General features: G+C 37.8%; 1 protein-coding gene and 1 long non-coding RNA gene across 6 annotated transcripts; one reads left to right on the top strand and one right to left on the bottom strand.

Annotated features, from left to right (window-relative positions):
• The first annotated feature begins 50,760 nt into the window (after window positions 1–50,760).
• On the top strand, window positions 50,761–52,302 carry LOC110944488. The gene is made up of 3 exons (XM_022186153.2): window positions 50,761–51,779; window positions 51,891–51,966; window positions 52,021–52,302. Exons 1-3 carry the CDS (start codon window positions 50,761–50,763, stop codon window positions 52,300–52,302), a joined length of 1,377 nt encoding a protein of 458 aa, XP_022041845.2.
• Window positions 52,303–53,262: 960 nt separating this feature from the next.
• Window positions 53,263–60,020, bottom strand: LOC110864920. Of its 5 annotated transcripts, none has more exons than XR_004860257.1 (5): window positions 59,441–60,020; window positions 58,571–58,689; window positions 57,437–57,469; window positions 57,137–57,330; window positions 53,263–55,213 (listed from the first exon to the last, which is right to left on the bottom strand). It is a non-coding gene; the product is annotated as an uncharacterized LOC110864920 (long non-coding RNA). The 5 variants fall into 5 exon arrangements; XR_004860258.1 differs by lacking the exon at window positions 53,263–55,213 and adding an exon at window positions 55,368–55,993 and having other exon boundaries at window positions 57,162–57,330; window positions 59,441–60,019; XR_002550170.2 differs by lacking the exon at window positions 53,263–55,213 and adding an exon at window positions 55,368–55,993 and having other exon boundaries at window positions 59,441–59,870.
• Window positions 60,021–72,089: the final 12,069 nt, after the last annotated feature.

Here is a 72,089-nt window from a genome sequence, read left to right as displayed (position 1 = left end):
TCTATTTTTCAAGTATTTAATTAAATAGATCTTTTATAGATTCATGTAATCGACTTTATAAAATTTATTTGTGTCACGGTTACATTACGGGTATTTTATTACTACAGTTATTTTATGAGAATCTCCATCTCCATTATTTAACCAATCACAATTCAATCTCATTTCTTTTATTTTCATTATAATCTTTCTAAAATATGAGAACTTCGAGACCACTTAAGGTAAGTTTAACATCCAATTTATCAACTCAACTCATTTACTAATTAACTATTATATATCAACCAGCTGACTTGAATATTTTTCTTTATAATTTAGGATACACAATCATATAACTAATATGACGGGTTAATCTTATATCAATTATTTCCATGCATAAGACCTATTCTGGACATACCTTAAAGATTTGTAGAAATGCTTTTAATGTTTAGTTAGGCATTTCTACGTAGTCCAACCAACCCAAATCTCAAAAATTTAAATGAATTTATTTAATCATGAATATCCCTCATATTCATTTAACCATTTATTTTATCGCTAAGTATTTTAATAGAAATTTTTACAAGTAATCCCAACATCAGTTATTTCATAAAACTATGAAAGTATGAAGTCTTAGGGTCAACTGGTTATGAACCATAAGGGATAAAATGGAGTGGTAAATTGGTACATCTGGGTTTCAAAACTTGCTTTGGCTCAATCTACTAAAGCAATCTTTTAAATTTTATTAATTCTTAAAATCCTTTCGGTTAATTTAATAGCTTTGGTTTTAAAAATTAATTTGAAATAATATTATTAAAACCACAAAGTTTTAAAGCTTTATACCATATATTCCAATATGTATTTTAAATCAAAGTAATTGATTGGTTTCAAAAGAAAGTTATGAACATGATTGCTTTGTTAACAACTAACTTAGTTTGATGTATATTATAATACTACTTGAGTAGGTGGTATTAATTATCACAGACAAAATTTATAGTATAAACATTTGGGTACAATTATAAAATACATTGATTAAAATGGTGAACATTGCGACATCTATATATATGTATTTATTACAACCCACAACTGGAATTCAAACTATACTAGTGGTTATGTATTCGTAACTTATTTTAGTCTATCTAGGTTATAAGAGTATTATACTCAACATGCCTTTATGTAAGGTTTATTCTATCTCTTTCCCCTACTAGGTTGTTTATTTAATGGGCAAAAATTTCTTTAAAATTTCTGACTCATAGGTGGCATGGGTGCTGGTACTGGTTTGGCCGTTCGACTATTTAATATAAGTTAACATTTACTGTTGTAGTGGCTAACATATGGAGATTTACCCATTGTTCATCTAATTCATCTTCCCTTGGTAGGTTATTACCTGTTTCCTGAGTTTGTGCATTATTACTTTCTTTGGTTGTGACTTCTTTATTTTCTTTATTTTCTCTTGGCATTTTTTTTTCTAGTAATCCTACTTCTCTTTTTAGTGGTAAATAGTTTCTCAGACTGTGCCTTACGAATAAAAATTCCCTTCTCAGTATCTGCTGAGTATCCTGAGGGATTTGGTTGAAATGAGGTTCTCTTATTTTTATTTCTTAAAAACATTAACTATTAACTCTCTTTTATACCGATTGTACAAACCATCAGACCCATTTTTTTAATGGTGTATTATAACGTATGTTTATTAAAAGCATACTATACTACAACGTGTATATTATTTTACATACAATTAATATTGTATATTAACACGATTTCTGGATTTAAGGTGAATTCAGGAATTTACCATAATCTATACCACCATTCATAAGGATAGATCATGGTATAGATCATGAAGTCTATGAATCAACTTAAAATAACATACTTTTATTTATTTAAGGTGAATACATAATATTATTCAATTTCTTATGTAAATTTACCATAAATTATGATTTTAGATTTAATATCCAAAATCTATACCCATGATCTATGAATATTTTTACAAAATGAACGTGTATTAATATTTCCTAGTAAGGTTGATATACACATAGTAGTATATACACACACATATATATATATATATGTATATATATTACGGTACATTCATTTATTTAAGAAGAGATCTCACTCAAGGTGATACCTTAAGTTACTAATTGTATAAGAGTGTAGTATAATGCATCTGCCGAGGTAGCCTATGGGTACGTCTAGTTATATTGGTTACTCATACTCTGAACTCAAAATATAAAAACCATAATATAAATATTAAGATTGATCTACACAGAATAACACATAAATTGTTATATTAATTTCCTAACACAGAATTTAAAACTTAAGTGTCAGCAGAACACTTCTTTGGCTTGAACCAGTGGCATAGCTCTGATACCACCTTCTGTCACAACCCCCGACCCCTATCTCGGGAGCGGGCGGCCGTGAGCCAGTTTCGGTGGTATCGTGTATTGTCTAATTTGGCAGCGGAATTTTTCATCAGGACCGTAGTTAGGAAATATTTTATCAGAGTAAAACCACCATATTTTCATAATATTAAACACATGGGATAAAACCCAAGTTTTGCAGTACATACATTTTCATAGGAATAAATCTTATTTAATTTAATAAAAACATCTATTTTATTTTAGGTAACTTTATTGCCACTTTTCCAAGCCTTCAGTGCTCTCCAGCTGGCTTCTATTGGCTTTACACTAAGTTACCTGAAACACGTGTTTAAAAACATTTCATCAGCAGGAAATACTGGTGAGTGAATCCCAGTTTAATCAGGTTTAAATAAAAAGTCACAGTGAACAGTATTGAGGGCGCATCCGCAATTACATTTGTTTCCAAGTTATATCAATTACCACCACACGGTAATGTCGTTCCGACTTATGGTCATGTTACTCCTTTACCAGGTGGTAACAAATTTTGTATACAAAACCCCAAATTTACCGACTGTAATTGTATTCTTACAAATACTCAATAACTGTCATTCGCATGGAAATTTAAGGTTTTGTAAAACAGTTAACAAAAAGTGGATCAACTCACAAAAATGAGTATATCAAAAGAAGGATTAACTCACATTGCTATTATAGGGCTTTCCTTTGTGATTCCCTGGCTATAGTCTAATTAAGTAACAATGCACACGCGTTAGTATAATAACCCATTTTAACATTAGTAATACTCTCCCCGAGACGGCATTCCAACGACTACGTCGGGCAGAACCATGACAGTCGTTACGGAACCCTAGATCAATCGGGCAGAGTATCTAATACGTATCCAGGGGTTATGATACTTACAACGAGGCAGAGCTTCGCTAATTAGGGGGTATAATACCCGCGTATTATAAGCCTACTACAGAAATTGTGATTGAGAATGAAATTTGGGACGAACAGAAATGAAATCCGATGCCTGCTATTTATAGTTGCTGATACTGGACTCCCTCGCGGCCCGCGTAAAATATGGGCAGGGCTTACGCGGCCCGCGTTGACTCCGGTCAACTGCGTAGCTTAGCCTGGTCACCAGGTAGACTCGACACGATATCGACACGTGTCAGCTCAGAGCTGCGCCACCATTTGGAACACGCGCGGCCCGCGTAAACTAATGAAGAGTCTTACGCGGCCCGCCTGGACTAAAGAATTCAGCGGAGTCCAGTTACACCCTCACACGGCCCGCGTTAAGTTTGGGGTGGGTCTACGCGGCCCGCCTCAACTTACTTTTTCATTATTTTCAATGCTATATTATATTTCGGGTTTAGTTTTCCCATACGGGATGTATTTTAGGAAGTGTAGGGGTGTCAGGGGTGTTTTAGGAGGGTTTTTATATTTTGGGTATCACTCCTGAGTTATTTAATAACATATATAGTGCACTCACATTAAGTATAGTAACCCAATTACACTTTATCCCTACGTCACGAGACAGAACCCCAACGGATTTAGGCAGAGCCTTGACATACATTACGGGGCCCTACGTCACTTGGACAGGGTATCAGTGATCAGGGGCTACAATACTTAAAACGGGGTAGGGCTTTATTATTATTATAGATTAAAAATAGAATTATGGAAAATGCAATAAAAAAGGCGAGACATAGAGTAGAAGAAAGGGGGTGAATACATTACGAGTAATGCTGCTATTTATACTATTTGGGAACTTGGGGAGTAAGCTTTTATGTCTACGTAACCCCTTTACATTAATTGCATATGGTGGATTTGGAAGGAAATTCCAACATACACGTGTATAGAAGTTATCATTTTAATTTCTCATATTTCTTTTCTTTTGTTTTTATTTTATTCTTTATATATTATAACTAATTCAACTGCTTTACTTATTTAGCGCCTATAACTTATAAAATATAACATTTTATAAAATAATGAATATGTCATTGGAACGAGAATAATCTTATCTACATTTCGAACCAAGTTTCATTAAAACAGAGTAGGTCCAAATATAATGTATTGTTATAATTTAATTATTAAATGGTTCCTACGCTTACCCAAAATACCTCATATTTCTGTTGGTCAACTTACCCATGGTGCATCCTTTTAATAACATAAATTTTTATATATTTCATATAAATAAAATTGTGGGAATGTTACATCTCGAGTCATGATGAGGTCTCGAGTCGCAACCACGGTCTCGAGTCGCAACCTTATGGTCTCGAGTTATGACGTTATGGTCTCGAGTCGCAACCTTTGTCTCGAGTTGTGACGTTATGGTCTCGAGTCGAGACCTTTGTCTCGAGTTATGACGTTATGGTCTCGAGTCGAGACCTTTGTCTCGAGTTGCAGAAGGTTTAAGGACCTGATGATTTCGAGTCGAGACCCTATGGTCTCGAGTCGAGACTGACGGTCTCGAGTCGTAATATGATGATCTCGAAGCTTCCTGTCAACAGCTGTTAATTGTGATAACATAACTGAAAATTCGAAATCTAAGGGATTATGAGATATTATTTCCTGTTTTAAGATGATCTAATTTTATCAACATATTTCGAAAAATTGTAACTGTTTATCTAATAACAGTTTTCGAATAAAGTTAGAAGATAAAATTGGATCAAACATGGAAAAACACTCATTAATCCTAAAACATTCCAAAACATAACAGAATTCTTCGAATTTTCCTAAGAACATGATGAACCCTAAAAAATAAAACATAAAATTCTGGAACCCGAAACCTGAATTTTAATAATTTTTCTAAACAGACTTCGGTTAAAACATAATCCAGTTAATTTCGAATGAACATATGATTAATCTTTTTCCGAAAACAATGATCTCGAGTCGATCGTCATGACTCGAAACTGGCTGTGACGGTTTTGAAGTTATAAAAAATCCGTTTTCCAAGTTTCAATCCCAGAATTATGGATACGAAAAACAGAACTTACTAATCAACATATGCTCTGATACCACATGTTGGTTCAGTTCTGTTTATACATGAAGGAAAACGTTAAAACATACCTGTTATAGCAGAGAGTGCATTGGAGAATCCAGTAATGGAGTTCGGCATGCTTGTCATCGTGATCTGGTTCCTCCTTAGGGTGCTGACTAATGATGGGGCTTAGAAAACCGAAAAGGGATAACGGCTAGGAGAGGAGGTCGAATTATGATGTTATGGCTAATGGGGTGTGTGTAATTGTGTAACTGAGTAACCCCTTAACCTCCACATAATTCTCCTTATATAAGCACCCAGGAGGAAACCTAATTAGTTAACAAGGGTAATATAGTCCATCAACAATTACCAACTACTTATTTAATAGGTTCTAATATATTTTGATCTCTATAATGTAAATGATTATGATGGCTATAGATTAAATATCAATACGTAATATATTTAATCTTACAGCTTTAACATGCAAATTAAACGAAAAACTTCAAGTAATAGATTTAGCTCATGACATGATGAGTGAGAAAACAAAAGAGATTTCTGAAAAAAGCAAAGAGTTGTCAGATGCACAACTCAAAATTGTTGAACTTAAAAAGAAATTAAGTCAATTCAGAGATTCGTCTTTTGTAATGAAACACATGATGGGTGGGTTAAAGATGAGTAATGACAAGACCACTGTGGGCTTCCAGGGCTTTAATGAAGTCCCACCTCCTCTTAGTCGTGACTATTCTTTTCTGCCTGATGAAGATGAGCTAGCAGACTTTATGTCAACCGCACTAAGTAGTTTCGTATCCACATCAAGTCAAGGTGAGGGGTCTGAGAGTGATGATGCTAAGAAGAACAATATCAGGGAACCTTCGAAAAAGCAACATTCACCTCCTAAGAGCAAAAATCAAATTTTTGTTAAAAAGATTAATTTTGTTCAAGGTAGTGATATGAAAAATGAAACCGCTGTTATTGAAAAAGAATCAAATGTAGAGTTTGCAAAACATAAGAATATAGAAAAATCTGAAATTAAGCAAACTGAACAAAATTCTTCCAAGGCATCATCACCATCTGATAAGGGATCTACCTCAGAGACTCCATCTAAGAAGTCTTCGAAAAGGAGATCGTGCTTTAGGTGTCACATAAAGGGACATGTAGCTAGCTGTTGTCCTAACAAAAAGACTGAAGCACAAGTGAGTGAGAGAAAGAAAGAGAAGTCACCAGAGAAGGAAGGTGATAGTGAGGAGAAAGGGTCAAATTCCCCAAAGAAATCTGCTCCTAAGCAACCAGAGAAAGTTGTTGTTGGTGTGGATAAGGCTGAAAAAGGAACTCCACAAGTTCCACGTTTTCAAAGAAATCAACCAAGATTTCAGCCCAAATCTCCACCAGGCAGATTTGAGAGACATAGAAGCAGTTCACCAAGAATGAACAATCAAAATTCTAATAATTTCAGAAGTCAAGGTCAATATCAAAATCGATACCAAAATAATGGTGGTCGAAATTTTTATAACAATGGCTTTAGAAATTACAACAATAATGCTTCTTGGAATCAAAATCAAAATTTTCAAAGGTCAAATAGTCCAAACACACATAGGAACCCTCAGGACCAAAGACCTAGTGGAAATCAAAATCAAATTCCAAGAGGTCTGAGATCCAAGACTCCAGTTAGGAGTAATGGATATTGGATGGATGTTCCAGTGGTTGGTGAATTTGGACGACCCAAGACCATTAAGGCTTGGGTCCCCCAATCTAACTAATTTCTTGGTTGGTGTGTGTAGGAGCTGCTAAGGAGGATTATCAACTTGTGGTATGTTGATAGTGGCTGCTCTAGGCACATGACGGGGGATGCGAGGTTGTTAACTGAATTTGAAGATTATGATGGAGGACATGTGAATTTTGCGGGTGCTAAAGGTGGTAGAATTACTGGACGAGGAAAGGTGACCAATGGGAAGATCACACTGGACAAAGTGAATTATGTTGAGCAGCTTAAACACAATCTCATGAGCGTGTCACAAGTCTGCGACAAGGGTCACTCGGTCCATTTTACCAAGAATAAAGCATTAGTGTTGAAACCAGGTTTGGAGATACCGAACGATTAGATAGTGATGCGAGCGCCAAGGGGAAATGACACTTATGTCATGGACATGGGTGCTAAGGATCCAACTGCAGTGGTGGCGTGTTTACTATCAAAAGCATCTGAAGTTGAATCGATGTTGTGGCACAGACGCATGGCCCATATTCACTATCGAAAAATGAATTACCTTGTTAAACATGAGCTAGTGAAAGGGGTTCCAATGCAGAGGTTTCAAGTGGAAGACAAATGTCTTCCTTGTCAAAAGGGAAAACAACACAAGAAACCTCATAAGTCTAAAACAGTAAATTCCATAGATGCCCCTTTCGAATTACTTCACATGGATTTATTCGGTCCAGTGAACGTGAGGAGCATAGGTGGAAAGTACTATTGTTTAGTTGTCACTGATGATTACTCACGTTATTCATGGGTTTTCTTTTTAGGTACAAAAGATGAGACAGCAGAGATGTTGATAGATCTTTTTACAAAATTGGAAAACATCCATGATGCAAAGATCAAGAGGATAAGGAGTGATAATGGCACGGAGTTCAAGAATCGCATTCTGGATCTCTATTGTCTTCGCAAGGGAATTGAACATCAATATTCTGCTCCTTATACGCCTCAACAGAATGGAGTCGCTGAGAGGAAAAACAGGACGTTGATTGAAGCCGCTAGGACGATGCTTTCAGATTCTAAGCTACCAGTTCTTTTCTGGGGAGAAGCTGTGAATACAGCTTGCTATGTCCTAAACAAAGTTTTAACTGTTAAACGTTTTAACAAAACTTGTCATGAGTTAATGTTTAACAAGAAACCAAACTTACAAGGCTTTGAACCATTGGATTACCCTGCACCATTGTGCGAAATAAAGATAAACAAAAATTCGGTGAGGTGGCTGACGAAGGCTACTTTCTAGGTTACGTACCTGGCGCACCGAATAAAAGGGTTTTTAATCTAAAAACTGGTAAAATTGAGGTTGTGTTTAATGTTGAAATTACTTCTTACAAACCTCAACAATCAACGAGTAGACCAGCTATATTATATGATTATGAAAGTGTTTTTAAGTCATTTAATATTCCTGAGTTTTCCAATGCAGATGAGTCTCAGCTGATTCAAACAGTGATTGGTGATGATGAAGGCGAGTTCATGCCTAGATCAAATGTTGATATGACAGATGCTCCGGAAACTTCCCAAAGTGCTGCTGATACTGATTCAAGCGATAGTGAACCTGAACCCAATCAGGGGGAGGACTTCATTAATCCGTTTGCAGATCAGAATATTCAGGGGGAGGTTGGATCGAACCTGGGTGACAATCTAGTTGTCACACCCCAACCAATGGCGGAAACATCGGGATGAGACGAAGTGTGAAGATTGTTAGAGACATCATAACGCTATTTGTGACAATATTTAAATAATCCCAATTTCATTTCATAACTTCAAATAGTCAACATTACATAATCTCAAATGACAACAAGTTCCAAAAGTAATACATAACAACATAAGCAAAATTGATACAACATATTAAACCTAAACGTCTATATGTGTATCTAGGCATCAACGCTACTTCTTTTCATAGCATCGTCATCATCAACCTGTAACATGTTTAAAAATACAATTCAATGCAAAAGCAAAGGCGAGTATACAAGTTTGATACATACATAGCAAGAGATAAGTTTTAAACAATTCCTCATAGCAAGCATGTGATTCAAGATAAACATTTAAATATGGTATGTGTCTAACATATCAAACCAAGGAAACGCAATATGCTCATGACATTACCGAAGATAAAGAGGCGGGTCGTTAATCCTATAGCGCTACATATGTCACGGTTTGGCTCGTACGAAGTTAATGATAAATTCGACACATAAGATTAATCCAAGTTTAAAGCATCAAGCCATCACGTATACAAGCATGTTATAGGAATGTTCATGTGTTTAAGCAAAATGTTCATGTGTAAGTTTGTTGATAGATAAACATGTTACACCCCAAAAGTGGTAAAAGTAAAAAGGGGAATACGAGTATACTCACAGAATCGCTAAGTCTTCCGATTATCCGATTGTTGACGAGTGTATGAGATTAGGAGGATGGAACACCGAGGTCACCCTATATGGGCAAACGATGGTGCATGAGTAAACGGAAAGTGTGACGAGGGATTTGAAGTGGGATATAAGGTATATGTAGTTGATACAAATGTATATTTATATAGTTTAAGTAAAAATTTATTTAGTTTAAATAGTGTAAGTAAAAATGTATATTTTATAAAATTTTATAGAATTTGATAGGTTTCGATTTATAAAGCTATCGCGTTTTGTTTTACGAAATTTTACGAAAAACGGGCAGAGTTTCCTCTGTTTTTGGACGATCCCGACAACCAAAGTGTCGATTATCATTTCAAAATTCAACAAACAACAACAATACAAATAAGGTTCAGGTCAAATGTTAAAATATCATTAAAAATCAAATGTGTTAGTTCGAGTTTGTTTAGCGAATACTTATAAGTAAAAAAAATATAAACAAAACACAAAAGAAATGATAGTAATAATGCCGTAAATGTTATACCGTATCTTTCGAGTAACCCGTTTTGACCAGCTGGCTAGTTTGACTGAACCGAAACTTTGACTCGAATTTAACATGCGCCGAACTGAACCGAGCCAAGACTGAACCTAGCCAAGACTGAACCGTCTGAGCCGTTGGCTAGTCGTTGACTGCGTTTGAGTGACCTTGACCGGGTTTGACCCGAATAGAAAAACTGAACCGGATCAGAAGTTGAACCACAACAGATTTAACATACAAACTTGAACAAAACAAATCTAGAATCGAGAATCAGACCGAACAAGAGCTGAAATTAACCACCACTTACACAATCGCCGTCATCGGTCCGTCGCCGCCGCGAAGAAATGCCCAGCACCGCCGCCGTTCTCGATGTTCGACGGTTCTACCGTCGTCGACGAGCCGGGAGAGATTCGTCGGAGCAAACAACACAAAGTCTGGTCTCAAATCTAACCCGAAATGGAGACTCGAACAGGAACTGGACTGAATCCACAGCAGTCGGAGCTCGATCCAGGTCGGCTGAACCAGGTCGCCGCCGCCTGCAGCGGCACTGCCTCTGCTGTCGTCCGATGGTGTGGAGGGGGAGAGCACGGGGTGTTTGATGTGGGCGTCGACGAGAAGAGAAACGAGGGGGGTGAGTGACGGATATGAAGGGTTTAGGTGTTTGGGGAGTGTAGCCGGCCGGAGTAACTCGCCGGAATCGAACTCTGGTGACCGGAGGTGAGAGGGAAGAGAGGGAAACGAGAGTTTGGGTGTTGTGTGGCGGCTGATGATACAAATAAAGGTTAGGGTTTGCTAGAAGTTTATAGTTTAATTAGTGGGGGTTTGGGCTAGACTTGAACAAGGGTTTAAATAAACAAGGAATCGGGTTATGACAGATGTGAAGGCCATAACCTAGTGGTTATGCGTGTGAGCGGAGGAGCTGTTGACCCGGGTTCGAGTCCCGTTGTCTGCCTTTTTTTTGTGATTTAAATCTCTTTTTTTTTTTGTTTTAAAACATTGAAATTTTCATGAAATTACACAACAGACCCTGTAGTTTAAAGTTTAGTAACAGCACATAAACAATCCCTTGTTATTAAATAACTAAGTTATGTTAGGTTATACAAAAGAAAGAGCTAACTTTATAATTTAACTAACGTAGTTAGTTGTATTTATTAACATTAAAAATTAACGAGACTAACTAGTTTATAATAAAATTTTAACTTTTAAAATGTAAAATTAATTAATTTAATTAGTTAAGCAATGAATAAATAACCATTTTTTTATAATGAATTGAATTAAAGATAGAGATTTTCGGTGATTAAATAATTGAATTAACGAAACGACGCATACCAGGATACAAAGTTTCCGAAAATAGGAATATGAACAATGGTTTCTACATATGGAAAGTTATGAAAACGCGGAGCGTTACAGTCTCCCCTCCTTTAGGAAATTTCGTCCCGAAATTTATTTAGAAGGAAGACTTGAAAGGGTTTTGGCAAACAAAAGAGGGTTGTTCAAAATTTAAGCTTGTAAGAAGGGAAACGGAGGATAATGGAGGTATAAGGGTGAACGATTGATCTAATAAACGATTACAAGTATAAGAATGGCATACGTATCGGATAGACAAAAGTAGCGCGTTAAGAATGAGGTCTCGTTGTGGATAATCGGATATAATGCGTTTATGAGTTGTTAAAGTTGACGTATTAGGTCTAAGTAGGTCCGCAAGACACCGAATTTCTCATGGCACGTTTTATGAAAGTTTGGTAACATGGTGAAAACACTTATATATAGGAAGTACCAACGGCGTATCCACCATGTTTCTGACCATGTAACGTCCGTTTCGTTACTCGGTGTCATGTTACGTTCCGTGTCTTACCATACACAGTAGTACACTCTATGGTTCTCATGAGCCAATCACTATAATCTCGTGTGCACCCGCGATTATATTAATCGTCGCATGATCCGCATAGCTTGTACTAGTTGCGTATGAATCAAGGTATACATAAATTTTGAAAATAAGATCACGTGTGCGTAAAAATGTAACATATAAGTATGTTTGCATTCTAAATAGTGTAAGACCAAAGTGAGCGAATCCCTTGGGTTTCACCCGCGTATAGGTGCGAAAGTATAAATTTTGAGTAAAAAGCATCAACATGGTATAACTTTGAATATGGCCACGCACGTGAACATAATCACAAAATGCATGACAGGAGTATGAGTAAAAGCATATGCATAAATGGGTATGAAAAACGGGCATAAACATGAGAACAAACATGAGTATAAGTTAAACACAAGCGTATGAGTATGAATACGAGTATAAGTGTGAACATAAGATGCATGAGCATAGGTATGAATGTGAATATAGGTGTAAAACATGAAGGTTTAAGTATGAGTGAAATATATGTGTATGATTATAAGTGTAAACAAAGTCGTACTAGTGTAGATGGAACATAAAGTGTCTGAACATGAATGTGAATGTACTATAAGCATGAATGTAAGTACAACGTAAATGTATAATTGAGAGTGTATGTATAAACGTAAAACGTATGAATTTTGAACCACGAGTATAACATAAATGTGTAAGTGTGAACGTTAGTGAAGGCATAAAATGTATAAGTATGGATGTAGGAAATAATGATTTTGTCTATAGTATAAATCGAAATATACAAGTTTATATGCGTAAGAGACTAAAAGTTTTGAGTATGAAAGAAGAATGGAACGAGTGACACGCGTGAGATTGTTGTGGGTTATTGACTAAAACGTGTAAAATGTTATGTATGTATAATGGTTTGAGCAAAACGTGAAGTTTATTGAATCAAAATAGGTTGAGTTGGCATGGTACGTAGAATTTAGTTTGTGGTTGTAAAGAGGATATAAAACATCTATTGGTTACGTGAAACGTACTTTGTAAAAAGAATGGAAATGCTACTACGGTTTTAAAAGAGATTACATAACTTGAAAGTTTGTCGGTCCTTATGTAGTCTCCTTGCCCACGTGTTTTGAAGTTAATTGACGTATCGAGTGAGGTTTTGAAAAGTTCTAGAGATTAATAAGTTTGCACCGTTTTAAGTAACTTTGTATTAGAAAGTTTCGGAGTTTACAGATTTTCGTGAAAAGTTGATCCTTTAGAAAAAGGAATTTGGTATATGGACTTAGTGTTTGCTGAAAAAGCGTCTTTTAATAAAATGTTTTATTGCTTTTGAAAGAAGTTTTAGTAAATGTTGAATAATATTTGTAATATTTTATAAGTGTTTCAATAGTTATGTTGAATACAAAATTTTGTGAGCAATGGTTTTGTTGGACCGATTAAGTTGATGGGTAGCATTTCGTGAAATTTTGAATGTCGGGGAATAAGTGTTTATGGTAAAAGCTAAGAATTTTGTGTGTGCGAGTGATGTGAAAATAAATTATAGAATAAGAGGTACGTTTAAATAAATGAAGCATTTTGAAATACATGATAAATGATTTAGGTATAAACATGATTGTGTTTACATAACATAGCCTATTAGAAGAAGGCATTGGTAACGATCACCTAGGTAAGGGAATCACCCCCAACTCGTTGGTGAGGTCGTTGTAAGGTGAGAAATAAAGCGGAGTTAATCGTCAAGGTAAGGAAATCACTCCTATCTCGATGACATGTCTCCACTCGTTACAAAAGTGTAAATAAAATTACGTGAAAATATGCATGCAAATAATGTATAATCGTATGAAAAGTGATAGCATGATGCACGCGCAAAAGTGAAATCTCAAAGTGGTTCAAAATTGACAAAAGATCGAAAATAATAAAGCGTGAGTTTGATAAAAGGAAACTCGGATGGTTCCAAAACGGAACGTTGACTAACCAAAGAGGTCGAAGAGTCTTTTGAATTTGAGAAACATGCTTTGGCCTAATAGGTGGAATACTCTCGCCGACAAGTCAGTTAACGGTATTCACCCTTCCGGTTACTACATGCCACAATTCAATCGAAAATTCGAGACTTGGCGGGGTTTAATAAAAAAAAATCAAGGAGTGAAACTAGTCGACAAGGTGCGGGTTTCACCCCTAACTTGGCGATTTCGTATCCTAAGTGTGGTTGGTACTCGTCGGGTTAAAATTTAATTTCAACACCTTGACGAGGGTCCACTAGAATTTAAAATTTGAAATTTCCATTAAGATGTGGATTTCACTCCTAACTTAATGGGGAATTTCATGCAAAAATAGAATCGAGCGAGATGAGAGTCGTTTACCAAATTGTGGGTTTCACGCCTATTTTGGTAAACTCGTCTCGTTTGTGTAATATGAGTGTCTTCGAGTTTAAGAAAAAATCGAGTAAAATGCCTAGGAAAAGGCGTATGTTAAAGGAAATAACGAACAAGTATAAGCACATAAAAGGCATGCTGGGAATAACACACAAAGACTAGATCAATAAATCAAAGTATCGACACATAGTAAACAGTTATTGACACATAAGAATAGCAAGTCAAGTATTAACACACAAGTGACTTACATGTTTAAAAGTCAAGGCGAATAGATGAGAAGCGAGTAAAGTAGCATGCAAGTAGTTTCAAGCAATACACGAGAATAAAGCTCTAAAACTATAGACTAGGTTAAAGCATTCCTACTTTTCCTAATTCCCTATAGTTATGGCTCTGATACCAATCTGTCACACCCTAACCAATGGCGGAAACATCGGGATGAGACGAAGTGTGAAGATTGCTAGAGACATCATAACGCTATTTGTGATAATATTTAAATAATCCCAATTTCATTTCATAACTTCAAATAGTCAACATTACATAATCTCAAATGACAACAAGTTCCAAAAGTAATACATAACAACATAAGCAAAATTGATACAACATATTAAACCTAAACGTCTATATGTGTATCTAGGCATCAACGCTACTTCTTTTCATAGCATCGTCATCATCAACCTGTAACATGTTTAAAAAATACAATTCAATGCAAAAGCAAAGGCGAGTATACAAGTTTGATACATACATAGCAAGAGATAAGTTTTAAACAATTCCTCATAGCAAGCATGTGATTCAAGATAAACATTTAAATATGGTATGTGTCTAACATATCAAACCAAGGAAACGCAATATGCTCATGACATTACCGAAGATAAAGAGGCGGGTCGTTAATCCTATAGCGCTACATATGTCACGGTTTGGCTCGTACGAAGTTAATGATAAATTCGACACATAAGATTAATCCAAGTTTAAAGCATCAAGCCATCACGTATACAAGCATGTTATAGGAATGTTCATGTGTTTAAGCAAAATGTTCATGTGTAAGTTTGTTGATAGATAAACATGTTACACCCCAAAAGTGGTAAAAGTAAAAAGGGGAATACGAGTATACTCATATAATCGCTAAGTCTTCCGATTATCCGATTGTTGATGAGTGTATGAGATTAGGAGGATGGAACACCGAGGTCACCCTATATGGGCAAACGATGGTGCATGAGTAAACGGAAAGTGTGACGAGGGATTTGAAGTGGGATATAAGGTATATGTAGTTGATACAAATGTATATTTATATAGTTTAAGTAAAAATTTATTTAGTTTAAATAGTTTAAGTAAAAATGTATATTTTATAAAATTTTATAGAATTTGATAGGTTTCGATTTATAAAGCTATCGCGTTTTGTTTTACGAAATTTTACGAAAAACGGGCAGAGTTTCCTCTGTTTTTGGACGATCCCGACAACCAAAGTGTCGATTATCATTTCAAAATTCAACAAACAACAACAATACAAATAAGGTTCAGGTCAAATGTTAAAATATCATTAAAAATCAAATGTGTCAGTTCGAGTTTGTTTAGCGAATACTTATAAGTAAAAAAAATATAAACAAAACACAAAAGAAATGATAGTAATAATGCCGTTAATGTTATACCGTATCTTTCGAGTAACCCGTGTTGACCAGCTGGCTAGTTTGACTGAACCGAAACTTTGACTCGAATTTAACATGCGCCGAACTGAACCGAGCCAAGACTGAACCGAGCCAAGACTGAACCTAGCCAAGACTGAACCGTCTGAGCCGTTGGCTAGTCGTTGACTGCGTTTGACTGACCTTGACCGGGTTTGACCCGAATAGAAAAACTGAATCGGATCAGAAGTTGAACCACAACAGATTTAACATACAAACTTGAACAAAACAAATCGAGAATCGAGAATCAGACCGAACATGAGCTGAAATTAACCACCACTTACACAATCGCCGTCGTCGGTCCGTCGCCGCCGCGAAGAAATGCCCATCACCGCCGCCGTTCTCGATGTTCGACGGTTCTACCGTCGTCGACGAGCCGGGAGAGATTCGTCGGAGCAAACAACACAAAGTCTGGTCTCAAATCTAACCCGAAATGGAGACTCGAACAGGAACTGGACTGAATCCACAGCAGTCGGAGCTCGATCCAGGTCGGCTGAACCAGGTCGTCGCCGCCTGAAGCGGCACTGCCTCTGCTGTTGTCCGATGGTGTGGAGGGGGAGAGCACGGGGTGTTTGATGTGGGCGTCGACGAGAAGAGAAACGAAGGGGGGGATGAGTGACGGATATGAAGGGTTTAGGTGTTTGGGGAGTGTAGCCGGCCGGAGTAACTCGCCGGAATCGAACTCCGGTGACCGGAGGTGAGAGGGAAGAGAGGGAAACGAGAGTTTGGGTGTTGTGTGGCGGCTGATGATACAAATAAAGGTTAGGGTTTGCTAGAAGTTTATAGTTTAATTAGTGGGGGTTTGGGCTTGACTTGAACAAGGGTTTAAATAAACAAGGAATCGGGTTATGACAGATGTGAAGGCCATAGCCTAGTGGTTATGCGTGTGAGCGGAGGAGCTGCTGACCCGGGTTCGAGTCCCGTTGTCTGCCTTTTTTTGTGATTTAAATCTCTTTTTTTTGTTTTAAAACATTGAAATTTTCATGAAATTACACAACAGACCCTGTAGTTTAAAGTTTAGTAACAGCACATAAACAACCCCTTGTTATTAAATAACTAAGTTATGTTAGGTTATATAAAAGAAAGAGCTAACTTTATAATTTAACTAACGTAGTTAGTTGTATTTATTAACATTAAAAATTAACGAGACTAACTAGTTTATTATAAAATTTTAACTTTTAAAATGTAAAATTAATTAATTTAATTAGTTAAGCAATGAATAAATAACCATTTTTTTTTATAATGAATTGAATTAAAGATAGAGATTTTTCGGTGATTAAATAATTGAATTAACGAAACGACGCATACCAGGATACAAAGTTTCCGAAAATAGGAATATAAACAATGGTTTCTACATATGGAAAGTTATGAAAACGCGGAGCGTTACACTAGTAGTCGATGCTGTTGCTACTACACGAGCAAATAGAGATCATCCAGTTGACATGATACTTGGAGATCCTGCTGCAGGTGTTCAGACAAGAAGAAGCATAGCAGCGAATACAGGGTTAATTGTTTCAATTGAGAAGACTGGGATTGTGAACGAGTGCTTGTACAGTTGCTTTGTTTCCCAATAGGAGCCGAAGAACATTCATATGGCTCTTAAAGACAATTCATGGGTTGAGGCTATGCAAGAGGAATTGGCCCAGTTTGCGAAGTTGATGGTTTGGGGGTTGGTTGATCTTCCTAAAGGTGAAAGAGAGATTGGCACTAAATGGGTGAAAGAGAGATTGGCACTCGATTGGTGGTAAAAGGTTTCAATCAGCAAGAAGGGATAGATTACAATGAGGTGTTTGCACCAGTGGCAAGGTTGGAGGCAATTCGTTTGTTTTTAGCCTTCGCAACTTTCAAGGGCTTCAAAGTTTACCAACTAGACGTGAAGAGTGCGTTTCTTTACGGGAAAGTCCAAGAAGTGGTGTATGTCTCACAACCAGATGGGTTCGTTGATCCAGATTATCCAGATCGGGTGTACAAACTTGATAAGGCTTTATATGGATTACATCAAGCTCCCCGGGCGTGGTACGAGACACTGTCTACACATTTGATAAAGAATGGTTTTGAAAGAGGTCAGATTGACAGTACACTGTTCATCAAGAGGAAGAAGGAAGATTTTCTGCTGGTACAGGTGTACGTGGATGACATCATCTTTGGGTCATCTGATGAAAACATGTGTAAAGAGTTCGAGCAGGTGATGAAGAGCAAGTTCGAAATGAGTGCTATGGGTGAGCTATCTTACTTTCTGGGATTACAAGTTGAACAAAAGGCGGATGGGATGTTTATTCATCAAACAAAGTATGTGTATGACATTTTGACTCGGTTCAAAATGAATGATTGCTCTACTTCCAACACTCCCATATGTGAAAATCACAATCTTGGCCCAGATCATGAAAGTACTGAAGACGTTGATCCTACTCAATACAGGGCAATGATTGGTTCTCTAATGTACTTGACTGCTTCAAGACCCGACATTATGTTTGCCGTATGCTTGTGTGCCAGATATCAGGCAAATCCAAAAGAGTCACACATGAAAGCAGTGAAGCGGATTCTTCGTTACTTGAAGGGGAAACCTAAACTTGGGTTGTGGTATCCAGCTGATAGTGATTTGACGTTTGTTGCTTACACTGATTCAGACTTTGGAGGATGCAAATCGAACAGAAAGTCTATAACAGGTGGTTGTCAGTTCTTAGGAGGAAGGATTGTGTCTTGGCAATGCAAGAAGCAATCTTGTGTGTCTACCTCTACGTGTGAAGCTGAATATATTGTTGCTGGAAGCTGCTGCTCTCAGGTTCTCTGGATACAACAGCAGATGCGCGATTACGGTTTGGATTTCACTCGTACTCCTATTATGATAGACAATAATGCCACAATTTCAATAACTAATAATCCCGTGAAACACAGTCGCACAAAACATATTGAAATACGTCATCATTTTATACGGGATTGTGAAGAAAAGCGACTGATTGAACTTCATCGAGTCGACACAGAAGATAACCTGGCAGATCTTTATACTAAAGCATTTGACAGGGCTCGCTTTGAACACTTAGTCGAACTCAACGGGATGAGGAATCCTGAATAACTGGTTTTTCATAAGAATTTTTGTAAATAGTTTACTGCTTTTCATAAAAATTAAAAAAAATTGAAAAATCAAAAACATAAAAAATAGAAAATCAAAAATGAGATTTCACTGTGTGAAAAAGAAGAAATGATAGTACATCAGCAAGTTAGACTGTCACACTGAAATTGAACCAAAATTGCTTAAGTGTGATAGCAGCTTCATTATATGATGTACCAGTAGGCAAAAAGCATGAAATAATCAACTTACCAATGTGATATAAACTTAAATGAACTGAATATGAGTGGGGAACACATCAGTGGTGTATGGTTTAATGACCTTAATTCTTGCGTTGATAGATTGCGAAAATCTGAAGTTTTGGGTCTTTATACTGTTATTTCATCTGGGGATATCTTGGCTGTCATTCTGTTCAGAACTAAAATTGTACATGACCCCAGGAAAGAAAGTCACTTGGAATTAGCTCATTTCTATTTGAATGTCTGTATGTTGTCCCGATACACACAATTTTGATCTGATTCTGAAATCTTCTCTGAAAAAAGTCGTGTACCTCCTCTGCTGCATCCAGATATATGCTGACCTGGAGGTGCTAGGCAACGACAGCTTCTGCTGCATCCAGATACATGCTGACCTAGCTGTACGTTGTCGCGCTATAGATCTAATACACCCGAAAGAGCCCCTCAAGTGCCCAAAAGAAACCCAATAAACCTATATCAAACTGAGAAAAAAAAAACTCATTTGATCTGTATATTATACCATCTCTGCTAAAGATCTATTCTGTTCTCTTCTCAACCTATTCCCAGTTAAGATTTCAGAAATCTGGATTGGACTTGTGAAATATGTGGTAGGGAAGATACTTGCATGATAGAGTGTGTTGTTTATATTTCCAGGATTTGATTAGTATTTATTTGGGTGTTCATTGTTAAGCAATCAAAACATGATAAAACAGATTATATGCAGACCTAGGCACAGTCAGGATATCTTAAAGGATGACATCAGTATACTCACCTACTACGATGAATCTGTGTGTATACCTTGATCGCGGGGGTATATCCTGTTGTGGGACACGCTAATATTTCAGTATAATAAAATTACCTTAACGTATCATACGGTAATAGTACTTGAAATGTTCATGCATTTTGTTTAAGTGGACAAACAATACTGTTAATCGTCTTGAACTGCTTTTCACGAAAAATTTAATAAAGAATTATCTAATTGTGTGAAACAGTTTGATTGTGCTGATATGATCTTCTTACCAGTGATTCTCACAAAAATAGAGTGTTTATTGCTTTTGTATTTACTTGCTTTCAGAAAAATATAAAAAATCCAAAAATAGTGTCTTTTCTGTTTCAAATTCTTAATGTACGGAAAACTGTTATTCTTGGAGGAATTGTTACTGATAGGGGGAGACGGTGTTAGAAAGTGAGTTCAAAATTTCAAAATCAGGCAGGTTCTTCTGTGTTGAACAAAACGTTTTGCGTGTTGGTGATAAGTTGAAAAAGCTTAATCTGTTATACAGTTTAACTAATCTCTTGGAAAATAATAATTTATTTAACTTATGTTGAAAAATTCTTATGGTTTCTCGAGATGTTTGTTTTATAGTATACAGATTGAAGCAGTTTGTTGCTGAGAAGTTGTTGTGAAGTGTGAAGATGAGAGTTTGATTGGATGCATGGTAGAACCTCCTTTCTATATTGCAGTCAAGAGTTGAAGAGTTTGAAGATTGCTATGCAAATGCTAAACTGGAGTTTACTCAAGTGCTAACATGTTGAAGATTTGGTAATTGGATGCATCAGCTTAGGGGAGTCTGTTGCTGACAGTTTGTTGCTGACAGAAGCTGTTGAAGCTGAAGCTATCCAAAGACCAAAGACAGTGCAAGATTACTTGAAGATTGCAAGGAGACTGAAGACAAAGTTTTTTATGAAGCTATTGTCAAGGGGGAGTTTGTTGGTGCATATTTGTGACAACAGCTTAGATTTGGTCTTTGGATATCTTGTAATTAGTTAAACGATAAACAGTTAGCGGGTTTAGCTTTGTATTAGTGAGGTAATTGAGTTTGGGCTAAACTAAACCCAGATTGGGTGATGGGGGGCGAATTGGGCCTGTCCAATTCGCAGCCCAAGAGTGTTTAACCTAGCCCAGTTGTAAACCTTGTGTTATATAAACAAGGTTAGACATTAGGGTTTAGGTTAATCAGCAAAAACAGAGTTTGTGAGAGAGGATTTTCGTGAGAGCTATAGCTTAGACGAATTAGGGTTTGATTGATTGTAATACACAAGTTTGATAATCAATAGAAACCCAGTTGAAAGTGATTTATGTTCTTCTACTTATTTCTGCTATATTCTGATCAAGAGGATTCCGCACTCTTGATTGGAAAGACAATTCTGTGAAGATCCATACACATCAAGTGGAACTACACTTATGTTTATCTTACAGAAGATATTATGTTGGGTATACCATCAAGAAATTCTATTGGGTATATGCATATATGTGTATAAAATTTCAAATCTCTAGTTAATATTAAACTTATGAAATATATACACACCTATATAAAATAATAACTATACATCCGATGGTACCAATCATCAAGTTTTTTTCCATAACTTTATTTTATCCTTTTATAAAAGTAGTATATTGAAATAAATTTCTTGTCAAATATAATATTTTGAAATTAAAAGTTTAGGGAAATAAATTACTCCAAATATAAATTTTTTTGGACTCATAAGAACAATTTCATTTTTTTTTAACTAATGGGTTAAATTATACAAGGCTCACTATTTATATTACCTTAATAATTTTTCCGCAAGTAACCATCTATATATCTATTCCAATTATCACATTCCTACCTTTTCCTTTATAAGAATCAATTATAATATACATTTAAGATTGAGAGGCATTATTTAGAAGAATATGTGCATATGTGACTCCTGACATTGTATTTATGGGTTACCAAGAGATATATACTATACATAAATTACTTTCTGTAATTGAAAACTTTAGTTATAACAATATAACGGATATATATAAGATTAAATATAGTATAAGCTTAAAACACATAACATTAATTTACGATTTTGCCCTCTGTTCAAAAATGTGATTTTTTTTAAACCTTATGTAGCGTACTTCATCCCATACTATCAAAGTATGTCTATTTTATAAAATATGTTAAGATTAATATTTTACTTCGTATATATTCGAGATCTATTTTTCAAGTATTTAACTAAATAGATCTTTTATAGATTCACGTAACCGACTTTATAAAATTTATTTGTGTCACGGGTACATCACTGATATTTTATTACTACAGTTGTTTTCTGAGAATCTCCATCTCCATTATTTAATCAATCACAATTTAATCTTATCTCTTTTATCTTCATTATAATCTTTTTAAAGTATGAGAACTTCGAAACTACTTAAGGTAAGTTTAACATCCAATTTATCAACTCAACTCATTTACTAATATTGTATTATTTAACTATTATACATCAGCCAGCTGACTCGCATATTTTTCTTTATACTTTAGGATACACAATCCTATAACTAATATGACTGGTTAATCTTATAATATTAATTATTTCCAGGCATAAGACCTATTCTGGACATACCTTAATATTTAAAGATTAGTAGAAATGCTTTCAACGTTTAGTTAGGCCTTTCTACGTAGTCCAACCAACCCAAATCTAAAAAATTTAAATGATTTTATTTAATCATGACTATCCATCATATTCATTTAACCATTTATTTTATCGCTAAGTATTTTAATAGAAATCTTTACAAGTAACCCCAACATCAGTTATTTCATAAAATTTTGAAAGTATGAAGTCTTATGGTCAACTGGTTACAAACCAAAAGGGATAAAATAAAGTGGGAAATTAGTACACCTAGGTTTCAAAACTTGCTTTGGCTCGATCCACTCAAGCAATCTTTTTAAATTCTTAAAATCCTTTTGGTTAATTTAATAGCTTCGGTTTTATTTATTTAAATATAAATTATTTTGAAATAATATTATTAAAACCACAAAGTTTTAAAGCTTTATACCATATATTTCAATATGTATTTTAAATCAAAGTAAATGATTGGTTCCAAAAGAAAATAATGAACATGATTGCTTTGTTAACAACTAACTTAGTTTGATGTGTATTATAATATTATTTGAGTAGGTGGTATTAATTATCACAGACAAATTCTAGTATAAACATTTGGGTACAATCATAAAAATAGATTAATTAAAAACGGCGAACATTGTGACTTATATATATATATGTATTTATTACAACTACAACTGGGGTTCAAAATATATTAGTGATTATGCATCCATAACTTATTTTAGTCTATCTAGGTTATAAGAGTATTATGCTCAACATGCTTTTTATGTAAGGTTTATTCTATCTCCTGTCTTTACTAAGTTGTTATCTAATGGGCAAAGTTCCTTTTAAAATTTCTGGCTCATAGGTGACATGGGTGCTGGTTCTGGTTTGGTGGTTCAACTATTTAATATAAGTTAGCATTTACTGTCGTAGTGGCTAATATATGGAGATTTACCCATTGTTTATCTAATTCATTTTCCCCTAGTGGGTTATTGTCTGTTTCCTGAGTTTGTGCATTTATTTCCTTATTGATTATCAGTTCCTTTGGTTGTGACTTCTTTATTTTCTCTTGATTTTTTTTCTTTATAATATCTTTACTTCTAAAAACATTAACTATTAACTCTCTCTTTATACCGATTGTACAAACCATCAGACCCATTTTATTTATTTATTTTTTTTGATGGTGTATTATAACGTACGTTTATTATAACTATACTACAATGTGTATATTATTTTACATACAATTAGTATTGTATATTAACATGATTTCTGGATTTAAGGTTAATCCAGAAATTTACCATAATCTATACCACCATTCATAAGGATAGATCATGGTATAGATCATGAAGTCTATGAATCAACTAAAATAACATACTTATTTTTATTTAAGGTGGATACATAATGTTATTCGATTTCTTACGTAAGTTTACCATAAATTATGATTTTAGATTTATTATCTAAAATTTATACTCATGATCTATGAATATTTTTACAAAATGAATGTGTATTAATATTTCCTAGTAAGGTTGATATACACATAGTATATATATATATATATATGTATTTTACGTTTCATTCATTTATTTAAGAAGAGATCTAACTCAAGGTGGTACCTTAAGTTACTAATTGTATAAGAGTGTAGTATAATACATCTGCCTGAGTAGCCTATGGGTACGTCTAGGCATATTGATTACTCATACTCTGAACTCAAAACATGAAAATCATAATATAATTATTAAGATTTATCTACACAGAATAACACATAAATGGTTATATTAATTTCCTAACATAGAATTTAAAATGTAAGTGTCAGCAGAACACTTCTTTGGCTTAGACCAGTAGCATAGCTCTGATACCACCTTCTGTCACAACCCCCGCCCCCTGGTACAAACCTGAGAACGGGCGGCCGTGAGCCAGTTCTGGTGGTATCTTGTTATTGTCTAATTTGGCAGCGGAAATTTTCATCAGGACCGTAGTTAGGAAATATTTTATCAGAGTAAACCACCATATTTTATAACATTAAACACATGGGTAAAACCCAAGTTTGTAGTACACACATTTTCATATGAATGAATCCTATTTTGTTTAATAAAAACATCTATTTTATTTTAGGTAACTTTATTGCCACTTTTCCAAGCCTTCAGTGCTCTCCAGCTGGCTTTTATTGGCTTCACACTAAGTTACCTGAAACACGTGTTTAAAAACATTTTACCAGCAGGAAATACTGGTGAGTGAATCCCAGTTTAATCAAGTTTAAATAAAAAGTCACAGTGTACAGTATTGAGGGTGATCTCGCAATTACTTTTGTTTCCAAGTTATACCAATTATCACCCGTTGGTACTGTCAGACCTGACTTGTGGAAATGTTACTCCTTGACCAGGTGGTAACAAATTTTGTATACAAAACCCCAACATACCCACGATAATTGTATTCTTACAAATACTCAATAACTGTTATTCGCATGGAAAAGTATTTAAGGTTTTGTAAAAACAGTTAACGAAAAGTGGATCAACTCACATTGCTATTATAGGGCTTTCCTTTGTGATTTCCTGGTTATAATCTAATTAAATAAACAATGCACACGCGTTAGTATAATAACCCATTTTAACATTAGTAATACCCTCCCCAAGACGGCATTCCAACGACTACGTCGGGCAGAACCACGACAGCCGTTACGGAACCCTAGATCAATCGGGCAGAGTATCTAATACGTATCCAGGGGTTATGATACTTACAACGAGGTAGAGCTTCGCTAATTGGGGGGGGGGGTATTAGACCCGAGTATAATGCCCACTATAAAGAAAATTTGAGAGAGGAAAGATTTATGAACGATTTGTGAACTGTGGCCAACGAATTCTATATATAGGGCTGTTCAGGGGGTTTGTCGCGGCCCGTGACAGATGAGAAGAAGGTTTACGCGGCCCGCGAGGGCCCTAAGGCGGCAAATGAGTTGTTGAGTCATCGACACGTGGCACTACCGGAGGTGGTCTGTTGTTTGAGCTGTCGCGGCCCGCGAGCGCCACAGAATTTTGGTTTTAATTTTATTTTTACTTATATAAAGGTATTCGGGACCGGTTTTCGTATTCGGGGTGCATTTTAGTACATATAGGGGTATTCTAAATATATTAGGGGTGTAAGAAATATTTTTGGAGGGTTGATATATCTTGGTACAATTCCTGGATTATCTAATAAAATATATAGTGCACTCACATTAAGTATAGTAACCCAATTCCACTTTATCCCTACGTCACGAGACAGAACCCCAACGAATTTAGGCAGAGCCTTGACATACGTTACGGGGCCCTACGTCAGTCGGACAAGGTATTAATGATTAGGGGTTACAATACTTAAAACGGGGCAGGGCTTTATTATTATCATTATAGGTGAAATAAAACTAATAGAAATTTAGAGAGATGGAGGTCGAGAGAAGGAAATGAACGGTTAAAGTTGAAATCAAAATCTTCAATTTATAATGGAAAGGGAATGGCAACTTGTTGCCTACGTTTCTAAAGTTAATGGAAAAGATTCCATTTTATCACATTTTACATGTACACATCTGTGTACTTTGAAATTAAATGTTAGTTTAAAATATATTATTATTATATATATTATAATTAATTAAACTGTTTCACTTATTTGGCGCTTATAACTTTTAAAATATGACGTTTTATAAAACAATGAATATGTTTTTAGAACGAGAATAATCTTATCTACGTTTTGAACCAAGTTTCATTAAAATGGAGTAGGTTCAAATATAATGTATTTTTATAATTTAATTATGAAACGGTTCCTAGGCCCATCTTGGTGCTTCATATTTCTAACAGTTAACTTACTCGTGATCTATCCGTTTAATAACATAAGTTATATATTTAATATAATTAAGATTTTTGGGAATGTTACAAAATAGTTCCAGCAACATTGCAACATAGTCTACTGTTGTGCGTAGCTTATGGCTCGGAGATCAATAAGAAACAGAGCTTACGGACCGTAAGCTACGACGGATTTGAAAGGCAGCATGCAGATTGTTGTTTTGGACGGCATTTAAAAGGGTTACAAACCCTAACTCATGACATAACATCTTGGGACGAAAATCGGGATCAAAATACACTTTTTGGAGCATTCTTTCACCACCATCATCATATCTTTCACAATATCAACAATCAAGATGATGATTTCAACCGTGAATCAAGCTCTCGATGATCAATCGAACAAGATGAGCGGCTAATCATCTAGTGGTTTCCTCCGGATGGAGGATTTTTGTAAGTGAACAGTTTTTATGTGTTTATGTAACGACCTGCTTTTTGAAATTTACCTTAATTGGAAAGATTGTTTACAATCCTATCTTTTGAAACTTGGATCCTCTTGTAATCGTATTTCATTCAAATTATCATAAACCGAGGCTTTGACATGGTAAAACTTGACCTTTTAACTAAACTTGGTGTTGGATCAACAAAAGGGCAGAAAAAGGGAAAAAAGATAGTGCTGGAAGCAAGCGAAGGTCGGAGAGGGAAGAAGGATGGCCAAAGGAAGAAGGTTTGTCGAAAGTGTAAGGGGATAAGTCATAACATTAGAACTTGTCAAGGTAAGAAGGTGTAGGAGACAGTTAAGTATTAGCAGTTATGTTTATGACCATGGAACATGTTTTTTTGATGAATTTGAACATGGAACTAACAATTATGTATTAGCAGCCTTAAATGGCCACTTTGGTATTGCTTATGTTAAGTGTTTTGGTCATTTTGGGTGCATATTACATTTTGGTCGTTTTGTTTTCTTATTGGTCATTGTTTTCTTATTGGTCATTTTGGGTGCATATTATGTATTGGTCGTTTTGTTTTCTTATTGGTTATGTTTTGGTCATTTTGGGTTCATATTCTGTTTTGGTCGTTTTGTTTTCATATTGGTATCGTACAGGTCATTAGCTGTGGATTCTGCATATTGTGCGTATGCGTTGTTGATGTGCGTTAGGTGTAATATGTTTTAGGTATATATTTTAAGCCCTTTTTACACTTATTAGCCAAGTTTTAAATTTATAAACACGATATTTACTAAAACTAAACACACATATGGGCAAGTGCACCCATCGTGGACGTAGTATAGTATTGGTAAGATACCGAGGTCGTCCAAGGACACAAGAGCTTTTAGTACCGGTTTATCCTCAACGTATAATCAAATCAAAATGTTAGAAAAAAGATTTTTAAACTAGAAAAATAAAATTAACTAAAATGCTGAAAAAGAAAATAAAAGTAAAAACAGATAGACAAGATGAATCACTTGGATCCGACTCGTGTGTAGTGTAACCTTTGATTATTTTCGCACTTTTGCACTTGTTTAAGAGATTATCTTAGTTATTGTAGTAGGCCCCTCTTTTGAAGGTGACGTTACCCTCAACCTAGTAGTTTAAGTCAGCAAGGATACAATCCTAAAGGGTCGGATTATTGAAAGATAATTAATTAAGTTATTAATGCATAATGTGGTAGGCCCCTCTTTTGAAGGTGACGTTACCCTCGGCTAAGTAGTCTGAGTCAGCAGGGATACAGTCCTAAGTAGCCGGGTTAAAGTTTTAATAGTAGTTTAACTTATGAGGGGATCAAAGAGTTTGGACCCCCGCCATCCAATACCGTTGGGTATTGAAGGAGATCATACTAAATTTGATCCAGGTCCTTTGCAGGATCTATACACTGAACAATGGCAAGACTCTTACCAAACCATTCCCTTAACCCCCGACCAGGTAGCCAACATACCTCCATATAGACCGTGGAGATATGAATGGTGAAAATCTTTTATTTTATATAGACAGTAAAATAATGCCAAAACACCACGGACAAACGATAAGGAAGAATCACCTTCAACATAAGAAACTAGTAATTAAAGTCATTAATACAAAATCAATTAAAAAGTGCAAAAGATTAAAAATAAAAAGTATTACACTAAACACTTGTCTTCACCAAGTGATGTAAGAGACTTAGGCAAACATGGCCTTTAATTGTCAAGAACTCTTACGATCAATCTTGGATCCCGTGACGACTCACACACTCTATGATGGACAATGGATGATAGTGGTGGATGATGGTGTTGTGATGGTGGTGGGTGGTGGGTGAAGTGTGAGAGAGGTGGTGTGCCAAGGGATGAGTTGCAAAAGCTCCAAGCACTCCTATTTATAGGCTGAACAGAAGCCTGGGCACGGCCCCGTGTCCACTGGGCACGGCCCCGTGTCCATCCGAGTCTCTCTCTTCATTAATTGCAATTCGCAATTTCATTAAATGCGTCTGCAACAGTTGACCACGCCCCCGTGTCCAGCTGAGCACGGCCCCGTGGTGGGCAGTAGAAGCTTAAATCACTTTGTCTTTTCTGCTGTCATTTGGGCACGCCCCCGTGCTCACTGAGCACTGGGCGTGTTCAGCCTTCTGTCTTCTTGTTTTTCTTTGGGAAGATGCTGTCGGGAGGTCGGGCATGCCACGTTTGTTCCTTTTCTTGTATTTATGTTAGATTTAGTTGTATTTTTGCTTCTTTTGTTCATTTGAGCTCATTTAATCCTGAAAATACAAAAGGAAGAGAAAAGCACACTTTTTCCAACATTAGTACTAAAAAAAGGGTTAGTTTTATGCCACAATTGATGTAATTTATATGTTGCATTTTGTGCACATCAAATACCCCCACACTTGAATCTTTGCTTGTCCTCAAGCAAAACTCTTTATAATGTGGCTTTTTCACTCCCAAATGGAATGGGTAGAAGATAAGGTTTTTGGACTTGTCATAGAGTGTCGGCATTTCCAAGATTCTTTATTTAAGTTTTATTTTTATTTATTTACAATCCTATTCGTCATGATTTATTAAAAACGTTTCATAAGATAAATTACTTATTATGGCATAACATGCCTTTTTAAAATTTCATTTATATACAAGTTCACCTACCTCACGGGGGATCACTCAACACTCGGCCGAAGGTGTATTTTTAGTGAATCACTCGAGAGCGGCATGGAACTTACTCCTACCATAGGCTTGCCAAGCAATCAATCTTCCTGCTCTTTAACTATATACCTTTGTAAATATCAAGAGGACTTTTTGGGTGAAGGGTTAGGCTTGGGCTAAAGGTGGGTGGTTGGTTTAGTGGTTAGTAAAAGGGCGAAAAGCGTAAAAAGCATCGGTTTTTCAAAGACTTTTTATTTTTCAAAATTTTATTTTTATTTTGATGAACCATTTTTTTTTCAAACAAGGTTAATTTTGATGAACTTGTTTGCTTATTTGGTTTCATCAACTATATTTTTTTTTTGAAAAGTCATAAGAAAAACCAAGCTTTGTTACTAAAAGAAAAGGGTTAAAATAAAAAGGTTTAGGTGGGTAAAAAGGGGTGATTGTTTTGGGTTAAGAAATGAAAAGGTTTAGGCTCAAAGGGGTTAACTAGGGGGATTTTGGGTAGGTGGTAAAAAAAATGAAAAATAATGGTGTAGAAAGAAAAAAAAAAGGATTAGTCCTAATGCCTCCATCATTTACTTACTCGGGTTTAAGTTGGTAAGGACCGGGAATGCATTGTCGTGGCAAGTTCTAGAGTCGTACGAACCAAGCGGCTATTCACACAAGAAATGAAAAATGAGCATTTAGTGTAAACATATGTATTTGTATGCTCAATAAAGGCTCAAAACTCACTTTTGTGGGAATGGGTTTTTATGTGATCAAGTATATATAATCAAATTTTAACTAAGCTTGTCATGTCGTTTCATAATTTTCTTATGTTGGTTCTTTTTATCACGACGCTATCGGTTGTAAACTTGTAAAAATATAACCTTGTTAGAATTTGAAATTCCCAACTTAAACTTAGACAAGTAAAAAAATGAATTTTTTTTTTTGAAAAAATTTGGGGTGATTAGCGGTTCCAATAGAGTTTTGTGTAAGGCTTGTTAATTAGGACTTGCAAGATTCAAAGTTTTAGCATCTCCCCCCCCCCCACTTAAATTACACATTGTCCTCAATGTGTCCCAAAAATAAGTTTTTAGGTTGATTGAATGTGTAAAAGGGTGTTAAAAGCAAAATTTTATGTTACTGGCACTCTGGACACGGCCCCGTGGTAACGGGGCACGGCCCCGTGTTCAAGTGCCAGTGACAAAATTTAATAAAGAGGAACAGAAGCCTAGACACAGTGAACACGGCCCGTGTCCAGTTACCTGAACTGGGCGATTGCTGCAGATTGTGCAGCACGGGGCCGTGTTGGGCGGACACGGCCCGTGCTGAACTTGCTGTAATGAAGAAATTTTTGTCGGATGGCCCTGTTTTCGTGCATGGGGTGATGTTTCTCGTTTCCCTTGTTATCCTTGTCCATCCCGAGTGTGTTTTACTCATTACAACACCATCCAAACATTAAAACCATCATTTCATTCAAATCATAGAGAGATACATAACGTTCCTAGAAAATTAAAAACAAAGAAGAGAAATAAAAAGTTAAAAGTCCTAAACTAGATAGGTCAAGTGATACATAAAATTATCATAAGGAGTCCTACTTTCTCATGAAGAGCCAAAATCCCGGAATTAGTTTTTCCGGTAGGAGTGTAATAGGACTCTTAGCCGAGAGTTATCTTCCTAGATGTTGTTAAAGCCATTCTTCTATCTCTCTTGGGAGGAAGAAGGCGGCTTTGTTTTCCGCAACATCTTGCGGAGGAGCGGAAACACCAACCGGAACCCCTTGTAAAATGTCTCGCGGAGGCCCCAGGTGCATGGTGTACCACTCGGCTGGTATGATGACTTCAGGCACCACGTTCCATGCCCTTTGGGTTATTATAGGCACCAAAGGAGGAGATGCGAGAATGTTCAACCTCTGGTGCAAGAGGTTGACCTCCCGGAGACACCCTTCCAGTCCCACCGTTAGGTAATTGATACGGTCGACCAATGCTTCTTCCACCCCCGTCATTTCATCAATAGCTTCTCTTAAGGCGTAAACATAGTTTACAAGAGAGTCTTTCGCCGTTGATGACCTCCTCCCCTGTCGGTTGTTCCTTGAGTACGATGAAGACGTTCCGCTTGTTCTGCTCGCCATTCTGGGAAAACAGACCGAAAAGAGCTCAATTTTTACGAAACAGTCCCTCGGACACGACCCCATGTTCAATGAACACGGCCCCGTGTTCAGTCGTCTGCAGGTTTTCAAAGCAAGGAATCTTGGAGTTTTAAATTATTTTCTTGGTTCATAGGTTAATTTTAAGCATAAATAATTCAAAACAAAGTTGCACAACTTATTTTAAACAAGATTCCTTGAATAATAACCTTACAAATACCACAATAAAGGTTGGAATCATGAAGCTTCCAAACTTTAATGGAGGTAGTGATTGAAAATTGAGGAAGAAGGCAATGAACAAAAGTGGAAAAGACAAGATGGCTCTTGAGAACCTTCTTTTAGAACATACCTAGGATAGTATGAGTGAAGATCTGAGGAATTTCTGTCTTTTGAAGTGGTCCAAATGAGCAGGAATCTTGCTGCATTTATAGAAAACGATAGCATGCTGGACACGGCCCCGTGTTGGCTGGGCACGGCCCCGTGTGCAGACAGAATCCTGACACATTTTTGTCCGTATTCTGATGAAATCAAAAGAGAATCTTTTGGTGGACATGGGGGCGTGTTGACCTGGGCACGGCCCCGTGTCTGGAAGCTGTCTTATGGAAGTTGCCTATTTTCAAGGAATTTATCCGGATCGGGCGGTTCCTTACTGGATGGAACAACCCGAAAGTGCCTAAGATACCTTAATTGCTCTAGACTAAGACGAGAACGCAAGAGGTTGTCGGTGAGGGTGATTCTTATGCTAAATGTAGGTGGACAAGTCCAATCCTTTTCCGGGCTCTCGTTAAAGAAGGTGTATGCCGAATCGCTTAGGTCTATGTATGCATCGAACGAAGTCGATGGGGAGTCCTTCACGGCACAATCGGCATAGGGACGACTATCGTCCAAGTCCTCGCTAGAGTGGAAGGTATTGTTGGGAGCAACGAGGTTGTTTTTATTTGAATGCGAACCCAACAATTCTTCTTGGTCATCGTCTTGAGATGAATCAAGGAAATCCATCTTAAGTTCTTTTAACCAATTAAGAACTAGATCTTCTAGTTGAAATAATTCGTCGAGGAGCATTTCTCCTAGAATATCTGGTTGAGCGCATTCGAGGGAAAGATAAGGATTATTTTTACTTTCGCCGCTCTTAAGGCTACAGGAAAACGATGGGTCTATATAGTGGGGCTTATAGTTTAGAAAATAGCATTCTAATTCTTTATGACCGCCACCACATAATTGACACCACGTACCATAAGAGTGCCGAAAGTAAAAAGTATCATTATCACTCATGTTTGTGTCAGAAATTACCAACAGTCGGGATCTTACGGTTCTGTTTTCAGTAACTGAATCTTGGGCACGGGGGCATGTTGAGTGGGCATGGCCCCGTGTTCAGCTTATTGTTTGACTTAAAACAGGATTGCCAGTTCCAATGATTGGGCACGGGGCGTGTTCAGCGGGCACGGCCCGTGCTGAGTTCTGCAGAAGCTGAAAAACTAAGAAAATCCTAAAAAAAATAAAAAAAATAGAAAAAATGATTAGGCCGCTGATTCCTAACTTTCTTAAAATCCTTGTGTCCCCGGCAACGGCGCCAAAAATTTGATGTGCGTTAGGTGTAATATGTTTTAGGTATATATTTTAAGCCCTTTTTACACTTTTTAACCAAGTTTTAAATTTATAAACACGATATTTACTAACACTAAACACACATATGGGCAAATGCACCCATCGTGGACGTAGTATAGTGTTGGTAAGATACCGAGGTCGTCCAAGGACACAAGAGCTTTTAGTACCGGTTTATCCTCAACGTTTAATCAAATCAAAATGTTAGAAAAAAGATTTTTAAACTAGAAAAATAAAATTAACTAAAATGCTAAAAAAGAAAATAAAAGTAAAAACAGATAGACAAGATGAATCACTTGGATCCGACTCGTGTGTAGTGTAACCTTTGATTAATTTCACACTTTTGCACTTGTTTAAGAGATTATCTTAGTTATTGTGGTAGACCCCTCTTTTGAAGGTGACGTTACCCTCAACCCAGTAGTTTGAGTCAGCAAGGATACAATCCTAAAGGGTCGGATTATTGAAAGATAATTAATTAAGTTATTAATGCATAATGTGGTAGGCCCCTCTTTTGAAGGTGACGTTACCCTCGGCTAAGTAGTCTGAGTCAGCAGGGATACAGTCCTAAGTAGCCGGGTTAAACTTTTAATAGTAGTTTAACTTATGAGGGTATCAAACAGTTTGGACCCCCGCCATCCAATAACATTGGGTATTGAAGGAGATCCTACTAAATTTGATCCAGGTCCTTTGCAGGATCTATACACTGAACAATGGCAAGACTCTTACCAAACCGTTCCCTTAACCCCCGACCAGGTAGCCAACATACCTCCATATAGACCGTGGAGATATGAATGGTGAAAATCTTTTATTTTATATAGACAGTAAAATAATGCCAAGACACCACGGACAAACGATAAGGAAGAATCATCTTCAACATAAGAAACTAGCAATTAAAGTCATTAATACAAAACCAATCAAAAAGTGCAAAAGATTAAAAATAAAAAGTATTACACTAAACACTTGTCTTCACCAAGTGATGTAAGAGACTTAGGCAAACATGGCCTTTAATTGTCAAGAACTCTGAGGATCAATCTTGGATCCCGAGACGACTCACACACTCTATGATGGACAATGGATGATGGTGGCGGATGATGGTGTTGTGATGGTGGTGGGTGGTGGGTGAAGTGTGAGAGAGGTGGTGTGCCAAGGGATGAGTTGCAAGAGCTCCAAGCACTCCTATTTATAGGCTGAACAGAAGCCTGGGCACGGCCCCGTGTCCATCCGAGTCTCTCTCTTCATTAATTGCAATTCGCAATTTCATTAAATGCGTCTGCAACAGTTGACCACGCCCCCGTGTCCAGCTGAGCACGGCCCCATGGTGGGCAGTAGAAACTTCTATCACTTTGTCTTTTCTGCTGTCACTTGGGCATGCCCCCGTGCTCACTGAGCACGGGGCGTGTTTAGCCTTCTGTCTTCTTGTTTTGCTTTGGGAAGATGCTGTTGGGAGGTCGGGTATGCCACGTTTGTTCCTTTTCTTGTATTTTTGTTAGATTTAGCTGTATTTTTGCTTCTTTTGTTCATTTGAGCTCATTTAATCCTGAAAATACAAAAGGAAGACAAAAGCACACTTTTTCCAACATTAGTACTAAAAAAAGGGTTAGTTTTATGCCACAATTGATGTAATTTATATGTTGCATTTTGTGCACATCAGTTGTGCAGATTGTGCATTTGGCCATTAGTTTACAACAGACAACAACCAGCTGCAACATAGTCTACAAGACCATTTCATTACATTCCCATTACTAAACAAAAGTCATTACACTTCCATTACTAAACAAAAGTCAATACATTATAGCTACAACAGTTCATTTCATTGACGGAATACAAAAACATAGACAAAAAAGAAGACCGCTGCAAATCAGGTATTTCTTCCAACTTCTTGCCTTTTCTTCTAGTTTTCATCTTTGTTCTTCATAGTCGTTCTTGAACTTCAACAAATCGGGTATGATGTCCATGCAAGTTTGACACATTTTTGGTGGTTCAATCTACATAAAAAAACCCACATTTTCTATTCTGAAACAAAAAAAAAACAGTTATCTTCATACTTGTTCTTCTACAAACCAAGTTCAGTACGTAAAAAACCCACATTTTTGAACACTTACCTTGCGTGGCATCCATAGAACTTATGGCCTGGATTTTTGGAGGTTTCTGATGTTTGAATCGCTGCTTCCTTTCCACACCCACAAAGCACCATTATCGAAACCTTGAAAGAAAACCTAATGGAGGAAGAAGATGCAGATGATAAGAGGGATTTGAAACCCTAACCTAATTGAGGAAGAAGATGCAAAAATGGGTTATAAAGGGGCGATGAATAAACTAAAAACATGAAATGATAATTATACACTTGCATTAAATAAACCTAACTGAGTAATTTAACTCAGTTTGGTGTAAATGACATAAAGTTATATAAAACATGTGTTTTTTGGACATAAACTGAAACTAAAACTTTTAAAGGGCACGTTTCAAACTTTATTGTGCGAAAAAAAAAAATATTTCAATAAGAGCCTGCAGCATACAAGATCAAAGATAACTGAAGTAGTAGATAGAATATGTAGTGTGATATTTCATTTGAATTTTATTTTACATGTTCTCCAACAATTACTATATGCCCTAATACACAAAAATATTTTGAGTATAACTGGTAGGGCTGTAAATGAACTGAACGTTCAGCAAACAGTTCGTGAACCGTTCGGCGGGAAGTTCGTTTATGTTCGTTCGTTTAATAAACGAACAAACATGAACAAGAAATTCCGTTCGATTAGTTAACAAACGAACATGAACAAAGGTCTCATTCGTTCAATTGTGTTCGTGAACGTTCGGTAAGGTGTTCGTGAACATTCGTTCATTTGTGTTCGTTTATGTTCGTATGTTCGTGTTTTAATTAAAGATTTTTATATTTTCATATGCGTTCGTTTATCTATACTTTTTATACTATTAAACTTTTATTTATATCATTACCCTAACAATTAAACTAGGAAACACTCTTTCACCTTGTTTATGCACCATTTCCCTTTCTTTTCTCATTATTTACATCGGCGAATATGATTTACCTCCGTTCCACAATAAGGGATTCAAGTTCTAGTGCTACTCTCTGGGCCATCCATCTTTATCCTTCATCGGGTTCGCCAAATTTATTTGTGTTCGCTTGTGTTCGCGAACCGTTCGTGAACACGCTCATTTCCTTAATGAACGAACACGAACATAAAATCTCGTTCGGTAAGTGTTCATGAACCGTTCGTGAACACATTTATTTCCTTAACGAACGAACACGAACAAGGCCTCGTTCGTGTTTGTTCGGTTCGTTTACAGCCCTAATATCTGGCAAATCGTTGTATCTTATTATTATCAGAGTCACAAAAATATTATGATAATGCAAGTCACAGAAAAATCACATCGTTGTATACGTTGTATACGAAAACTACGTTATTTGAACAAATTTACACCAAGGCGCAAATAAAGATAAGCATGACGGTCGCGCATATCAACTATGCGGTTTAAATATATATTAATTTTGAAACATATAAGTGCGACGTAGCCGTATAATTAGAATTTTATACAACATTAATTTTGAAAAGAAACAAAATATTTTAGAATGATTGAAAACCATAAAAACGAATGTCGACGCTTGTTTATATTGGTACTGAAGTTGTTCACTCAGTATCTGTTCGGTTCATCTCATTACTAGTAAGGTACCTGCAATCGGTATAGTTTACGACACAAAAAAATAAATTATTCTGAACACAACTCGGTCTATTACGGTACCAGTTCTCAGTATAGTTAACTATAAAAAAATGTTTATTCACAACGTGTTCAATACACAATAGTGGTATGATGTTACCCAGAAAATAAAATTGTATTTTACATCGATCAGAAACTATAAAAAACGAACACCGCCATTGGTTCTAATAATACCAATGTTGTTCGATTTCTATTGGTTATGTTTGCCAAAGTACCAACAGTCGATATATAGCCTACTAAATCAAATAATACTTTGTTACCAACACAAAGTAGTTTTCAACAAAATTTATGTCAGAGTATAAAGAAAAAAGTAAATTAAACACGTGTGCGTATTCAACTTTTTAAAAGAGCTAACGTGTAACAAACTCAGTTTATCCAAGAAATATTAGTAAAAAAAATAAATGAGTTAAGACCACATGGTGTGGGGCTTGAAACGGGGCATGAATGGTGGCATGGAAGTGACGTGGGGCATGGGGTTTGAAGAATTCCATCGGTGTAGGGGCACAAGTTTGGTGGAGATGGTAGATTTTGATTGATGGAGGAAGGGGTCTCAAAAATTCTACAACTACCCCATGATTTTTAGTGCTTAAAAAGTCCCCTGCTTTTGACGTGACAAATAGTGCTTCACACTCATCCCACCACACCATGTAGTATAAAAGCATGTATTATTTATTATTTTTTTTGAACGGCGTACGGTTAGAATATCGCTAACCGGGTTAGTAGTTAGTATGTTAGTATTATCAAGTTAGTATAAAACCCTTTTGCGTGGACTTGAACCCAGGACCTCCAAAAGAAGCAAAGCTTCCCACCTCCCCCTTAACCACTAGGCCAAAAGATCATTGATAGCATGTATTATTTATTACATTATAGTTGCCTGCAACGTTGGTGGTTTTACTTTATTCTCGGTCATTATCTCTTTTGTTTCAATAAAATACAAGAAGTCTTCGTCCAATAATTCCATGTCTACTAGCTGCATTTGCAACATCCTCGAAATTTCTGCATAATAAATCAAGAAATTGTTTTTTAAAAGATGCTAATTTCTATCTTAACTAGTAGTGGACTAATATATGGCATGGGTAAGATAAGATAACATATTAATTTTTTGTTTTATAAAGAAATAGAAGTTAAATAATTAAATAATACTTTGTTTCCAACACAAAGTAGTTTTCAAAAAATTTATGTAAAAGTAAATTAGACACGGGTGGGTGTTTAGCTTTTTTAAAAGAGCTAACGTGAAATGAACTCAGTTTGTCAAAAAAAAAATTAGTAAAAAAAATAAATGAGTTAAGACCGCATAGTGTGGGGCTTGAAACGGGGCATGAGAAGCCCCTGCACGCCCCTATGGTGTCGTAGAAGTGATGTGGGACATGAGGCTTGAAGGATTCCATCGGTGTGGGGGCACAAGTTTGGTGGGAGATGGTTGATTTTGATTGGTGGGGGAGGGGCTTCAAGGATTCTACAACCACCCCGTGGTTTTTAGAGCTTGGAAAAACCCCTACTGTTGACGTGACAAACATATAACGCTTCACGCCCCCTTTCACCCCACTACACTGTATAGTCTAAAAGCGTGTATTATTACATTCTAGTTGGCTGCAACGTGTGTGTTCATACTTTATTTTCGGTCATTTTATCTCTTTTTTTCAATGAAATACAAGAAGTCTCGGTCCAATAATTCCATGTCTACTAGCTACATTTGCAACATCCTCGAAATTTCTGCATAATAAATCAAGAAATTATTTTATAAAAGATGCTCATTTCTATATTAAGTAGTAGATTGATATATGGCTTGGGTAAGATAAGAAAAGATAACATATTAGTTTTTTTTTTAAAGAACAACAACAGTACCCAGTAAGTCCCACAAATAGCAAAACTATTGGTAGGGTTTAGGAGGGTGGAATGTAGACAAACCTTACCTCTATCCATATGGATAAAGAGGCTGCTTCCAAAAAGACCCCGACTCGAAATCAAACATCAAGCAAACAATGCGAACTACAGGTTTTTTTTTTTTTAAAGAAATAGAAGTTAAATAATTAAAAGGAGAAACAAAAATTAAATATTATATGTATGTTCTTGCAAAAGTTGGTTGTCATCACAACCTGGTCATCCAATTTGATCAATTATTTGATTAAGAAAATTGCTTTCATTTTTGTCTTATTGTCCTGGCTGCAGCCGATTGAGAACTTTGGTCACCAAAGTGATATTGTCTAAACAATTAACACCACTCATATTACTTGGCTAAAAACTTCAATCTGATTATTGTGAAGATCTTGTTTTTGGGTTAGTAAAATTACATTCTTACTTATCCTCCTCTAGTTCGGATACCTGATATATAAATTTTTGCACATTAACAACAGATTGCCACAAAAGAGATGCTTATTTTCTATTTTCTAAACAATTACCATCAGTTTACATATTACTTGACCTAAATTTTCAAACATGGGTTCATATCCTGTAACTTATTATTGTCACCAATATACCTTTTTGAAATTCCTTTTGCCTTCGGCCGAGTGGGTTTTCCCCGGAATTGGTGGCTCGGGTATGCATCCAACTCTAACATTATGAAGGAGGGGATGCATTCACTTGATTAAGGGCATCTGATGATTAAGTTGGCCATTAAAAAAACATGAAAATGAGCAATTTAAGCAAGCACTATTTTAATTAGTGATTCGTAACCCGTTATGATCGATATCTCAAACGATCTATATTGAAAAAATTAACTATTTTAAAAAAGATAAAGTTCATTTATGTCAATTTTTAATTAAATCACATCTTTTTATTAATTTATGCTATTAAAGATCCATTTTACTATAATAAGGATTTTTGACATCTTTGTAGAAAACCAAATTTCTCTACATGCACTAGTGTTTATCGTTTATAGATCGACGTAATAGTCTTTTATCTTTTATTCAAAAAATGGTTAGTTTGTTATACTTTAGCTTCAACTAATAAAATATATAAATTTAGATGTTACCAATTAAATATATAAAAAATTAAATGCTATATACCATAAGACTCAGTCTATATGGACTATTTAAATACAGAAAGCCAACGTCGTCCATTAGTGCCTTGTCTACTCAACTTCATTTGCTTCATCCTTTAAATTAGTCACATTAACAGAGATACTTATTTTCTAAACAATTACCATCAATCAGTTTACATATTACTTGGCCAAAAATTTCAGACATGGGCTCCTATCATCCTGCAACTGATTATTGTGAAAAAAATATCTGTTGATGCAACAAATAATAGACCAAGGATAGTAGCGAGGGTGGTCAGGCAAAAGGGTTAAAGGGTTTAACCTTGCCTAACGCAGGTCGTGGGGTCCCCCCACGTTTGCAAGACGTGGAAGGAGATTCACTAGTTTATTTTTGTTGCTTGCTAAGGATCCTTCTTTGAAGTGTGTACAGATTCGGATGAAGGAGCAAATAGAATATGTGTGTGTTGGATGTGAAAGGAAGTAACTTGCATGAAGCAAGTACCTGATGTGAATGACCAGAGTTTTAAGGAAACAGGCCTGGTCCGGAATGTCCCAACTCAGTAAATGAAGTGTCAATTATATAGGAGAAGACATCTCACAAAGAGGCATTCATTTGACTAGTGACCTTGCTTGCAGCGAGGGGCTTGCCCTTTTAGGGGTTGAAGCCTTTTGACCCCTGGATAATAGCATGTGCTCTGCAGACCTGCGTTGCTTTTGCGGCTGTGGGTTGGTGAAGCAATCCCTGGATGTGACTGGCTACTGTTTCCACGTTGTTTTTCCCCACCTCACAGCTTTTTAACCTTTGAACCAATTAACCTTTCGGACGTTTATGTACTTAAGTCATTTTATTTGGTCTTGGGCTACCCCCGTCATCAGCCCCCCAAGTCAGAGGTTTTTGTGGAATGAGCTCAAAGACTTCTGACTTTTGTACATGTATTTTATTGCCTGAAGGTTTCAAGGGTTCGATGCATGAAGGCTTGAAAGGTTATAGGCAGTTAATTTCTGAATGTTAAATAACTGACAATCGATTTGATTGATGTGTGGCAATTCATAGGGTGGCGGTTTTTGCAGTAGTTACTGTTTGCAATTATCACCCCTATTTAGGTTATTTTCTTTTTATATTTACATTTGTTCCTTCATTTTCTACATATTTCCATCAAGTTCCTTCCTGCGATTTCTTTCCTCTTCTCCAAGGTTAGTTTCAGTTTCCTTTGCATTTTCCTTACATTCTTCGTATATTTCGAAAATGGGTGCTCGTAAGGATTTAGCAAAATCCTTTTCCCGATTAACACAAGAAGAGGTAGACTTATTTTGTGTGGAATATGGTATTGATTAAAAGTTTAAACCCGTTGCTCCTGCTTGTGATGTTCCTGTTGATAAACCGACTCCTGGTTCGATTGCTCTTTATTGTCGCCACTTTGAGTTTTCGAATCTTCGCTGTCCCTTTTCTTTTTTTTGTTTTGAATCTGTTAGAGTATTATCGGATTTCCTTTGGGCAAGTTCATCCAAAGGGCATGGCTAGGGTTTTACATTTTGAGGTTTTGTGCCGTGCCCTTGGATATGATCCTTCATTGTTGCTTTTTCGCCGGTTTTTTCGCTTGGCCAAAAATGGCGATTGGTTCACTTTTGAAACATCCAAGGTTGATTCTTGCCTTATTTCGTCTATGGTTACAACACTTGGGACTTGGAAGGATCATTTTTTCTGGGTTTCCGATACTATTGTTCCATTCAAGATGGTGTGGAGGCACCCAGATGCCGTTCTCAATGATCCGGAGCCCTCTGAATCTGAGTTGAATGATGTTTTTCTCAAAGCCATCCGGGAGTGCCCTTCGAGGGTTCGTCCCTTTCCTGAACATTTACTAGTTCTTTTAGGGGTTAGTAAAATCTGGGGAAATGACGATCGGGATCCGGTTCTAATGAGAGGTGGCATGGGTATGCATTTTCCTTTTTTGCCCTCTTTGCTTTTTCTTAACTTATGCCTTATGTTTTTGTTTTGTTGTTTGCAGTCATGTCTGCTCTGGATTTCATTAAGAGTGACGACACCTCTGATGTTGTGTTTGGGGATGTTCCATCTGTTCCTGGTGAAAATGTTGTAGTTAGAACTGCTGAGCAAAGGTTCAAGGGTTCCGGTTATATTAGTACTTCCAATGTCAAAGGGTTTTCTAAGCCTAGTGCTCCCAAGTCCTCAACCCGTCGATCTACCCGCCGTTTGTTGAAGGCTGCTCCTCAATCCACTTCTACTGAACCAGTGGATTTGAGTGATGATATTGAAGCTTCTGAAGATCAAGGTGTTGAGGCAGGTGTTGAAAAGGAGAAGGGATTGGTTGTTAATGGTAAGAAGGCTTCGAGCAAAAAGGTTGTTGTGACCCCTGTTCAGGGTTCTTCAAGCAGGGATGTGGAAGGGTTGGATCCTGAAGAGGTTTATGTGCCTGGTTGGTCGGTGAAAAATGATGACAGCTTTAAGGATGCTGTTGTTTGTGAAGATGCTCTGAGTCATCTTGCTCCTTCTTCGGTTCACAATACCATTGTTGGGATGGATGATGACTTAATGTTATCCCGTATGATTTTGAGCACCTGTAACCTTGCTTCTATGCTTCCTCAAGTGATTGCTCGTTTTCGTAAGAGGATGCAGGAATATGAAGAATTTTCTAAGAAGAAGGATAAAATGAAATCCTCCATGGCTGCGATGAAAAAGGAGATAGCTGGTTTTGCTGAGTAGGAAGAGGCGTGGGACAAAAAGGTTAGTGAGCTTACGAGGGTGCATGAGATTGAGATGAGTAACTTGAAGAAAAGCTTTGAGGCTGATCGATTGAAGCGTAAAGCTGATAGGGAAGCCTTATTTGTTCAGCAGCGGGTTTTTGATGAGGAAAAGGAGGGGTTGAAGGCTTCGGTTGCTCATTCCACCTTTGATAATCAGTGGTTAATTGAGCGGGGTTTTCACCAGGTTGTTACTTACCTTCTTCATTACCTTCTTCATTCCAAGGAGTTTAACTCTGCCCTTGGTGAAGTTTATACTAAGTTGCTCTACCTGGGGAAACACCAAGGCCTCATCGCTGGTTATAAGCTTCATGAATCCGGCCAACCTTTGGAGAAGTCTCCTTTGTTTTGTCCCGAGGCTTCCGATGTTTTCAAAGGCTCCGTTGAGCAGATGGAGAAGCTGACCTACCCTTACATTCATCAAGTTTCTGCTTGTTTTGGTAAGCCTCTTGCTGTGTTGCAGGACTTGAAGCCGGAAGGCCTTAATGAAAAGGTCTGTGCTGAAATCTTGGGTTCCCTTTCAAGGAAAAGGTCCTACTCGGGTGATAGTGATGACACTTTTTCAGCAGAACAAGGTGTTCCAAAGGATGCAAGCTTGGAGGCTTCTGCGGTAGGCGGTGATGGGGATGCAAAGACTAAGAAGTCTAAAAAAGCAAAGAAGGTGAAGGGTGAAGGTTCTGGGGTTTCTAAGTCTTCTGCTGATGTTTGATTCGTAGCTTTCTTAGCACCCAAAAACAATTCATGGTTTGTAACGTTAGCTTGAACAATATTAGGTTTCCAGGAACCCTTAAGGTTCCTGTTGGTTGTGTTTTAGGCCTGTATGGCCGTTTGAACAATAGCTAAACTTGCAAGTCACTAGGACTTGCCTTAACTCTTATCTGAAAGTCTTTCAAGGCTTTCTTTGATATGGTATGATGTTTAACTATTTTCTTTGTGTTATCTTTTTATACTTATGCTTGTTTTGTTAAGGCAGTTTGGTTGACTTTAACCCTTCAAGCCTTTTGGCTACCCGTATGTAGGTTGAAGCCTTCGGGGTTTCGGGTTGTCACGTAGGTGGCTTGAAGCCTTGACGGCTCTTTATGACTTGATTTGGTTTGTATTTTTTGTAATAATTTTTTTTTCTTTTTGCTTGTATCCTTCCTTTGATAATTTTCGTCTTCTTGTAACTTTGTCTTTGTCTAGTTTGTGTTGCCTTTATGTTTTTTACACCTTAAAGGGTTCAGTGCTGCAGACACTTAGCCTTGGTGTTTTTAACAAGAAGACATAGCACATATCCTTTTTATTATTTCTTTGTTATTTATTTGACTTCGTAAGCCTGTTTGTTGGTTGTATTTCTAAGGCTTAAGGAACATTTGGTGTAGGTTGTTCATACCTATCTATGAGACAAATTGCTTTGACTTAATAAGTCTCATGGAGTTGTATTGATTTAGGAACTCACCCCTTATATAGGTTCGTTCAACCCTTGAACCTATTGAGCGATGTGGCCTGGGAGCTCATCCCCTTACATGGCCCTTGCCATGGAGTTTTTTGCTAGGTTCTCAACCTGATCTTAGGATAGAAAGACAAGTTGATAAAACAACTTCATTCATTCAAGCAATACTTGCTTTTTACAAAATGTATTCATAGTGTTGTTCGAAATACATTTTAATACAAACCAAACTTTCCTGTATAAACATGGAACCTTCTCAGGGTTTTGCCATTCCAATGCCTTGGAAGCCTTTTGCCTTCTGAATCTGCTAGCTTGTAGGATCCCCCCTTGTGAGCTTCGAGGATGGTATATGGACCCTCCCATTTCGGGCCAAGCTTTCCTTGATTTTCTTTTTTGCTAGCTTCATTGTTTCTGAGGACCAGGTCCCCTGGCTTGAAACGTTCGTTCTTGACTTTCTTTTTGTAGTAGGCTTCCATTCGTTGTTTGTATTTGGCTTCTTGAATTGCGGCTTGATCTCGGGCTTCCTCTAGGAGTTGTAAATTCAACATGGTCTCTTTTTGGTTTGTTTCAGGATCCATGTTGACAATTCGTTGGGTTACAACTCCTATTTCAGCGGGGATTACAGCCTCGGATCCAAATACCAAGCTATAAGGTGTTTTCTTGTGGCTTGTTTTTTCGGTTGTTCTAATTGCCCATAGAACACTAGGCAATTCTTCAAGCCAGTTGCTTTCGTATCTTCCCAATCTTGTCTTGATACCTTCCACTATGCTTCGATTTCCCCTTTCAACCTGGCCGTCTGATTGCGGGTAAGCCACTGAGCTGAAAACCTGGTTGATTCTGTACTCTTTGCACCAAACGCTGAAAGGCTTCTCAGCAAATTGCTTCCCATTGTCGGTGACAATTACTCCCGACAATCCATAACGGCAAATAATGTTTTCCCAAACAAAGTCGATGACCTGTTTGCCTGTGATCTTTGCGAGTGGTTTAACCTCGGGCCACTTGGTGAAATAATCTATTGCCACCAGCAAGAATTTTACTCCTCCTTTGCTTGGGGGGAATGGTCCAACAACGTCCATTCCCCATTTATGGAATGGCCATGCCGAGGTTATTGGGACAAGGTCATGCTTGGGATTTTTTGGGATTGGTGCATGAATCTGGCAAGCATCACATTTCTTCAATTGTTCAGTGGTATCACGATGCATTGAGGGCGAGAATTATCCAAGGTTCATGAGTTTTGCAACCACCGACCTAGCTCCAAAATGAGCTCCGCATATGCCTTCGTGAATCTCTTTGATCAAATAATTACTTTGCTCAGGACCAACACATCTTAGCAAGGGAGCAAGGTAACCCTTTTTGTAAAGGGTTTCTCCTTGTAGTACATATTGCCTTGCCTTGATTTTAACCCTTTCAGCTTCTACTTGATCATTGGGTAGTTCACCATTTTTAAGGAAATTTTTGATGGGAGTCATCCAGTTTGGATCTTCCTCGGTGACTACGTCTTGAACTTCCAATTCATCAATCGATGGAGCCTTCAGCACTTCTACCAACACCTTCTTGGTGAGGTGGGCAAAAGTGAGAGATGCTAGCTTACTTAAGGCATCAGCCTTTTTGTTTTGGGATCTGGGAATTTGTTTGATGTGGCATGCTTGGAAGGTATTCATCAACTCCTTGGATTTTTCCTTGTATCTTCTCATGTTGGGTTCTTTGGCAACATAGCTATCGTTTACTTGGCTTGAGACCAGTAATGAATCTGTGAACACTTCAAGCTTTTGGACCTTCATCTCTTTGGCCAACCTTAAACCGGTGATCAGTGCCTCGTATTCAGCCTTGTTATTGGTGGTCTGAAAATCAAAACGGAGAGCATATGTAAATTCCAACCCTTCTGGGTTGATCAAAATTAGCCCAGCCCCTGACCCTTCAACACTTGAAGCTCTATTGGTAAAAAGCTTCCAGGCTTCAGGGTTGGAAGGTTCAGTGGTGGTAGTGTTCACTTCAGTGATTATTTGGTTCGGGACTTCCACGATGAAGTCAGCCAAGACTTGGGCTTTGATAGCTTTTCGTGGGACGTAGGTGATGTTGTGTTCACCTAGTTCCACTACCCATTTTGCCAACCTTCCCGAATTCTCTGGTTTTTCAAGCACATTCTTAATAGGTTGGTTAGTGACCACTTGTATAGGATGTGCTTGGAAATACCTTCGAAGCCTTCTAGCTGTTTGAACTAGGGCTAGGGCAAGCTTTTCAAGGGGAGGATATTTGGTCTCAGCCAATTTTAAAGTTTTGCTGAAGAAATAAACGGGTACCTGAGCTGTGTCCCGTTTGATGGTGAGGACTGCACTTATGGCCTCTTCAGCAATTGATAGATAGACTGAAATTAATTCCCCCGTTTCAAGAGCTGCAATGTCTAGCAGGGAAGCAAGATGTTTCATCTGGTTGAAGGCTTCTTCAGCCTCCTCAGTCCACTTGAAATCCTTCTTATCGGAACAATTTTTGAGTGTTTTGTAGAAGGGTAGAGACCTTTCAGCCAACTTGGAGGTGAAACGCTTCAAGGCTGCAAGCTTCCCGTTTAAGCTTTCCACCTCCTTTTTGGTTTTTGGTGGTTTGGTTTCGAGGACAGCTTTTACTTTGTTTGGGTTGGCCTTGATGCTTTGCTTCCCAACAATGTGACCCGGGAATTTTCCTTCTTCAAATCCAAATGAGCATTTTTCAAGGTTAAGATTCATGTTAACCTTTCTGAGATTCTTGAAAGTTTCTTGAATGTCGTTAAGCATTTGATACTCCGTCTTGCTCACCAAGTCATCGACGTATGCCTCCATATTTTTACCAATTTAGCTTGCAAAGGCTTTATCTACTAGACGTTGGTAGGTTGCTCCTGCGTTCTTGAGTCCAAAAGGCATCTTCTTGTAGCAGAAGATTCCTTTATCAGTGTGGAACACTGTCTTCTCTTCGTCTTCTTCTTTCATGAGTATTTGGTGATACCCTTTGTAAGCATCAAGAAATCATTTGAAAGGGTAACCGATGAGCGAGCCAACCTTGAGATCGATTTCCGGTAGTGGATAGCAGTCCTTAGGACAAGCCTTGTTGAGATCCTTGAAGTCTATGCACATCCTCCAAGAGTTGTCTAGTTTCTTGACCATAACCGGGTTTGCAACCCATGATTGGTACTTGACTTCCCGGAGAATGTCGGCTGATACGAGTTTCTCGACCTCTTGGCAAGCAGCCAGGCTTCTCTCGGGTGCTAAGCTTCTTTTCTTTTGGACCACGGGCTTAGCATCGGGTGGTATTCTTAACTCATGTTCAGCAATGTTTCGGGGGATCCCTATCATATCCTCTGGACACCAAGCGAAGACATCGCTGTAATGTGTTAACAACTTTTCAAGATAAGAGAGTGTTTCCTGTGAAAGGCTTGGATTGACACTTATTCTCTGTTCAGGGTACTTAGGATTTATGATTAGCCTTTGCTTGTCTTCTTCACTTCTGGAACTCTCATCTTCAACCAGGTAGGCTTCTTGAGAGGGTTGAAGGGTTGCTATCCCCCTCTCGATTGGAAATTTGACTGTGCCATGTCCCACAGACACGGCCATGTAGAATGCACACTGTCTTGGTCTTCCTTTGATCACATCATAGTTTGAGGGTATGTTGATAACCACAAAGGTGAGTGGTTGGATTCTTTCCATCTGACCTTCGCTGAAACGAACATCAAGTGTCAGTTGCCCTAAAGGCTTTAGGGGGACATCGGCAATACCTTTTATGGAGGTTCCAGAGGGTTGAAGCCTTGAACGTTCTTCATTACTTAAACGGTTGAAGAATTTCTCGAACATGATTTCAGTGGCAGCCCCAGTGTCTATGTATGCCCTATATGTTTTCAATGTTCCCACAGTAGCTTCTACCACAAGAGGGCTTGAAAGAGGATCTTTTTCTGTTGGGGGAAACAAACACATTGAAGCTCCCAAGCTTCCAACCATTGTCTTTCGTGAGGAACCCTTCCATCAAAGTCCACCATATTGACTTCCTTACCCTTTCCTTCAGCCATTTTGTCCCGAACCCCTTTTACCAAATGAGCGAGTTCTCCGGACTTAACAGCCTCTTCAATTCTTTTCTTGAGCTGGAAGCAATCATTGGCGTGGTGACCCTTTTCTTCATGGAACTCACAATACTGTGTGGAGTTCTCATTTTTCCTGCTTTTGGGGAGAGGCCTAGGAGGCCTAAAGTTCTGCTTGACTTCTTCCGTGGCAAGGATTTCTTGAGGGGTCTTTGTGAGGGGTGTGAAACTCATGCCTTTCTCCCTGGTTGGAGGGTTCCGACCTTCAGACCTTCGATGGTCTGAACCCTTCTGTCGTCTGTTGTAGGAGTTATAGTTCCCTCTTTTTCTGGCTGGGCTGTCGCTTCGCCAACTAGACCCTATTTTCCTTTGCTCTTTAATATCAACTGCCTCCTCTCCCCGGATACGGGCTTCTGCCCTTTCGAGAGCTTCTTCCAAGGTCTTGGGCAGGGATTTGTTGAAATCTCTTGTGAGATATTTCGAGGTGATAGCGTTCATGAAATCGGCTACCCTCATTTTCTCATCTGCCCCTACATATGACAGACCTTCCTTCTTGTATCGTTCAATAAACTCGCGAAGACTTTAATTATCACGTTGTTTTATTTGAAAGATCACTGTTGCATCTTTGACATATCGTCTTTGTTGGGAGAAGTTGGCCAGAAAACCCTTGCTAAGATCATCGAAGCTTCGAATGCTTTGAGCAGGTAAATCATTGAACCAGATTCTGGCCGATCCGACAAGAGTTTGCATGAACATCAGACAACATTCAGCATTTGACCACTTCTCAATCCTTGCTGCACCGGTGAAGATTTGAAGATGGTCCTCTGGGTCCTCAGACCCATCATACGTTCTGATATGGGACGGCATCTTGATCTTCTTTTGAAAATCATAATCGGCTATTTGCTGTGAAAAGCATGAAAGGTTACTTGGCTTATAGGGTTTAGCCAAATCTTCTTCAACCCCTACACCCGTGTTATTGCCATTGCCGTTGTTTCCTTGAGTGGCCAGTACTTGATTGATAAAGTGCTGCCATGGGAAGTTGGCCATCATCTGGGTCATCATCTGGGGCATGGGGTTGAAGCCTTGAAGGCTTCCGGGTGCAACTGAATAGTTAACTCCAAAGGGGGTACTCATAGCAGCGCTTCGTGCCATGGGGAGCACGGATAGGGCTTGCTCCCATGAAGTTGTTGTAGAAGTTGGAAGGCTTGTCACTGGGGATTGTAGGAGCTGATCTAGGGTCAGCTCATGGCCCAGAGGAGCACCACTCATAACTGGATGAGATGAAAAGAGGGGATGTATCGTAGGGTTTGCCATTGTAGACAGATATGGAACAGGGTTTGGAGGATTACTGGGGCCAGCCTCATTCCTGGTTGTAAAAGGTGGAATGGGAGGTCCGGGAAACAGCGTTGGTTCAGGCTCATCATAGTCTAGACGAATCCTTATTCCCTTATCCCTTTCTTTGTTCACATATTGGTTGAGGAGAGACCTCAACTCAAGGAAATTGTTGGCAACACCCTCGGGGGTAAGTTCGATACGCGTTGGAGTGTCAGGGACGCCAACATTAGGGGAATGTCCCAACTCAGTAAATGAAGTGTCAATTATATAGGAGAAGACATCTCCCAAAGAGGCATTCATTTGACTAGTAACCTTGCTTGCAGCGAGGGGCTTGCCCTTTCGGGGGTTGAAGCCTTTTGACCCCTGGATAATAGCGTGTGCTCTGCAGACTTGCGTTGCTTTTGCGGCTGTGGGTTAGTGAAGCAATCCCTGGATGTGACTGGCTACTGTTTCCACGTTGCTTTTCCCCACCTCACAGCTTTTTAACCTTTGAACCAATTAACCTTTCGGACGTTTATGTACTTAAGTCATTTTATTTGGTCTTAGGCTACCCCCGTCATCAATATCCGGCCAGCATTGGGTGGCTGGGAATGGGATCCATATTCATCTCTTCCAGTTCCACATGTTAACCTCTCCAACCTCGATGCCAACTCTTTATGGAACTTTTGCAGTAATATATATAACTGTGAAGACAATTTAAAATATTGTGAATCCAACTCAGAGACGGAGGGTGAGTATAGCTCACCTATGATGTTAGTTGGGATCTACATCTCAATAGCATCCTTATTTTGCATTTTTGCCATGGTCCTTGATCTGTTGAACGGTTTCAGAATCAGGAAATTTTGGTTTCCAACTAAATATTTTTCCCTCAACGCCGCCTCTATCACAGTGATAACAGTGGCTATGAAACTGCCTGTTGATTTGACTAGTCCAATGCCAGGTTCGATGGACCAATTTGGCAAGCTTGGAAGCCTGACCTTTATGTGCACAATGATGTCAACTTAATGCCTTCTCTAGCATCTATGGACAACAAGTCACTTCTTGCAAATATCACAGCTTTATCCATTCTCGTCATCACAGTGATTGTGAATAGTTTCATTCAGATTAGAACTCACGTAATTGGTCCTCTTCTTTATTTTGATGATGACGTCGCTCCTATATTCTTCAGGGTGGTAGCATGCATCTATATGGGTATTTTACTCTTCTTACTAATAATATTGATCTCTTCTGCCATAACAATTCCAACTACAAAGAAAATTTTAGAAATCAAGTATCAAGCCATTTGCAAAACTATATTGATTCATCAACATCAACAAGAAAACCTAATATCTACTGTTGAGAAGCTATGACAACTTGTGAAAAGATATTGGATCATGGCAGAAACGGGTAGCCCTCAATTTGTGATGGCTAGTAATCCATTATCCTCTGCATCTGGCATAATTTGTGCAATTAGTATGCTCATGTATATGTTTCTGTTTCTTTGGTTAAACAAAACACTTCTTGAGTATATGGGACTTCCATGGGCCTATTGGCGAGAATGCAGATCTGTGTATAAGTGGTCAATGGCTGCCATTGTAGTTACGCAGTCCATTGGAGTTGTAGTGGGTTCAATTGCCCCAATATTAAGATGTTTTACTGTCTTGAGCTTCAGATCATTTGCTAAGCAGAATCGGAACTACTTTTCGGTGTTTAAAGTAGACAAGTATTGGACTGAAAATTTTTCTGAGTGGAAAGAAAGTTGTATAAGTTTTTTGTCAAGTGGGCGTAGATCTAGAGCTCTTCTTCATAACTCGAAAAACTTTATTCTATCATTTTGCATTGGATTTCAGAAGGTAGTTGTAGTCTCATGCAAAATAATAGGGCTTCTTCCCATTGTGGTTGTAATCCCTTTCGTATACTTTTCATGTTGTTTCAACTTGGTGAAGAGGATGTTGTTTAATACATCCACTGCCTTAAGCAGTGTGGAAACAAATGAAGACCTCAGCAAATATGTTTTGTTAGTCGAAGATAATACACAGCTTGCTAAAAGAACAATGAAAGGAATTTCGGAATCTATGAATCGGTTGATTCAAAAAGCTGAGAAGAAACAACATAACAATCTTCTAAAGCTTCTTGAAGAATTTGTTGGAGAATCTGCTGCATTGAACGATGTAGTGACGTTTGATAACGACCAGGTTCAATCTCCACTTCCTGTTGAATATGTTAACAGTTGGAGCTTACCAGTAATTAGCTTAACATGCATCACAGTTGTAATCCCGGATTCTCGTCAGGACAGAGTCGACAACTTGTTAAAAAGTGTTGGTGAGGGTCTTTTGTACACTCGTCTAGTGGAGGAAACCCTAAATAGGGAAGCTGTGTATGTGAATATTCGAAGAGCAACCATGACATTGTGGTATGAGGTCGAAGAAAACTGCAAGTGGCTGGAGACCACTTTGGAATGAAATGCTTACGAAGGAAAAAACTCAAAAACTCCAAAAGATATTATTAAATTGTTTGCTCATAGTGCAGAGAAAAATCTAAATGAATTTGACAGAAGTACCAATGGAGAACTGGTAGAGAAGGAAAACCTTCCTCGAAAGGTAATCGCTGCCAACTCAATGTATCGCATTGCAAAAACAATCTTGCATATGTAGGAAAGCAACGACTTGGACATTGTTGAAGACGAGTTGTTTACACGACTGTCTGGCATGATTGCAGACATAATAGTTGCTTGCCTCACCAACATACCACGCGCTATAGCAATGAGGTGCCATGAGAGTGCAATAGAAAAACGAGAGGCTAGTGTTGCGGCTGCAATCAACCTTCTTGGGCGGACAAGTAAGATAATAGAAAAGCTTGAAAGGTATGTACCAAGCATGGATCAAGATAAGATGGCATATATCGACCAGTGGCGTATTCATTTGAAGCAACCTTAGAATTCATGGTCTTTCATATGGAGCCAGGTAGTTTTTCAACTTCTTTTATCTTATAAACAAAAAAACAAAGAAAAAGAAAAAAAAAATCCTCGTATGTGTTTACTTTAATCTTTGTTTTTTGTGCGACTCTTTGAAAGGTGATGCGGTTCAAGAAATTAACCGCTTCATGGACACTTTGTTGTCAAGTGCAAGCTTCAAGTATAATGATACTAGAATGCATCGTTACCATGTAGTTTTTTCTTTAAATATGTGTGTTTTACTTCTATAGTTTCTCGATTTGATGTTAATTGCAAATTATGTGTAACAAACTTCGAGTTAATGTGTTAATTTCATGTGGGATAATGAATATGATTGTATTTGGTAGAAACAACGCAAAATATATATAAGTTGTATTATTTTAAATTAAAGGTAAAAATCATAAAAGAACATTGTTATGATGGGATCAAGAACGCCCTTTTAATGATGATAATAAATCTGATATAAACTGCACTACAAACCGAGTAATTGACTGAAGTACTAATCATGTAAGCATCAACTAAAATAGTAATATTTCTTGTATTGTAATAATCAAACGTAGTGTACAACAGACATTCTGAAGCAAGGAGGCCTTAATACAACTGACAATTCTAAAGCCAGTACAGTGCCGACAAGCAGGTGTAGCCCACCAAGCCAAGCCGGAGCTAGCCAAGTCGGCTAAGAATAAAGGGTATGGAGAGGATTGGCTTAGAGGGGATGAGCCGCCACGTCAGTGCCACATCACTGGCTCGTATGGGATGGGCCTCCTTCATATTTGAGGGGGATGGAGGATGAGGCTACCCCACCTCATTATTTTATAATTGTCTAACTTTTAATTTATTAACTTGATAAAAAATTTATAAAAGTTAAAAAATACAACATAAAACAACATAAATAAAGTCACTTCATAACATAAAAATTTAATTTCCTAAAAAAAAAAAAACATTACCGAAAAAAAAATTACATTTCCTAAAAATAAAAAAAACCTACGACGTCCATTTCACTACTCGTCTTCGTCTTCGTCCTCCTCACCGTCCGCTACGTTAACGTTGTTCCAAATATGTTCTACCAAATCCTGTTGAAGGTTTGCATGCGTGAAGTCGTTCGTTAGCGAGAACGAGTTTAAATCCTGTTGTGGCGGATCTACCGGGACAGTATTCCCGATAGATGCATTCTCATTATACTCACAAATTGCCCGACCTTCGTCTTCAATAATCATGTTATGAAGCAAAATGCAAGCGTACATACAAAGGCGCAACCTCTTCGGTGTGAACGCACGTGCCGGTTGTTCAAGGATGGCCCATTTTTTTCGTAAGACACCAAAAGCACGTTTGATGTCTTTTCTTGCAGCTTCTTGACGCTTGGCAATTTTTTTCCTTTTTTCGTCATCGGGATGTGGAATAGTCTTCACAATTGTAGACCAAGACGGATATATCACGTCAGCAAGATAATACCCACGTCTATACTCAACCTCAGAAACTGTAAAACGGGTGTCCGGACCGGTTCCATTAACGACATCGGTAAAGATCGCCAATTGGTATAACACATTGAGGTCATTGAGTGAAACAGGGAGACCAAAGAAAGAATGTCAGATCCACAAATCTTGTGATGCCACGGCTTCAAGTATCACGGTTGGATAGCCGGCGAGTATATTGGTCGCGCCACGCAGTCGGGCATCTATGCCACACCCAATGTATACAATCAATACTACCGAGCATTCCCGGAAACCCGTGCCGTGCTTCATGAGCTTCGTACAACTGTTGAACATCATACACGTTTGGTTTACGCAAATATTTTTTGCTATAGAGTTTCACCACATTACGGCAAAACCCATACAAACATTCTTGTGTAGTTCTTGCCGACATTTGTAAGTACTCGTCCAAAGCGTCGGCCACTGTCCCGTACGCCAGTTGGCAAATGGCCGCAATACACTTTTGTAACGTGGTGAACCCTTCATAATTTCGAGCATCGGGTCGTTGCGTGAAAAACGGGTCTAGCCCCGCCAAATCATCATCAATCCGTGTGAATAACCGACGACGACTCATTCGGAATCTGCGTCTGAATATCCCGGCATTGTAAAGGGGTGCATCCGAAAAATAATCGTTCACCAATTTCTCGTGCGCTCCTTGGCGGTCTCTGTTAACCCGTATCCGCCTGGTAATAACGCTTTCAGACGAGACTTCTTCCTCTTCGTCTTCCTCTTCCTCCTCGATAAGAATCTCCGCCGCCCGTAACACAGCGTTTGCGAAAAACATCTCCTCTTACTCATCCGAAGACGAGGACCACCAAGAATTAGATGGCATTGTGGATGAAAAGGTAATTTTTTTTTTTATAAAAGTGGAGAGAAAATGGTATAAAAATGAGAGGGTTTTGGGTTGAAAGTGGGGAAAAATGGTGAAAATAAGTGAGTTTTTAAAGAAAAATGGAATTTTTTTTTTTTTAAATTAGCCATTGATCAACGGTAGTTTTTTGAAAATTGTGAAAGGTGCTTCGTCTCATTCGGCTGTGGGGAGCCGTTTGGGCCGAGCCGACCCTCAGGGGGCGGTGTGGGGGACCGGCGCCGGTCCTAGCCGGGCCTAGCCGGCCCCCATACCCTTTAGTCTAAGTGTCCTGGGTCCTGGTGGTGCTGGCACCATCAAAAACGAGATAAAGATCTGACAGCACCATACTAACCGAGACAGAAGTTGCTTTTGACGTAGCACCACTAGCACCTTGTTAGCTGAAGGTCGTATTTGTCAGCCTCTATCCCAGCCACGTTAGACAGGTGCTCAGCGTTGGTTGGGTTTGGTGTGGGCCTCTTTGTACTTCTTGATTATTTATGTGTCGGCTCGTTGGCTCCCTCCTGTGTTCATTCGCTGCTTACTTGTCTATGTCTGATTGGTTCTTGTTGAATTGCCTATTTTACAAAAGCAAAAAAAGTCAATGCCTATTTTGGTCAATTTTCCTATTTCCATGATTTTATCTTTATAACCGCTTGCCCTCTACTTTTCTATAATTGTAGTATTTAAACGCATTGAAACTAACAGTTTTAGAAGTTTATACATTCCCAGTGATCATCAAATTCATTTTTTAAAGTTCTAAAACAATGTTCAAGTTTAGAAGATCCATGTCTCACATGCTCAAGCTTCAAGATGTCAACATCCATGATAAACACGAGCCTTTTGTTAAAAAAAAAACAAAAAAAAGACAAAGAAGTGAAGAGCTATAATTAGTTTCTTTTGAAAAATCTCAAACTAAAAACACCCATTTGAAACGGCAATCTCTGCCATATCAGTTACGCTACAAATTTCTTCTGCTTTGTCTTGTCTAAAACAAGATCAAGAACGTCATCTGACCGCGCGATATCATTTCAGGCTTTATCATTTTAGGCTTATTTTTTTCTCTGGGTGGTTTAATTGTTTTAAATGAATTGATAGATAGCATGTCATTTGCTACACAACTTTGATTTAGCATGTCAGTATTTCCATCATAATGAGCATGTTAATCCGGCTTTAGCAATTCATTTTTTCCATCATAATGACCATGTTAATTCTGCTAACAGCCTCCCCAACATCCCCTCTGCTCCATCGAATGGCGGGAGGTTGAGAATAGAAATCAAAGTTCTGGTTTGCTCAAACAATAATCTGGTTTGCTCAATCTTGTTGAGTAATCGAGCTTTCCCGACGTCCACATATACCTGTTTAACCAATTTTTTTAAACATCTCATTGCTACAAATTTGGTCACCATGGCCACTATCAAACCCATTATCATGTCTTCCACAGTTAAAAATATCCCAGTGTCAAAAATTTGGAATATTACTCTATTTAGTAAAGATGAATGATATGAAGAGTTTATACTACTAGAAAACTGGGTATTTGCGACCGCATTTACGGTCGCAAAGCAATCGCCATTGCCCTGTTGCGACCGTTCTATAACCAAACATACGGTCGGAAAAACACAAGTCACAATTGCCCTATTGCAACCAAGTTGCGACCGCTACAATACTTTTGCGATCAGTATTTGCGACCAAAAGAGCGGTCGCAAATTTTGCAACTGTTTCTTTGATTTTGTGAGAGGGTCTTGTTGCGACTGGTTTTGCGACCGCTTGCTTTTTACAATTTGCAACTGTTTGACGACCTCCTGCTTTCTACAAACTTCCGACCTTTTTGCGGTCGCAAAATGGTTTTTTTAGCCGTTTTTCATTTTAAACCTGCTAACAATGTTTATATATTTTTAGAATCCATGCATTTATCAAATTTTCAAAATTATATAAAACATTTCACTTATAATTTGCAAATTAACACATCAATGACCCATGTTATCTAGGGGTGCAAATGAGCCGAGCGGCTCGCGAGCTACTCGAGATCGGCTCGAGAAAAAGCTCGAAACGAGCCGAGCCTTATCAAGCCCGAGCCGGGTTTGAGACTAAAATAAAGCTCGTTTGTTTATCGAGCCCGAGCTCGAGCCACACATGTGAAGCTCATTAGGCTCGTTGAGCCTTATCGAGCCTTAGTGTAAACGAGCCGAGTCGAACCGAGCTTATTTAAACTTGTTTACAAGCCGACCTCGAACCTAAAAATAAGCTTATTTAGTAAACGAGCCCGAGCTTCACTTATCGAGCTCACGAGCCTAAAAAGTCTATTATTTATATTATTTTTATTTAATATATTAATTAATAGATAATAAATGAGCCGAGCTCGAGCTTGAGAAAATACCAACGAGCCGAGTTCGAGCTTTGAAAACAAAGCTCGAATCAAGCCGAGCTCGAGCTCTCATAAGTTAATCGAGCTCGGGCTCGGCTCGTTTGCACCCCAAATGTTATCCTAACATAATACTTACAATAATTGACATTTCGAGACCTAACTTTTAAATTGCTTCAATGTTTGCTATCCAAGTTACGAAACTCAGCTTATGAGCTGGGATTGATATTCCTTAACTTGTGTGTGATAATGTCCTTGAGTATCACGAACCCTATGCTCGCCACTTGTTCCAATTTTGACTGAAAAGGTTGACAGTTGGGCCACCCACGCTGCCTATAAAAGTGACGTAAATTATCGGTACTCAACAAGTACATAGGGTGCACGAATGATGATAAAAACAAAAGATTAACCAACTTGGGTTACATTTGTAGAGTTCTACCTGTGCAGCCAAAAAAGACTCATTTGTTATGACCTGTAAAAAAGCAAGATATATTTAAAAAATAGTTAATAGTAATAATATAATCTCAAAGAAAGAATTAACCAACAGTTCGTTGCTGCAGAATTGCAAAAACAACACACAATAATGTATATGTAATGATCCAAGCTTGATTCAGCTAATAACACATTTTACTGTAGTACACTAGTACTTGCTTCACTTTGTTTAATTAGACTGGTCGATCACAGATGCAGATTATTATTGTAATGACTTTGTTTTTATAATCATAATTAAATCATCAATTATTTATAAAAAGTGTATAAAATGGACAAAAAAGCATTTCATGGGCAAATCTGATCCGGCCCATTTGACCCACACTAAAAAGACCCGTTTCAACCAGGACTCGTTTTGCCCTGTCACCCAACCCGCCCATCGTCCAGCCCCAAATTATCAGTTATGGCGTCAGGTATAACGATTGACAACGAAACAATTCAAGATTTGGCCCATTTCCTCAGCTGTAATTTGAAATATATACAAATTGTTTTGTTGTCAATCATTATGCTTGAGTCCATAACTGACGTTACGCAATGAATGCTTGTATATATTTTAATATTGCAAACCAAAACAGCATAGGACTAAAATTTGTAATTCGTTGATTACCTGTTCCTGGATTGCCAACTCTTAAACCAAGGGCCCTACTCCTCTTATCATAAGAGAAGGGCCGTATGAGTCGAACAGGGTGACAGTTACAAAATGCATTTAATTCCATAAGAGAAGGGTCGTATGAGTCGAACAACGTTGTCCTTCGAATATTAATGAGTTAGTTATTATGAAACTAAGTACTTGTTAAATAAATAGGTTGAATTAACATATCACTTTATTAAACTTGGTGTTTGATACGATAGAGTAGAAAACTAGACATTATAAGTAAGCATACAAAACCTGAGACATGAAATTATTTCCAGTATCGTAACGAGAAAGTCCAGCTTTGATACGATATTACGATAGCCAGTTTGTTCGCCAAGTAATACAGTCCACACCATATCAACTTTGAGAAGCGTTAAACAAAAACAACTACTCAAATTGTCTTTCCACACCATAACACCTTAGAAAGAAAGAGATACTAATAACACTTACCTGAATGGAAAGATCAGCAATGTTATTTGAAACTTGTTCCTTGAGAGTTGAGATACTAATGAGTAAAGATATGCCAAGAAACACAAGCTTTCAGTTGAAACTCGGCTCACACCATACAACTGCAAAATGTGACACGTGATACACTTTTAGCAAGGTCAAGAGTTGACTTTACCATAAACGATGAGAAGGACATGCCATTTTTGACAAGAAAATAAAGTCATAAAGATCAAAGCTTCTCTGTTCCCTACTATAGAGCACTAATGTTGACATATAAAGCTTATTTGGGTTTCTTTAGAGCATATCATCGCAAATATTTCATCAATAGATATAGATATAGAAACTAAACTTATGAGTAGCACAACAATATTAATTGTGATAATAAAAATGAAGTCGCAGTACTAGCAGATGACTTTTCAATCTCCCCTCATGAGAAGATGCTTGCCTGCTTCTATTTTATTGACCAAAGTAGCATGCTACTCTAAGATGTTGCTCCATTCTTCATCAACACAACTACAAAAGCTCCATATGACGTTCATGTTACATAAACATCACACACCTGCAACCTAAATGTCGACCTCTTGTATATTCTCGCTTTTTCATCGACTAATCGTTAAAAACATGAGTAAGTTTGTATAAACAAAAACTTTCTAAATGTCAAAATCTTATAATTATCCCTAGATCACACCTCCATGGCACCTATATCAGTTCATGAACTGATAATATTCGATGAACAGATTCGTCTTCAGAGCAATTATGTAATCGAACAAAAAATTCAGAGCGATTATTCACTCGAACAATAAATTCAGAGCATTTATTTAGTCGAACAACAAAATCAAGTCAAAAACCCGAAACGTAATAAACTAATCATACCTCAAAGTACGGATGATGCAGAGCAGGTTTTTTAGGTTTTCATGGAGCAGAAGCTTTCTTCGTCTTCTTCACTTTCGTATCCTTAGCCTCCGTTTCAGCCGGAGGAAGTTCTTACACCGCAGCAGGCTCCGTAGCAACAATCGGGTTCTTCCGTCGCCATTACGTGAGTTAGGGTTTTGACGGTAGATCGGAACTTGCAGGTGTGTGAATAATAAAATGATGTTCAGCCACTGTATAAGATCGTCAATATGAATTTGTCATGGGCCAATTAATTTAATCATTTAATCCATCTAGAGACCCCTTATTTGTTGGTTCTGACTCTACAGGCCCATCAGGTGCAATCGGTTTTTGGTCTTTTTTCCCCGCGATTGGCAGACTACTGTTAGTGACTTGATATGTTCCCTTAGCCGCGTCTTTCGGCTGCTTTTTTACTCTTGGACTTATTGCCTATTCAACTTAGGTGATGTTTGTTTTTTCTGTGGGAAAATGTCTGCAGTCTGCGGACCACATCTGCAGGCATCTGCAGGAGAAGAGGTGGACCAAATGTCTGCAGTCTGCAAGGAGAAGAGGGTTTGTTTTTTTTATATATAAAAACCTCTTCTCATATTTTAAAAAAACACACAACACAGAACATCTCTCTCTCATCTCTCTCTCCCTGCCTCCCTCTACTACCACAACCACCGTCCACCTCCACCACCACTTCAGCCACCACCCACCGGAGAAGAAGGGGAGCCGGAGAAGAAGGTGGAGTGGTGGGGGGCTCGCCGGAGAAGAAGGGGAGCGGCCGCTCTCTCTCTATGGTTTGGTAGCAGCACCACCACCGATCTCTCTCTCACTCTCTCTCTCTCTCTCTACGGTTTGGGTTTTGGTTCGATTTGGGGTTCACGATCTCTGATTTGGGGTTTTGGTTCGATTTGGGGTTTTTGGGCAGGGATGTGGTGGTGGAGGTGGTGGCAGGGATGTGGTGGTGGAGGTGGTGGAAGAAGAGGTCTGCCAAGAAGAGGTTCCAAGAAGACATGGAATCATGTCTGTGTGGTGAAGAGGTGTCGCAAACCTTTTTTAATGAAAGGTCTGCGAGAAAACAAACAAGCTGCGGACTCCAAACCTCTGCGCGCGTCTGCACGGCACAGACATAAGTGGCCAGAAGTACTTCTGGCCAAAAAATAAACACCACCTTAGTGGACCAATGACACGTCTTTTTGCCAATTTTGTGATGCTTCAGCAATTCAACGATTCAACTGTTCGCACCAAGGACCTTGGCGCCTACGCGGGAAAAAATCGGGCATTCTTGGTTAGTTTGTCTTTCTAGAATGACCTCCCACCTCGATTATGTTGATACCGACTGACAAGGAGGATTTGAAGGGTAAAGATAATGACCAGATACATTGCTTTTAATCGCTTGCACGTTGTATTAATATTTATGTGGAGATAGCATCAGATGTTACAAGGCAAGTAGGTATTACGCAATTCCTACGACAGCCTTGGGTCGATCTCCATGGTCTTAAAGTAGAAGTTGGGGGTAGTGATCAACCAATTCCGAGAAAGATTTGGTGTGGGTGAGATTAAACACGGCAATTTAGAATAAATAAATTTTATTTAGAATTCATAAACATTGAAGAGTGGTATAGAGATGCAATTAGTAAGACCATGGGGTATGGTGGGGCTTGGGTTGGACATTGGTTGACACGTGGAATGGGAGAAAAAACCCACGCACATGGGGTATGGTGGGGCTTGGGTTGGGGGCATGAGTTGACACATGGCCATTGAGAGCCCGCCATGTCACCTTGCTAGCCCGCCCCACCCCGGCTTGAAAGTCAAGCCCCAAGGGGCCACGCCCAAACCCAAGCCCCAACCGAAACCCCCGGGATGCTGGCTTGGGCGTTTTCTCCTAACCCACGCCCCAACCCAAGCCCCATACCCCATGGCCTAAAGGTAACCTACATATAGACTTGATTTTTAGTAAGCGCTGATTAACCAATAATCAACCACTTTTGAGAGGTTAAGAGTGGTCTGGATATTAACCTTTAACAAACTAATGTTTTCATAAAACCAAACGCTCTTAGACCATGCATAGTGGTAAGGGTGAATAATGTTCCCATCTTTGGGCGTTTTCCGTCATGTGGCACTCCAGTCAGTAAGGGGCATTATTGGACGTTTTTCTAAAATGGGTGTAGTGGGGATGTGTGTATTATGTTAAAAAAGAGGTTTAAAGAATTAAATAAAACAAAAACTAACAAAAAAAGGAAGTGGTCAAGAAAAAGTGGGATATATCTGATTGGCCATCAAAATACCATTTGAGCGTGTTTTAAATCACACTAGAGGGGGATTTTTTGCGAAATCATGCTGAAACACGCTCAGGGGGCGGTGGTTGGGCGGTATTAGGCGTTTTTGCTGGCTTTTTTTGAAAAAACCACGCCCATTACGAGTGGTCTTAGAGCATTCAAATCTCATTCCTTATCCATATCTTATGATTTAACTAAAAATAATGATTTCTTAAATTTATCCAAAATTAAAGATCTAAGATCGAATCGTTTGAAAATTCGATTTGAATTCGAAAACCAAATTCGAGATAGGAATTCAATATCCAAAATTAAAGATCTAAGATCGAATCGTTTGCAAATTAGATTTGAATTCGAAAACCAAATTCGAGATAGGAATTCAAACTCAAATCTATTTTCTAAGTTGTTCAAGGATGGCTCAAATATAGTACACCCCTACATATTGGTTTTCCCTAATTTGTACCTCTCTTAATCCTTCAATTTTGAACCATGTGAATGTATTTAGTTTTTAAATTTAAATGTTACTGTTTACTTTTAAAATATTAGATACTAGGTTATAACCCCGTGTATTACACGGGTTGAATAAATGAATTTTATATACTAAATAATAAAACAATATATATCTTTAAAAACCTCCTTTATTGCACGGGTTGAATAAATGTAGTTTTATATATTAAATAATAAAAAATTATATATATAAGAACCATATTGTACAGGTTGAATAAATGTAGTTTTATATATTAAATAATAAAAAATTATATATATAAGAACTATATTGTACAGGTTGAATAAATGTAATTTTATATACCAAATAATAAAAAAAAAGTTATATCTTTAAAACCACGTGTATTACACTGGTTGAATAAATGTTATATTGTTTACCAAATAATTAAAAAAGATATATCTTTAAAATTATTCGTGTATTACACAGCTTGAATAAATATGATTTTATATACGAAATAATAAGAAACTTATATTTAAAAAAACTAATGGATATACTCGATACGCAATAGATATGGTGATTGCGGAGATGATTATTGAAAAGAAGATACAATGGTCAAACATGTTATTCAAGAAGCAAATAAGCAATCATTTGAGTGATAAAATATAAATTTATTTAAAAAAGCCGTGATAAATCTAATTTTTTATATAAACTAATGTTGAAAGTTATATACAATTTGTTTAAAAATAATTTGTTTGAAAATTTTGTAATAAAATTGATATAATAATTTTTAATAATGAAAATAAAAATAAATAATATATTAATACATAGTTTGGTTTTGGTGATAATTAATTTGGTTATTTAAAAATATCTTAAATTAACAATTTAAATTTAAGAATAATATTTTATTAGAAAAATAAAAATATTCTATTCGACATTTAAAGTAGGATAAGATTTAATATTAATTTTATTTATTTTGTAGTATTCTATATTTTACAAAAAAGTTGTTTTGAATGAAAATGATAAATATGCCCAAACATCAGGGTTATTAAACTAAGGAAAATTGGTATTTAATAAACCAACCTTTAACCAGTTGGTAAATAATAATCCAACCTTCAAAATTGGTAAATAATAATCCCACCTATCAACATGTTGGTACTCAATGAACTTCTGTTAATTTTTTTAACTGAAGTTAGTTTTTATGTTTTATTTATTACACAAACAGTCCCTGTAGTTGTAATTTACTAGTTTTAACTATTTTATGAAACAAAAAAAACCACTCGAAAATCCTCATTTTCCTCGATTTAAGGTTTATAAAATAGTTAAAACTAGTAAATTACAACTACAGGGACTGTTTGTGTAATAAATAAAACTTAAAAACTAACTTCAGTTAAAAAAATTAACGGAAGTTCATTGAGTACCAACATGTTGATAGGTAGGATTATTATATACCAATTCTGTAGGTTGGATTATTATTTACCAACTGGTTAAAGGTTAGTTTATTAAATACCAATTTTCCTTAAACTAAATAATATATAATAGGAGAGTTATCTATAATTAATCCTAAACCTCTAATAATTATCCATAAGATATTAAACTAAATAATATATAGTAGGAGAGTTATCTATAATTAATCCTAAACCTCTAATAATTATCATAAGATGTTAAACTAAATAATATATAATAGGAGAGTTATCTATAATTAATTATAAGAAATTAAACTAAAATAATAATTATCTATAAGACATGGCCTAATATGATGACAAGTGTCCCACAAATGGTTTCTTTTATTATATAGTAAGATTTTGTTAAATATCATATTTAGTCTTTAATTCAGATATTATTGTTAACTTTTAATTTGTATTTTATTTATCTTCATTTGTATTTGTTTATAATATTAACAAACAAACACAAAACGTTCTTACATTAAGATCTCTCTCTAAAAACTTCCGTTCGCCGGTGGCTCGACGAAGATTACTTCGTCCGGGATAGTGTGCGAGGTGACTGGATTTGCACAATAGTGTGTGAATCCGACTATTACCTTTCATCCTATCTTGGTACTATTGTGTCTCCTATTCGCCGTCTGGGATCGGTTTCTGCGATACTCTTTAGGAATTCAAAACGCCAGTAGGCTCGACGAAGTGGTGGTTCAGAGGATAGTGTGAGAGGCTTTGTCTTCCATCCCAATATTGGCTCTGGAATAGACTTGGCCTCAATCCCTATTTTGTGTCCATTACCTTCCATTCGCTCTCTGGGTCTTGGGTTCCTCTCCGACAAGCCTCTTCCTTGACTGTTGGTGTACCTGACTATGAAATGGCGAAAGAAAAAAAGGATATTGAAGAAGGTGAGATACCAACAATAGAGGAAAATGAAAAACTAAGGAAGATGCCACCACTTTCTACGTTACAAACATTCCAGCATGGATGACAGATACGGACCTCTAGACAGAATGCAGGAATCTTGGGTGGCTCGTCGATGTAACATCGCCAAAAAGAAAGACACGCTAGGTAGGAGATTTGGTTTCCTGCGATACGCTTTTGTTAAAGATGCTGAGAAACTCGTGAAAGCTATCAATATGGTGGAGTTACAAAATGCAAGATTAAAGGCGAATGTGGCAAAATATAACAATGATGGCAGGAAGAGGAAGGATGACAAAGGTAAGACCTGGAGAAAAAAACATGCAGAAGTGGAGGAAAGGTTTGAACAAAGACAAAATATGCAAAGGAATCAACATGAGGTAAGCCAGAATCAATACAGTTCAGATTATGGGGGTGGACAAGGTCACTGGAGGGATGTTTATTGGGAAGAAAGAGAAATAGCACACTAGGCCATGACATGATGATAAACGCTAACCAAGATGCAGATATGATAAAATTATGGAAGAAGAAAGCCTATGTGAGCTGTTTTAAAAATTTTGAAGGTTTAAGAAGTGCCCATACACTGCAAGCACAGGTTAGGGGTCAGGGTGGTTTTTTGAGATTCACTGGAGGCTTAAGTTTCATAGCAACGTTTAACGATGAAAATACTATGTTGGAATTCTTGGAAGGGGCAAAATTGGTGTGGGAAAAAGATTTGATCGACCTTCAGGTTTGGGATGGACAGGTATTACCTTATCAGAGGTTGGTATGGTTATCGATTAAAGGTGTTCCGATGCAAATATGGTGCAGCAAAGTGATGAATGACATTGCTGGAAAGTATGGTAGGGTTGTTAGTAGCTCCACTGCAGATGCTTGGGACCTTAACTTAGCAATGGATATGGTTGGAGTCCTAGTCAGTCACGGTAAAAAGGTGGAAGAAAAGACAACAGTCTCGTGGAAAGGATTTAATTTTGATGTCTGGATATCCGAAATGAATGAAGTATGGGCTCCGGGGTACATCACGAAGTACAGGGTTAACCAGGAACCGGGTTCATCGTCACATCAGGCTCCGAGTCTATCGGAAAAACTAAACGACACAACAAACTCTCCAGCAGGATTGGGGGAGTCAGATCAAAAGTCCCAAGAGGAAAACGGGAAGTCGGGGAACGAAAAGTCTCATGGGGAAAAGGATATATCGAAAGAAACAAAAGGCTTAGGTGGTGAAGAAGTAATTATGTCAGAGAATGTTCGGACCGAGGAAATTAATGTTGGGTTAAATGTTGGGGTGGATCCCAATACGAGTCGTAATGGTGGAGATAGACACATGGATGAACACGTGACGGAATCTAGTTTACAATCTAGTAAAATTGGGGACATCAGTAAAAAGGTAGGAGATAATGGGCCGGCCCATGAAAATATTATGGATCAAGAAGTTAAATCCCAGAAAAAAAAGGAAGAGGAACCTGATAGGGGACATAAAAGGCCTGGAACTTAAGCCCAACAATCATTTGAGGAAAAACAGAGGTATCGACTTGAATATTGAACTATCGGAAGAGTCCAGACTTAACCCTAGAAAAAGAGTGACCAAAAGGAAAATAAAATTGAGAAAGAATAAGTTCAGAGGTAAGCAAATAAGGGTAACAGAAGAGGGATGGGAGAACAAGGGTTACTCGTTGGAGGATGATTTCGAATCGGAATGGGAAGAAGATGCATCGTCTGATACAACTCTTGCACCAGACTCCAACTCCGATAGCAGTAAAGAGAACCTGATTGCAGATGAAGTAGAGGAGAAATTAAAAGGTACCAAAGAAGTTGGAGATATTCTAGGTGTCGATCTGACCAAAGGCATCAACATAGTCGAAAAGATCATTAATGAGGAACAGGTGGATGCATTTGAAAAATGAATTGGGCATCCTTAAATTTAAAAGGTGCAGGAGGACCTGGGAAGGCGTCATTAGTCAGAAGTTTGATTAAAGAGAATAGGGTAAGTTTCTTAACACTACAAGAAACTCAAATGAGTAATATGCCGGAAGCAATAATTTTGGGATGGAACGGCTATGGAATTTGTTAAAGTAGATGCAACAGGTAGATCGAGAGGCTTAATTTCAATTTGGAATCCCGGTATGTTCAAAAAAAGTGCGGAATTGGTAGACCAAAATTTTATTATGATAAAAGGGGAACTAGTTGGAGATGGGACAGAGATAACAGTGATTAATGTTTATGCTCCTAGCACTGGGGTGGAAAGGAGACGGGTTTGGAATAGATTACTATCTATCCGTGATGAAGTGCAAGGATTATGGATTCTAATTGGGGATTTTAATGAAGTCCGTGTTCCCGAAGATAGGTGCAACTCAGTTTTCGATAGTAATAATGCATCCCATTTTAATAATTTCATTGGGGCAGCGGGTTTACTAGAGTATCTGATGGCGGGAAGAAGATTTACGTTCTTGTCTGGCGATGGTAAAAAGATGAGTAAGATAGATAGAGCTCTAATAAACACCGAATTCTTATCGAAATGGCCGAATGCTACATTTAGAGCTTTGGAAAGAACGCTATCAGACCATAGTCCGATCATACTAACCACTGAGCCAACAGATTTCGGGCCTATCCCATTCAGGTTTTTTAATAGCTGGCTAGAAATATCGGGGGTGGATGAGGTGGTTAAAAAGGGCCTGACATATCATGAAAATACACGATTTAAAGATCAATTGATGGGTTATAAGCTAAAGGGGATCAAGGAGGAGATTAAAGTATGGAGAAAAGCCTGTAAGGAAGTCGAAGAGAAGGAGTACACGGAAGCGTTAGACCATGTTAAAAGGCTGGACGCAGTAGCTGAAGATAGGGGACTGGAGGAAAATGAAATTGAACTCTGGAGAACTAGTAAAAACAAGGTTAGAGAGTGGTTCAGGAGGAAAGCCAAGGATATTCAACAGAAAGCAAGGAATAAATGGATTTTAGATGGGGATGAGAACTCGAGATACTTCCATACAATTGTCAATTGCAACATAGCAAGGAATAAATTAAACGGGCTTTGGATCGATGGAAATTGGATTACATGCCCAATGGTTATTATGAAACACATCCAAGATAAAATGAATACAAATTTTTTGGAACCTATGGAATCAAGACCGAGAATATCATCGGATGGCTTTTCGAAGATTTCGGAGAGAGAGGCAAATCAGTTAATCGCTAAGTTTTCTAGAGATGAAATAAAGAAGGCGGTTTGGGATTGCGGATCGGATAAGGCTCCGGGGCCCGATGGTATTACTTTTGCAGTGTTTAAAAAATTCTGGGTTGAGCTCGAACGACCAATGATGGAGATGATGGAACAATTCCACATACATGGGTCGATGCAAAAGTCATGCAGCGCCTCGTTCATATCACTAATCCCAAAGGTAAATGATCCAGTAACCTTATCTGATTTTAGACCCATTTCACTAATTGGTGTCATAAACAAAATTATATCTAAAGTACTTGCCAACCGGTTGAAAGAAGTGCTTGACAGTATCATTTCATATGAACAATCCGCGTTTGTTGCTAACCGGAATATTGTCGATGGACCTCTAATTGTTAATGAAATAGTATCATGGGCAAAAAAGAACAAGAAAAAGATTTTTCTATTCAAAGCGGATCTAGAAAAGGCGTATGATACTTTGAGTTGGAAATTTTTGATCTCTGTCCTTACACATATGGGGTTCCCAGGTAGGTGGAGGAATTGGATTATGGGTATTTTATTCTCGGGCAAAGCCTCGGTCCTGGTTAACGGATGTCCTACAGGTGAATTTCAATATAAAAGGGGATTAAGACAGGGAGACCCATTGTCCCCGTTTTTGTTCACGATTGCGATGGAAGCCTTACACGTACTTATGGTGAAAGCAGTGAGAACGGGTGTATTCAAGGGTCTAAACTTACCAAATAATGGTCCATGTTTATCACACTTATTCTATGCAGATGACTCGATCTTTATGGGCTCGTGGGATGAAGAAAATTTGAAGTCTTTATGTAGAATAATGAGAATATTCTTCCTGGTCTCGGGCTTGAAGGTAAATCCAAATAAAAGTTTCTTGTATGGGGTGGGCACAGACGATGGAGAAACAAGTAACATGGCCAGCATATTGAAGTGTAAGATAGGTAGGCTTCCGTTTATGTATCTTGGGTTGAAAGTGGGCGCGAACATGAATAGAGCATCTAACTGGAAAGAAATAATTGACAAGTTCAACAAAAGATTGTCAAATTGGAAGGCTAAAATGTTATCTTTTGCTGGGAGACTCACGCTATTAAAGTCGGTATTGGGTGCATTATCTAACTACTTCTTGTCTCTGTATAAGGTTCCAAAGAAAGTGGTAAAAATACTAGAGGGAATTAGAAGACGATTTCTATGGGGAGGGTGTGGAGTTATAAATAAAATCCGTTGGGTAAAATGGGAAAAGATTGTGTCGGCAAAGAAAATGGGTGGGCTGGGAGTTGGCGGAATAAAAGAGATGAATATGGCATTGTTAATGAAGTGGAGATGGAGATTCAAAGAAAAACCAGATCAGTTGTGGGCTAGAATCATAGCATCAGTTCATTATAATAGGAGAGTTGCCAACAGTATTCCGATAAAGAAATCTTCAGCTGGGGTATGTGTCACGACCCCCGACCCACCCTGGATGGAATCGGGAGCCGCGAACATCCCAGTGGTACCGGTGGTTTATTTTGAAAATTATTGCAGCGGAAATTTCATCAGGACCGTGAGTTAGGATGTCACACCCCGATTTCCACGTGTCTCACCGGTGGGCCCGGTGGGGGATTACCGTGACGTAGTTGGCAACAATATAGTCAAACCACACAATATATGAATGCACAGCGGAAGCATAAAGATAAATATATTTCAACGTTAAATGTAATATCAAAGTATCACCATTGTTGAAATAAAATCCACAGGGGATCAATAATAATAATAAAGTATTGTTCAACAGACTTCAGGCATCTTATGCTTGCGAGACTTCTAGTGATGCTAAGGAGAAATCCCAGCCAATTACGCATAGTACCTGCATTTAGTCTTTTTGGGAAAATACGTCAGTTTACACTGGTAAATACATTCAACTGACACTTTTGTAAAATGTTTATTAAAATTGGTTTAAATGCACAAGGCACAAACTCTTTATAACTTGGGATAATTTATAATTAAATCTTGTAAAGAATTACATGTTTGCTATGCGTTCAGTCGTCCGGGTCGTGCCGGGTTAAAGGTTAATAGACACGCCACAAGGCATAAAGCCGTGGCGGGAAAACCAACGTTTATACCTCTAATATATATAGACACAATGCCGGGTGTACGCCTACACCCGGATGTCGAGGTAGTGGCCATTTCGTAAAATGATGCCAAGGATATCCGGGACATGGTCATTAAGCTCCCAAAGGCGTCAAGCCAACAAAACAAGTTTTTAAACGGGTCACACTGATAATACCCAACTACTAACGAGTTGGGGTCAATTGCCCGACCAAGCGGTATTTTAAATACCGTAACCCAAGCCCGTATAACGGAAAATAAGTTAAAAGTATTTACCTTTGCAAGTATATATCCTTAATCGAAATAAATTGCAGATAGCTTTTACTGGTCTCCTAATCTGGAACAAAGGTTTAAATTAACCTATTAGAATCCTAACGGGTCTTTAATTTAGCCGTAGCTTAGACCGGTCAGTTTCAACGGATAGTTACGGTTTAATCGCGTGAAAGGCGAAAAACGGGAATGGAATGTGATTTTGACCCAACAAGTTTGAAGACTTGTTTTATATGGGTATAATAACCACACTCTGGATTTTTGGGTCAAAACAATATGGTTTGACCCGTATCGGCTAGTTTATGTAAACTAGTTACATAAGCCAAACCGTGCGCGCAAAAGGCGCAACGGGTAACCGTAAGAGTCCTACACTGGTTTCCTAAGTCAATATGCTTTAAAGAGGTTGTGGTATCAGTAGGATACTTTCCATAATGCCCGTAACGAGTTTAAGTTCATATTATGCCCCGTAGGGGTATTTCGGTCTTTTTAAAGATTATAAAAGAGGTTTATGAGTTCTACAGGAAATCTGAATTTCCTAAATAGTTTATAAAGTCTAAAATACTTTATTTGTTATTTAAAATCAGTAGCAACTGGAATCGGGTCAAAAGACCTTGTAGAACTCAAGTTATGGCCGAAAAGGGTATATTCGGTATTTACCGAACCGTTGCCATAACCGCAGGTTATGAGCAGGTTAAAAATAATTAAAAATCTTTAAAAATCCCAAAATATTATTTTACATCAGTGAGTAAAAGGTTTGGTTTCGAAATCCGGGTTTAGATAGGCGTTATGCTAATTGCGCTATTAAATCACTAAAGTTTCCGTAATTTGCGCTATTTAGCATAACTCCTATTCTGGACCTCGGATTGACGTAAAATTTTAGGGACATGCTTAGAAACCAGTAACTAAGGTTATGATTCTTTCACGTGTCCAAAATTCTCGTTTTAAATCAAAAAGGGCGTTACTGTCAACTTTTAAGCATTTAACGGAAACGTGTAAAAGACTCGGACAAACAACGAACCGGTCACAGAGGGTTATACCATCATGTAACCTGGTCCTAATAGAGTCCTAAGGCATATCTAAAACAACTTTAACGGGTCAGAACTGAAGTCAAAGCAAAAGTCAAAGCTTTTGCGACTTTCGGCTCCGAACTAGGTCAAAACAGTAAATGGTCGGATCAAACAAGCTTAGACTAGTTAATATACTTATTATCATGTTTTATGAGTGTTTAAACAGGTTACATATCATCTACATTACCGATTATGCAAGAAATCGCAAAATAGCATTTCTGTTGACTTTTTCTAAGCACGTTTGACTCGACATTTGGACTAGTTAAAGTGGGAATCAGAGGGTGCCCTTTTAGGGGTTTAAAGCCCACATGATTACCAACATATAACTATCTTTGATTCGACAAACCACTGGACCATTCGTGATTTATCGCAAAGTCAATCGTTAATTACGACGGATTGACTTTTAAGCTAAACTAAGCAAAAACAAAGCCACAAAAGGGTAGACACACTTACAGAAGCTTGGTGCACGACTAAGGATGATAGAAGAGTGCTTGAGAGCTCCAGAGATGATCAGAACGCAGGTTTTGAGGTGTGTTTCATTTGTGCACAATACCTTGCCTTTTATAGTGAAAAATTGGCATAGGATCATTACAACTCAACCTACAAGGGATCATGGATGTTCAGCAGGTGGCCCTGGGTGCTAGGGGGCATGTAGAGGGCGCCCATGCTTCATTAATTGCTCAAATGATCGTTCACAAGCTCAAACAACAAGTCTGTCCAAAGTTTCTGCATCTGGGGTCCTTACGCGGCCCGCATTAGGATTCAGGCTACATGCACGCGGGCCGCCTGAATCTTCATGTCAGGAAACGTATCCACAGGTGGCTCGCGGCCCGCATTAACTTGCTTGTTTCACTCAGGTGGGCCGCCTGAGGCCTGAATTTCAAGATTTTCAAATCTTTTGTAATGATTAACTTGACCTTTCGGTTTCGAAGGGGTAACTTTGTGATTTGGCCCTCGATTAT

This window comes from Helianthus annuus, chromosome 6, assembly GCF_002127325.2.
Source record: "Helianthus annuus cultivar XRQ/B chromosome 6, HanXRQr2.0-SUNRISE, whole genome shotgun sequence".
Taxonomy (NCBI): Eukaryota; Viridiplantae; Streptophyta; class Magnoliopsida; order Asterales; family Asteraceae; genus Helianthus; species Helianthus annuus.
Note: the sequence above shows the minus strand (reverse complement) of the source record. Positions and strands in the feature narration are given on the sequence as shown.

What these genes read in the sequence shown, in the direction of transcription:
- LOC110944488 (XM_022186153.2), top strand. Translation starts at nt 50,761, where the DNA reads ATGGCAGAAACGGGTAGCCCTCAATTTGTGATGGCTAGTAATCCATTA. An exon ending in AGAGCAACCATGACATTGTG is followed by an intron (nt 51,780 to 51,890) that starts GTATGAGGTCGA and finishes GTTTGCTCATAG; the next exon opens with TGCAGAGAAAAATCTAAATG. An exon ending in AGGAAAACCTTCCTCGAAAG is followed by an intron (nt 51,967 to 52,020) that starts GTAATCGCTGCC and finishes TTGCATATGTAG; the next exon opens with GAAAGCAACGACTTGGACAT.